At 40.0% G+C, this 71,717-nt stretch overlaps 3 protein-coding genes across 3 annotated transcripts; all 3 read left to right on the top strand.

The window, feature by feature from the left end:
* Nucleotides 1–13,680: 13,680 nt before the first annotated feature.
* Nucleotides 13,681–13,858, top strand: LOC309826916 (uncharacterized protein; the record flags this gene model as incomplete). Its single annotated transcript, XM_082661371.1, has 1 exon — nucleotides 13,681–13,858. The coding sequence occupies exon 1, from the start codon at nucleotides 13,703–13,705 to the stop codon at nucleotides 13,856–13,858; it is 156 nt and encodes a 51-aa protein (XP_082517497.1). The 5' UTR covers nucleotides 13,681–13,702.
* IFRD1 (interferon related developmental regulator 1) lies at nucleotides 13,853–39,366 on the top strand. The gene is made up of 12 exons (XM_082661370.1): nucleotides 13,853–13,992; nucleotides 18,564–18,668; nucleotides 18,812–18,896; nucleotides 19,661–19,785; nucleotides 21,774–21,931; nucleotides 25,033–25,083; nucleotides 25,166–25,344; nucleotides 25,434–25,542; nucleotides 35,142–35,276; nucleotides 35,775–35,903; nucleotides 36,346–36,441; nucleotides 38,520–39,366. The coding sequence occupies exons 1-12, from the start codon at nucleotides 13,902–13,904 to the stop codon at nucleotides 38,607–38,609; spliced, it is 1,353 nt and encodes a 450-aa protein (XP_082517496.1). The 5' UTR covers nucleotides 13,853–13,901; the 3' UTR covers nucleotides 38,610–39,366.
* A 7,853-nt stretch (nucleotides 39,367–47,219) lies between these two features.
* On the top strand, nucleotides 47,220–54,553 carry LSMEM1 (leucine rich single-pass membrane protein 1). Its single transcript, XM_082662194.1, has 3 exons — nucleotides 47,220–47,392; nucleotides 49,754–49,882; nucleotides 53,612–54,553. The coding sequence occupies exons 1-3, from the start codon at nucleotides 47,266–47,268 to the stop codon at nucleotides 53,740–53,742; spliced, it is 387 nt and encodes a 128-aa protein (XP_082518320.1). The 5' UTR covers nucleotides 47,220–47,265; the 3' UTR covers nucleotides 53,743–54,553.
* Nucleotides 54,554–71,717: the final 17,164 nt, after the last annotated feature.

Below are 71,717 nucleotides of genomic sequence, written 5' to 3'. Positions count from 1 at the left end.
TTTCATTGGAGAGTTTGCTGAGAAGAGACTGGCTTGGGATTTTTATCATGAGCCAGATGAAATCTGCTGCAGGTGGATGGGGTGGGGGACCACTAACTAGTTTACTAGTTGAAAATGCCCCGTGATCTGACTGCAGCCACATACGTGAGCTGCATCAGCGAGTATAAATTAAAGCTGACCTTAACAGCAATATACATATCTGGTCAATTTAGAGAATAGCTCTTAATAAAGTTTTAACTGACTCGTATTAATATGAACATTCATACTTGAATATGTCATTAATATTGAAATGTTTTATTTATTTTACTCTCTATCAATGTTTTTCTTTTTGAAGGTATCAAATAATGGTGACTCATTAAAGTAGACACTATTTCCTTAAATTTTTCCTTTGTAAAAAAAAGGGGGGAGGGGCTTCCCTGGTGGCGCAGTGGTTGAGAGTCCGCTTGCCAAGGCAGGGGACACGGGTTCGTGCCCCGGTCCGGGAAGATCCCACATGCCGCGGAGCGGCTGGGCCCGTGAGCCATGGCTGCTGAGCCTGCGTGTCTGGAGCCTGCGCTCCGCAACGGGAGAGGCCACAGCAGTCAGAGGCCCGTGTACCGCAAAAAAAAAAAAAAAAAAAAAGGGGGAGGAATATTTGTTCAAAGAAGACATGTTTTAATCATGAATGGCATTCATGAATGACATCATGAATGCAAGAAATGCAGTATGAGATCACCAGGACACTTGCCAAGCATTTTGCTTCACCACCTTGAGCAGCAGGGATGAAAGTGATTGCAGGGGGGGATTTGTGCTGGGGATATTCACTATCAATGATTCAGTGCGTGGCTGTTTTCCTTGCCTTACACATAGAGGATCCATAAATATTTATTGACATTTTATTCATTCAAAAATATCTGGTGAGTGCCTCATCTGTGTCAGTCATGGAGATGGGTGGTTGGGATACAAAGATGAATAAGGCAGAGCCTCTGTGTGCTGAGTCTTGAGTCACCCGTGCTTCGCAAAAGAGGCAAAGAGTGATGTGGGAGCATGAAGAAGGGAGGGATCAGCTTTAGCTACAGGGTGGCCATGAAGTCTGGAAATGAAGATACCTTATTTCATCCTGTATTGTAATATAATACCAACAAACAATTTATTATGTATTTGCCTGTGTTTTTAGACTTGCTGGTTATCTGTAAGAAGGTCAGGAAAGACTTTAAAGAGAAGATACTTGATTTGGGTCTTGAATACCAAAAGAAGTTCACCAGGTTTGGGGAAAGGGCCTGGAAAGACATTCAATGCGATCGAAGGAAATGTATGTTTGGGGAACTGCAAGTGATCTTGTTTAGCTGGAGTGTAGAAGATGAGGCATATTAGATGGGGAGGAGCCAGATTTCAGAGGTTTTGCAAACCATGCTAAAGAGTGTGGATGTTATACTACAGGCAATCAGGAGCCAATGAAGTGTTATGAGCCAGGCAGTAACATGGTCATTCAATCAAAAAGCAATTTTCAGACCAGTGCTAGGCGCTGAGCTACAAGGATGAATTAGATATAAGAAACTCAAAGCCTACTAAAGAAAACGATAAACAAGTTAGTGCAATGGAAGTCATAGATTTTCTGAAATAGTATCATTATTATTATATTTATTGAGTATTTACTGTGTGCCAGACATACGTGCACAGTCCTGAGCGCTAAAATGCATTGTCTTATTTAATTCTCCCAATAACCCTAAAAACCACTATTGATTAGTGCCATTTTATAGAAGAGGAAACTGAAGCACAGAAATTTGATACCTTGCCTCTGGTAAGTGGTGGAGCCAGGTTCAAATCCTAGTGGTCTGACTCCAGAAAATACACTTTTACCAATAAGGACTATGTTGTTTCCCCATGACAGAAATCTGTCTGATTTCTAAGAGCACTAGGGGCCACATTATCCATTCTGCAGAAACAGAGGTAGGGTTTGGAAAGTCTTCATGGAGATAGTCATGGGATTTGTCTTATGGAAGATCACTCTGTCAGCTTGGAGCTGGGCAAGGCCAGAAGTGGGAATGTGAGTTAGGAGGCTAGGTAACAGTTGGTAGTATCAGTGGGAATGAGGGGAGAGGATAGAATCCAGAGATATTTTAGATGTGAAATGGTTTATTGTGCTGGAGGAGGTTAGGTTTCTGACTTGGATATAAAGGTGGATAGTAGAGCCGTTAACCATGATTCATAATACCAAAGGAGAAACAGGTAGGTGTGGGGTAGGGGTAGAGTAGATATGTACATTTTTAATTTGTTGAATCTGTGGAGTCTGTAGGGCAATAAATATAAGTAAAAGCCAGTGACTGAATATACAGTTCTAGAGTTTAGGAGAAATATCAAAGCTAGATATTATATTGGGTGTCACTTTGAAGATTTAAAAACTAATATATTAGTTAATTAAAGGTATCTCTCTAAATGTCAAATCATAACTATTGATTCTATCCAAAAAATTGGGTCAAATACAACAAATGGATAATACCACTAGAAAGCAAATAGTGAAGCTGGCAAAATGGACCACCCCATTTTAAAAAAAACATGTAGGCAGGTACTCTAGCTTCCGGAGCTGTGAAAAAATGGTATTGTACTGTGCGTAACTTTGGGTGGGCGAACACCAGGGATGGGGAGAAGGTGGATTAAGATATAAGAGGTAGAACTTCAGAGAACAAGAGTAGGGAAAGAACATTACTGAATGTTGCCTTAATCATATGGAAAGCACAAAAGTATAAAAGTTGTTGGTTTACTTCCTATTTTGAGAGTTCATTGATCAACCTCAGGGGACAAAGGCAAATTTGCATGGATGCATGAATGGAAATAATTTGAGACTAGAAGATATCTCTTATACAAAAAAGACTAGGCTATGGAAATCAAGCCAACAAAAAAATACTCTTCAAAGAAATTACATTTATGACCTATATATTTAGAATTAAATTAACCCCATTATCATGTGGGTAGAATACATTTTGTTCCCTTGGTCTTTAGAATATAGAGAGGACATCATTGCTCACCCATCATGGCAGCCCTTGTTTAGAAGGAAAACTACCAGTCATGAATCATTAACCTAAGCATAATGAAAGTTAGCCACCTGGGATACCATTGACAGAAAAATTGATTCTTCTCATTGAAAGATGTTTCAGTTACAAAAATTCTGATGCCAATTAACAGCAACAAACGACCCTATTAAGAACCATTAAGGGAAATAAAAACTCTTAATTAGGAATGCCAAAGATGGAGAAAGAAAAGGATACTGGGAAAAAAGCCCACAAAACATTCGTGCATGATAATGGTGGAAGTGGAGGAAAGGAAATTCTCCAAAGAAAGAGTTTTAACGGGGTGTTCTTGGACAGAATTCTGTGGAGGCAGCATGAAGTGGCTAGTGGTGCTGTGTTGGTACATTCTAGGTACAAAACAGCAGATGACAGGAATGTGGATTTCAAAGACATTTCCTCTCTTAGAACATATGGGACTTTTAAGGGTTGCAGGGGAATAGTTGGGGGATTTTTTTTTTCAACTCACTTTTGAACACATAGAATGTTAGAAATTGTCAAATGCTACCACCTTTTTAAGGGGATTGTTAGATATAACAGTATCACTTGGGATACTTTCAGCCCCAAGTCACAGAAATCTCCAGTTAAAATTGACTTAACTATATAGGGCCTTCATTATCTCACAAAATGGGTGGTCTAGAGGTGGTAGGTGGTGCCGGTTGGTGAGTGATCGGGTGAGTGATACAAAAATCTCTTATGGGTTCTTTAATCCTTCCCTTTGGCCATTCCTGGTATTTTAGCTTTGTTTGCCCTCATGGTCACAAATGACAACATCCAGAGAAACAGAAAACCATCTTTTCATTTGTATTTCTCTTGGAAAGGAGAAATCCTTCTGTAAAACCCCTCAACTCTTATACTTCATTGGCTAGAATTATGTTGCATGTCTAAGACTACACAAACCATTTGTAAGAGGAATCAATCATGGGATCAGTTATGACCCGATTCCTGGAGCTGAGGCCAGGTCCAGCTTTCCCTGAAGCACATGGCCACTCATAGCAGGTTGGAAATCTGGACAAAACTGGGGTTTTGTGAATGAAGAAGGAGGGTTGGATAGTTTGCGGGTAGGCAACCAATGGTGTCTGTTACAAATGAACTACAAAAGCCTTTCTTTTTTTTTTTTTTTTTATTTGTGGTACCCGGGCCTCTCACTGTTGTAGCCTCTCCCGTTGCAGAGCATAGGCTCCGGATGTGCAGGCTCAGCGGCCACGGCTCACGGGCCCAGCCGCTCCGCGGCATGTGGGATCTTCCCGGACCGGGTCACGAACCCGTGTCCCCTGCATCGGCAGGCTGACTCTCAACCACTGCGCCACCAGGGAAGCCCAAAAGCCTTTCTTGAATGGAATGAAAAAACATTTTTCATTAAATGCTTCTTACTAATAAAGTTTTTAGTCTTTAACTAAGTGTTCAATGGCCAGTTTTCTCTTATTTTTAGTAAAATAATAAAAATGATAATTTTAGAACTATTTAATATAACTGTTTCAGTGTGATAAACCTGGTATGGTCACTTTAGTTTGGCTTAAGTTTTTTTTTTGTTTGTTTGTTTTCCGGCCACACCGTACGACATGCCGGATCTTAGTTCCCTGATCAGGGATCCAACCCAAGCCCCCTTCAGGGGAAGCGCAGAGTCTTAGCCACTAGACCACCAGAGAAGTCCTAGTTTGGCTTAAGTTTTCTAAAATACCTTCTCAGAATTCTTTTGGCTGGGTTGGTTCACATTAATATCACTGATGATGGATGAAATTTGGCAGTTCTCTCATTCTCCATAATTAGGAAAAATGCTAACATGCCTCCAAAGTGTTGCAGAATCTGTTCCTACTTCCTACTGCGTTTCATTGGAGACTAAAAGATAGGCTTTGCAAGTCCCATTTGCAACTACTTGGACAGTTTCCTGGGTTTTCCAAAGATACTAGACTCAATAAAACAGGGGGAGCACTAAGAAGAATTATCAGTTACTCTGGCTTGCAAGAAATAGAAATCAACTGGACCTAGCTTAAGCATAAAGAAAGAGTTCGTTTTAATAACAGTTCAGGGGTGTCTCCTGGAACCCGAAGGCAGGAATTCAGTTGAGTGTTTGGAAGTTCTGCTGCCTGGAAGTGGAGGACCACTGGAAGCCGGGCTGTTCCGTCTCTTGTCTCTGCTTCTCACTATAGTCCTATTTTGTTCTTTTCTTCCTGCAAATACTTTCTTGTTTTATCATGTCTGTGGTGGGCAGATGAGAGCCACTTTTTATTCCTTGACATCACTTCTCATGTCTCTCAGACCCTCAGTGTCTCTCAGTTCTAATTCTGAATTCCCAGGCAAGAGAATCTGATTTACAAATGAGGAAACTGTGGCTTAAATGAAGCATCACCCAACTCAAGGAAGGCTCAAGGTGACCCAACTAGAAAGGCTTTTTTTTGGCCAAGTTCCCCCACCAGAGAGCAAAACTGCGCCCCCTGCAGTGGAAGCGGAATCTTAACCACTGGACCACCAAGGAAGTCCTGATAAGGTTTTGACTCTAGGTCTGTTTGGATCTTAAATGTGGTGACCTTCCAACAACATATGTGAACACCAGTGAGATTTTCAGGAGCAGTGCTTGATACCTTGTTGACTCAGTCCAGTCTTGTATTTGTAGGTGAGCCTGATTTGGAAGCTTGGTACAGTTCCTCTTCTCACTGCCTCTATCAACGCCCAGCCAAAAGATCTTCCCTTCCCATCATTAGAAGAGTCATTTCTTTCTTAACACAAGGAGTATCTCATCGTTATAGAGTACCTGACAGGTTCCAAAGACTACATGATGATCTCCTTTTATTTTACAACAGTCCAGTGATGTGGTTGGCTGGAATTATTTACTCCCATTTACAGATAAGGAAATGGAGGTTCACAGGGGCAAGGTGATTTGCTCTAGTAGAGAGGACTAAATTCCCTGGGGAGGTGGACTGGCTGCTTAGGAGTAGATGAAGGATCTTCTTGGTCATGTCCCTGGGGGACCCAGGTGGGCTGACAGGGCAGGACAGCCACAAGCCACCTGGTGTTGAGCTTTCTTGCTAGACTGGGGACTTCTTGAGGCCAGATACCTTGTTCTCACTCATCTCTTTGTCCTCAGGTTCTAGCACAGTATTTGGTACATAGCAGACTCTTGCTGAATGTTTGTTGAAGGAATATGAGACTTTCCTAAAAATGATAACTTTTCAATATTGGAATGAACTGCCTTGAAAAGTTGGGTGATTCCTAGCACTGGCAGAGTTTAAGAAAAGATGGATAAATATCTGCTTGCTCATAATAAAGGCTAACATTTATTGAGCACTTGCTATGTGCTGGGCACTGGGTTAAGTGCTCTACATGTATTATTTCACGTATTCCTCACTCCATCCCCCAAAACAGTTTCTATTATTATCCTCATTGAAACCGAGGCACAGAGAGGCGAAGTGACTTGCTTAAGAATCCATTGCAAGTTGTGTGGCCATGATTTGAACCCTAGAAGACTGAGTTACAGATCTGGATCCTAGTCATGTTGTCGAAGTGTTTCTAGATGAGGCAGGAGATTGAGGTAGATTAGCTCTCAAGTATTTTCAACTTTGAGATTCCCTGATGGTTTGGCCAGGAGATTGGTGCCAACACATACAGAGAAAGCAGGGAAGGAGAACTGGTTGTATAAGGATAGAGGGATCGGTAGAGAACAAGTTGATTTTGATTATGTTTGGTATGAAGTGTCAGAGGATATCCAAATGAAAAAAGTCCAACGGTATCTTTAGCTTGAAAGAAAAGCTAATTCATACGTGTGCTGTTGCCATGAAAAGCTCTTTCAACACAGGAAGTCATAACTATTACTGCCTGGTTGTGCATATAATGGTAGTTACGGCTCACATTACTTTTCTAACACAGCCTTATACTGTATTAGGGATAATACCATAGCTTTGTGAGATAAGCAACATTCTCTTTTTAGAAAAAGATAATTGAACTTACCCTTATTGTCTTTTATTTGTCAGAAATTTCATTAGATAAAGTGTATGCAATTTCAAAACTGAACACCACAAAGAAATATCTCCTAAATAAGAAAAAAGGCAAACAAAATATATTTTAAGGCTTAAGAGTTCTAACTAAATTTGCCACTGTATCCTTTCTTAAAAGAAACAAACAGGGACCTCAAATTTAGCATGTTGCATTATCACCATTCCTGACAATAAAACAAAACTTGCAAATGTTAAGAAAGCAATGTAACCAAAAACATAACAAGTGATAATCCATTTTTAAAAAAGTATTTGATTAACATTGCTATTTGATAATACAATTCTGCTACAGCCTTAGAAATATCAGAAAATTCTAAATCTGCTAGTCATCAGGCAGTCAACAACACTAGGGGCTGAGAGACACTGAAAAAAAGGAACAAGGCAAGATTTTGCCCAGATAGGCCTGTCCTAGCAGGACTTCATACATAACCCGTGACTCCTGGGAACACGCAGTCAGGTTCCCGTGTAGCCAAGGCCAGCCAGGGACAACCCTGAAATCAGAAGGGCCTGGGTTTTAATCACAGGCTCACTGTTTACCAATGGTATGACCTTGGGAAAGTTGCAAAACTTCTCTGAGCCCATTTCTTCATCCACAAAATGGAATGACTAATCCTTCCTTCATGGGGTGTTGTAAGAAGTACATGAGATGTGTGAAAAGAACCTAGAATGAAATGTTCTTAACACACAAGTACACACGTGTGCGCGCACACACACAAGGGTGAGAGGAAACTTTTGGGGATGATGGATATGTTTACGGTATTGATTTGCTGATGGTTTCATGGGTATATACTTATATCCAAATTCATCAAATTGTATACATTAAACATGTACAGCTTTTTATATTTCAATCATACCTCAATAAAGTGGTTTTAAAAAAAATACCCTAGGGCTTCCCTGGTGGCGCAGTGGTTAAGAATCCACCTGCCAATGCAAGGGACACAGGTTCAAGCCCTGGTCTGGGAAGATCCCACATGCCGCTGAGCAACTAAGCCTGTGCACCACAACTACTGAGCCTGCGCTCTAGAGCCCGTGCTCCACAACAAGCGAAGCCACCACAATGAGAAGCCTGCGCACCGCATTAAAGAGTAGCCCCCACTCTCTACAACTAGAGAAAGCCCACGCGCAGCAATGAAGAGCCAACACAGCCAATAAGTAAATAAATAAAAAATTTAAAAAAAATACCCTAGAATAGTACCAGCGACAGAGCAGGCTTTTGATAATTGCTGTCTCATTCATTCCCCCACCTTAGGTTCTTTGCCTTTAAGAAACTAAGATATAGAGGAGATTCACTCCCTCATTGAATTAAACGGTTAGTGTCTACCAGGGCCACAATGTACAGGTGCACAGGTTGCTCCCTGCTGAAGTGAGGGGGGTGCATTCCAGCCCACTAGCACTCATCAAGCTGGGTGCCCTGGCTCTCTTTCTAATTTGCAGAAACGTGCTACGTGTGCTTGTAAAGCCCCGGCATCTGTTTCAGGGATAATAAATTTGAACTTTGCCCACTTTGTGACTGATGGGACACGGACAAGTAATCAAGGGTTATAATACATACAATTAATGCTATTCTAGGGAAGGTACTATAGGCACACAGAAGAGAGACACTTAAATGAGATGGGGTGAGGGATGGGATAATCAGAATCTGTGACTTAAAGCAGCGGTCCCCAGCCTTTTTGGCTTCAGGGACTGGTTTCGTGGAAGACAGTTTTTCCACAGACGGGTGGTGGTGGGGGAATAGGTCAGGCCGTCATGCGAGCGATGGGAAGCAGCAGATGAAGCTGTGCTCACTCGCCGCTGCTCGCCTCCTGCTGTGTGGCCTGGTTCCTAACAGGCGCAGACCAATATCGGTCCTCAGCCCGGCGGTTGGGGAACCCTGACTTAAAGGATGAGGGGGGAGATTGTGGACAATGTTTCAGGCAGAGCAGTGACATTCAATCATTTATCCATTTATTCATTCAGTAAACACAAATTGAATAGCTACCAACTTCCAATACTGAACTTGAAGAAAGAGCAGTAAATAAAACAAACAAAACCTCCTTTCTCATAATCTTAACATTCTGGTAGGGCAGAGAGACGATGATAATTGAACTAGAAAAATATTAGGTAGTGAGATGTGCTTTGGGATAATAACACAGGCAGGGTGGTGGTAGGTTGGGTGAGGGGGTATATGAGAGTGGAGGGTGGGACAGGCATTGCTAGGGAGCTGTCATTTAGGCTGAGATTTAAATGGCAACTGTAGAAAACTCAGCTGAAGATCTTATCAGGTGTGGGGAGGAGCTGTTACAAAAGTCTTAAGGGGGAATGAACTCTGTATTTTGAGTTGGCAAAGAAGATGCTTGAGGTGTGTTTGAATTGGCATGGGTGAGAAGAGGCTCCTGAGACGAGAAGGAGAGGTGGGCAGGTCCCAAACCTGTATGAGCATGGTGACCTCACAGACCTTCGAGGCATCCAGTATCGCAGGAAGGAAGGGCCTTGTTGTTAGGCGATAAGAGGTGAGTCTAGAGAGACAGGCAGGAACCGGATGATGACAAGTCTTACATGGAGAATCTGGGGCTTCCCTGGTGGCGCAGTGGCTAAGTGTCTGCCTGCCGATGCAGGGGACGCGGGTTTGTGCCCTGGTCCGGGAAGATCCCACATGCCGTGGAGCGGCTGGGCCCGTGAGCATGGGCCCCTGAGCCTGCGCGTCCGGAGCCTGTGCTCCGCAATGGGAGAGGCCGCAACAGTGAGAGGCCCGCGTACCAAAAAAAAAAAAAAAAAAAAAAAAAAATGGAGAATCTGGGAGGCATTTATTTCTGCTTAAAGCTATGCAAAGAATCCCAAGGAAGCCATGACTAAAGTCAGTCAAAGAAATCCTTTCATGATCATGTCTTCAAGGGAGGTTTGAATACCAAGTCTTGTGTTACTTGTTCTTGAACCAAAATCCTCAATATATATACCCCATGAGAGATTAGAACTCTTCTCAAGTCCACAAATTCAGATTAGTGTAATTTTTGCAACATCTGAATATACTTACCATGCTGTTGATATCTGTTAGGTGGAATATTAAACTGGATTAGGTTGTGTTTATAGGAGGAGGATACATCTTCCTATGAGTAAGAGGTATGAGGGAGCACATAACATCAAGTTGGTAACAAATATGTGATATTTATTAGAGCATTTCAAGGGAGACCTTTGCCTCGTAGTACCTGAGGGAGACACTGCTAGCTGCCTGTCTTATAGGCGTGATCTTCATTCTCTTCGACAGAACCTCAGATTTGATTATCAACGAACTTAATTAAAAATACTTTTCTTCTAGACTCCCTTGTGACTAGGAATCGTATTTGACAAAAGTGTAGCCAATGAGATATAAGCAGAAGTCCCTGCAGAGGCAAAGTCTGGCTAGGAGAAAATCCCTTTGTCCTGTTCCTCTTCCCTCCTGGTTAATTGTAGTTATTCTGTACTTATTTGATGTTGTTTGGAGTCTTCTAATTTCTTCAAATATATTGCAAAACCAATATGTTAAGTTAAGGACTACTGTTTTATGACATCTATGGCTAAATCTTTCTGGTACTTTTACTGATCTGGAACTAAACTATGGACATAAAGACAGTAAGATGATTTTATCAAAAATATCTCTCAGAGTTCATTATACTAAAAGTAACACTCCATGTATGTAATGTTGCTGCCTTTTCTTGACCCAGAAAAATCTAGTCAACAAATATTTCTTGAACATTCATTTAACATATACTGACCCCCTATAATTACAAAGATAACACTTCTTTACATGCCATGAGGGAAAGCGATGATGCAAACAGGTTCTTGTTTTGGGGGAGTTGACAGTTTCATGAGATGACAGATGTGTTTACAAACAAATGTAAAGCAAGTATGTATATGATGTGGTAGGTCATAGCTAGGCCTTCCCAATAAAAACCTCCAAGTGGATGTGAATGGATGTAGATAAAAGGAGCATGCCCCAAATGTAGGCAAAGCACAAGTTACAAGGCCTGAAACCTGGACATTAAGCCTGGGTGATGTGGCTCACAGGGTAGCAAAATTATTGCCTTACTTGTAGTATGAGTTGTTTCTGGATGACCAAGAGCCTGGGGTTATGAAAGGTATAATTCTATGATCCTCCAGTCTGGGGTCATCTCACTCAGTGTGGGCCAAGGCCACTGGGCTTCAGACGTACAGTCATCTGAAGGGATGATATAAGGGCATCAGTGGGAGCTGTGTCCACCAACCGGCATCCTTATCTGGTTTACTTGCAGCTTCAGGATTAAACAAAGTAAAAGCAACGCTGAAATAATGCCCTTTGAATAGCATCCTTGAATAGGCTGTGTGGCCTGTGCGGGTGTAATAAGTGCCATTAGAGCATTACAAAGAGTTTTAAGAGTTGTGAGGAAAAAGAAACAATTTTGGTTGGAGGCTTTAGGAAGGAAGGAGGTTGAATTTGAGCTAGATCTTGAAAGATGGATAAAATTTTCCAAGGTGAACCTGGGAGGAAGGACATTACAGAGCACTGGACAACATGAATGATAAAATGGAGGCAGGACAGCAGAGCTGTGTACTGGAAGCGAGGAGCAGTGCAATGTGGCTGAAGCACAGGGCATGTACCAGGAAGCAGTGAAAGAAGGGCTGAAGAGGGAGTCCAGGCCAGGGGAAGAAGGTTGGCATTGGATATATTGGTAATGGGAACCAAGGAATGTTTTTGAGCAACTACTAAACCATGTGAATTAGTAAAATAGGGGATATATGAATAAATCTGGCAATATTATCATGCATTAAATATGGTGAAATGACTGGCAAGATCCCTTAAAATGCTCAGGCACCAACTGAGGTCATGTGTGATCGGAGAAGAGGACATGAATTTAGGTGTTTTATGGTAAAACTGATTGTTTTTAGGGAAACCAGGTATGACTTTGAGTTCTTGAATTTGGACATATGGGAGGACAGTAGTACTGTGAACACACAAAGGGAAGACAGGAAGAGGGAAACAGTATTAGAGATGCTGGACTGAGGTGCATATGGAACATTCAGGTGAAAATGTGCTACTTGCCATTGAAAAGAAAATAAGAGGACTCAGGAGGGAGGTGGAGTGGGAGATGAGTCACCTACATTGAGGTGAGTCAGTGAATTTGTCTGTCATAAGCATAATACATGAACTTAAAAACAGGTCCTAAATACATGACAAATGTAACTAGGAAGACAGAGATCTTAGGCGCACCTTGGAAAATAAAAAACACTGAGAGTATTGGTATTCATAGCTCATGTTTGTTTTACCAGCTGTTAAATTCCCAAAACCCAATCCTTATCTCAGATTGACCTCCTAACTGGCAGGAAGAATTGACAAAGGACACATTCTTGTATAGAAATCTGAATCGCCAGATCTTTCTAGTCTAGAGCAGGAGAAATACAGGAACTACATGACTAAGTAGATTAAAGCACATCTTTTTCAAGGGGGGGCGGCACATAGCCTTGAACCACAATTAATTTGAGATTTTTCTTGTTTCTTGAGGTAGGATTGTATTGCTATAAACTTCCCTCTTAGAATTGCTTTTGCTGCATCACATAGGTTTTGGGTCGTTGTGTTTTCATTGTCATTTGTTTCTACGTATTTTTTGATTTCCTCTTTGATTTCTTCAGTCATCTCTTGGTTATTTAGTAGTGTATTGTTTAGCCTCCATGTGTTTGTATTTTTTACAGTTTTTTTTCCTGTAATTGATATCTAGTCTCATAGCATTGTGGTAGGAAAAGATACTTGATATGATTTCAAATTTCTTAAATCTACCAAGGCTTGATTTGTGACACAAGATATGACCTATCCTGGAGAATGTTCCATGAGCACTTGAGAAAAATGTGTATTCTGTTGTTTTTGGATGGAATGTCCTATAAATATCAATTAAGTCCATCTTGTTTAATGTGTCATTTAAAGCTTGTGTTCCCTTATTTATTTTCATTTTGGATGATCTGTCCATTGGTGAAAGTGGGGTGTTAAAGTCCTCTACTATTATTGTGTTACTGTCGATTTCCCCTTTTATGGCTGTTAGCATTTGCCTTATGTATTGAGGTGCTCCTATGTTTTGAACCACAATTCAATAATAAATATTGATGATCGCTAAACTAATTCAACAACTAAAACCATGGAAACATACCTAAGGAGGGGTATGGCTGAGCCTGGGCAGAGCCCACAGGCAAGTAGGGTAAAGGTTAAGGAGAAGAACACGAGCTTCTGGAGACAGACCAGCAATGCAGATTGCGTAGCTCCCAGCTGGAAGCAATCCCAGTTGGAAGCGGGCTGTCGTCATTCGGCATGCTCCTCACTGGCTACCACCTCCGTCAATTCCAAGGCGGGGCCACGGGGCGGCAGGGGAAGGGTCTCGAGAAACAAAGGAAGCGCGTAGAAAAGCCCGTTGGGAGGAGCTGGGAGCCGGCTCCCCAGGGCTGACTACATTTCCCAGAATTCAAGACGGCAACGAAGACCGGCTCCGGGCCGCCGCTGGAAGACTTGTGGCATGGGATCGGTAGTCAGCATCCTTCGGCCGCCCTAAGTCCGCCTCTGGTGGGGAGGTCTATAGGGATTGGCTAGTGAGAGTTCGAGTCCCGCCCACGTATGGTGACGACAGGCGGCGGTCTTGCTACTTAAGGCGTCGTGGCCTCGCCCGCCCCGCCTTAGCTCCAGCGCTAGAGAGAAACATGTATCGTTTCCGATTACAGCTCTTCACGGGGATTTCTGCTGCCGCCACCGCCCACTCTTACCCGCGCCGCTTCTCGCCTCTGTTAGTCGAAAACTCACCTCTCAGCCGCCCGCCGCACAGACGCACGAGTAAAAAGTGCAGCTCCATCGGCTGATCTTCGCTAAGCTCCGAGTTTAGGCGGCACCGGGCGTCCCACGATGCCGAAGAATAAGAAGCGGAACACTCCCCATCGCGGTGGCAGTAGTGGCGGCAGCTCAGGGGCAGCTGCAGCGACGGCGGCGACAGCAGGTACGAGAGTATCCCCGCCGCCAGCGTCCCAGTTGCCGGCCAGGCTGGCAAGTCTTTTAGCCTTGGGTACCGTGGGAGGTGTAGTTCTTTTCCTCTAGACGTTTGCGTCGGCGGGGCACCTGCTGTGGCCGGCGAACTACACTTCCCAGCGTGCCCCGGTGGCCGTACCTCGCGCGATTTGGATCTGGCATGCGAGTCGAACTCAGGCCCGGGTCGTGGAGTCTGGGAGGGGCGAATGGGTCCTTGGGTCTGGGAAGGGGTTGGCATCGGGGGTGACCGGGAGCTGGCAGGAGAGGAACTGTTCTCAGAGGCAGGTGCTGGCTCTCTAGAGCTCTCCTTGACGGAGAGTGGGGCCGGGCTCGGAGTTCCGTCCATGCTGTCACTGGTCACCTTTGACCACCCGGCTCCAACATGGAGTTCTCGGGAATGCCAAACGTCCGGCGGGTTTGGACTGGCTCTTGCGTCACGCGGCCTGGGCCTTACGTGGTGGGGCCGGGGTGACGCAGAGGTGCCCATGTGGTATCCCGTTCTGCAGCCTTCTTTCGCATCCCGCGTGTCCACCTGGCCTGGCGGAGGCGTCGGAGGCTGGGGGCCACTGTCCCAGAGTAGGCTCTACTCCTGTCCCTATCTGGCACCCGAACAAATCCCGAGCCCCCAGCTCTCCTGTGACCAGTCGAGGCGACCTCCTGCTCCTCGGGGCAGAAACCACGTTCTCTTTTGTGCCGTATTCTATAGGTTCTCTGATGGGAGCCCGGGATAGGCGGGAATGGTGAGGAGCTCAGACTGCAATTGGCCAAAAGTTTAGGGTTTTCTGTCTCCTCTTTGCAAAGTTAAAGCTTTTCCTGGATGGGTAGGTGCTTAACTGAATTAATGATTCTTTACTCCTAACCATACGGCTAAGAAAAAAGGACTTAAAGCAGAAAGCCCTACGAGACACAGCATACTGAAAGCTAGTGTTAAACCGGGTAAAATCAGCACGTTTAATAATTACTTTGTTGAAACTTTGAAATTAAATGTTGGAATATCCTCAGATGTTATCACATCGGAACTACTACCAGCCACATATACTTGTCAGCACAGTTGCCACTTTGACCCTCAGAATATGCCTTTGTTCTTTAGCAAGTAAATAGGCCAGTTTTCTTGTTAAAGATGATTGGAAGCTGGTATTTTAAAAGCTTTCCTATAGGATTTATAGCAGCACGAAAACTTTGTGATCATGTATTAAATGTTTAATAATTGACAAGAATGAATTATTATAAATGTAGTTTTTTCCCTTTTCTTTATATCGCTCTTTATTTTGATTGAATGCTCTCGGTGTTCATGAAATTCATTCTTGATCAAGATATAAAATACATAGTTTGTTGTGGCATCTAGTTGCTCTGTGTGAATTGAGGATACATACCTCTCTACCTTTCTGCTTCAGCTTTCCTCATCTGAAGTAAACATTTAAATTCTGTCTAGAAGGTCCGTATTAATTTTATTCTTCTTTAAGTTTACCTTTTGTTGATGGAACAAATTATGGAGATGCAGCAAGCTAAAGTCATTTTGAAAATGGTAATGATGTTACTAATGGCTTCCTTGAATCACAAACAAACCTTTATTCCCTTCTGGAGCTTCCTGTCCAGCCTCCTTCCTTCCTGGTACTTAGAGAATAATATCAGGAGGCAGTGGGGGATTGCCTTTCAGATTTTACCATGAGGTTCATTTGCGAACTTTCATCATCAGGTAAAGAATTATTTGATTAGTTTATAAAACTATACATGCTTTGACTATCTTTGGAAGTTTACACTAGAACTTATTAACTGTGCTTGCCTCTAATTGGGCCTGGGGGGTGAGCTTTACTTTTTGAAAAGTTTCGTTTGGTTCTTTATGAATATTACTTAAGTCAATAAATGAATAAATAATAGTTGAGTAGAAGAGGTGGAAAATTGTCACAAACTTGTACTTAAAAGTCTTATCTTACTGGTATTTTTAAGTGACATCTAGAAGAAATGGGATTCAAATGAGATCTTCCCATGTACAGCCGAAAGATAACCAACTTCTCTATCACTTTGGGTTTCCCATTTAAATTCTCTGCTTTTTAAGTTAGTGGACAGGTCTAGGAAACTAATAAAATTGACCTTTTGTTCAAGTGTGCTTATTTTTCGTGACACTTAATTTGAAGAGAGCATTTTTAGGAAAGAACAAAACTTTGTTAATACATAAGCCCTCTAAGAAATAAGGACTTTATGTGTCTAAGTGCCACCTCATTAATGGTACTTGGGATCACAAGGTGGGTGAGTATGACCTAGATATCAGACATTCATACAGGATTTTTTTCCTCGTTTTTTTTTTTTTTAATCTCTTTTTCCCTCGAGCCTTGGGAAATCATTGAAACTTAGAGAAGGGAGCTGTGTAAGACCTGGATAGGAAACTCTTCTTGATAGTTTAAAAATAGGCTGAATATGAAAGATAAAAAACGTAAATTGATTTGTGAATAAATGTTAGTAAAAGTTAAGTAGATGACTCAACTGTTGCCACGACTTCGAATCATGAAAACACATGAAGATAGATCCAGAAATAGAGTATGATGGCATAGGTCTTTCCTGTCCTAAGCACTATGATTAAGAAGTTTTGGGATCTTGGTTTCATTGCTTATTCTTTATGCTTCACTACTTTGATTGGCACACTTTATTCTCTTTGAGATAGCCGGCAGGTTTGAAGGCCACTTGCTTCCTGTGTTGATTTAAAAATCTGCTAAAGTCTCACCTCTGTTGTGATTTAAAAAAAAAGACAGCCCCCATTTAAAAAAAACAGCAACAGGCTTAATTAAATTTAGAGAATTTTTGAAAAGCTTATCTTATGATATAGTAAATGCTACAGATTTCTTGAATATAGAGACCTAAGTGATACAATCTTAGGTTTGTATTGTATCATTGTACCTAAGGATACAATTTTAGGTACAATCTTTGATTCGAGCTCAGAAGTAAATCAGATGACTCAAGTCACTTTTGGGGCAGAATTTGGGACTTATTTTAACTCAGTGCTCAATGTAATTGATGACTAGGTAATCTTTTTATTAATATGAAATTCCCACAAAACAAAAATGACTAGAAATGACAGTGACCAGGAATGTACATTTACTCCTTAAGTTAATGAAGGTGAGAGAAAGATTCTAGCTTAAAAAAAGGGATTTTAATTTTTTAGTAATAGGGCTGATATTTTAAAACTGTTGGATTTGTTAGAACCTTTCTTTTAAAGGTAATTTATCTGTCGGGCTTTTATCCATCTTTTTATGCTACATCAAATACCAAAACTTTTTTTTTTTTTTTTCCTTAAATCTTGGCTCTTTATTGCTGGAAAATACTCACACAGATTTTAAAAGGGTACTGTCAGTTTTCCCAAGGAAGCGACAGGAGTGTCAGCACTTGTGACTAGGTACAAATGTTCACGTGTGCACCCATCGTAGTAGGAAAGTCATCATCCAAATTAGTCACTAATCACCACAGTAAAGTGGGTTTTTAAAATACTGTAGTCACTTTTGAAATCGGCATGTGAAAAAAGTCAAATCTTAAACATTGCTCACCTAAATAATTCAAAATCTTCGAAGCAAAGTCCCAGTTTTAAACACACCATGTCTACAGTCTTGATCAGCTTGCAGCTTGCCCATAGTTCTTTACTTGCAAAAATGAGGCAATTCTGTAAAGACTCTCAAATTGATGCTTTCTATCTCCAGTGGATGTGGCCCTGTGAAGTCCGCCATAGAGTACTGGCCAAGAGAAAGGAGGACCTCTGTGCAGTGCTTGAGGACCATTTAAGGGGTCCTCACTTAAGAAGCCCTGCCTCTTAAGTGATTCACACGCTAGTTCACACGTCTTCTCAGCTCTTCTGACTTGCATGACTCAGGAACAAAAATCCTGTAGTTCACTGCACTGGGCATCACCCAAATAGCCCATCAGAGCTCTTTATAATTTCATACACATCTCATCAGCACTGTAGTTCTTTAGTGATCAATTACTTCATCCAATTCCTATCATTACTTTCTATGCCATTTTGGATCCACTTCTCAACATCCCCATCCAAAACTTCATTTTTAAGCCTTTGTTGACCCTCTCAATTCAAGTTGTCTTTAAAACTACCATCCCTTAACTTCTTAAATTCCCCTTCACATAAGACATGTGTAACCTAAAAACTAACCCATTCACCAGTTAATGTTTGCTAAGCCCAGTTATTCTCATTGGAACATATATTCGTCTTATTCTTATGATGGTCAGTTTTCATTGTCTTCATGATTTGAAGTAGTTTTTTCATCTGTAATACTTTTTGTATCACCAAAAATGGGTGCTGCATGTTAGATGATTGATATATTTCTGAAGTTGATGTATATTGTAAACAGTTGGTGCTCTGAAATACACATTAGGTGAATTGACTTATGTTAGGAATTTAAGTGTATTCTTTTGTAAAAAATCATCTCATAAATAAGTTTGGGTTTTTATTACTGGATTTTTTGTAAGTAAATTTTAAAATCCCAAGTTAAGTATTTGCATATATGACAACAAAATCATTTACCTTCACCCTCTTTTACCTATTAGGTGGCCAGCATCGAAATGTTCAACCTTTTAGTGATGAGGATGCATCGATTGAAACAATGAGCCATTGCAGTGGTTACAGTGATCCTTCCAGTTTTGCTGAAGATGGTATGAGTTTTCAGTTAAGATTTGCAACGTTAGATAAAAGGATGATTTAGGTGGAGGAATTCTTGTAGCTAAGTATACTATTACCGCTCCCTATCTGCTTTTTTCTATTTAAATTACAGTGGTTGGTTTTTATTATTCCTTAGGACCAGAAGTCCTCGATGAGGAAGGAACTCAAGAAGACTTAGAGTATAAGTTGAAGGGATTCATTGACCTGACCCTAGATAAGAGGTAGGAATTACTGGAAACTCTTTGCTTCTGGGTGATTTCTGTCAGCCACTTTTTATTTAAAATATGTGCAGTTCTTTCATTTAACATTATGTTTTTCTAAAGCTCGATTTGTTTACTTTGTATATTTTAGTGTTTCTTATTCCTTTGGACTTTTAATGTATCAGTAGATAGGAACATGCCACTAGAATTTAGATTAATAGCCTAAGATTAGTCGTTGTTCAGCATAGGGGACATAACTGTATTTGATAATTGAAGTGGATTTGTTGAATTAAAAGTTAATCTTCAACTAGAAAGTATAACTAAACTTCGAAAAGTATCAAAGCTAAATTGTTTTCTTACTTAACAGTAACTCTAGAACCAACTTAAAACAAATGGAATTAAAAAGCCCAGAAGATTCAAACAAGAACTCTAGACTTCTGTAGTGTTAAAAAAAAGTCTGAGTTTACTTGAATATGTAATGTAGGAGAACATGTCTTATACATTGAAAGTATAAAATTCTATGTGGTCATTTAACATTGTGGTTATTGAACTAATAAACAGAAAACATGATATAGAGTAGCTTAAAATCTTTTGTATAATAAGGTGAGTTGTAGATGAAAATTAAATTATTGTTGAAGAACTGTGAGAGCTTGATGAAAATTAGATTTTAAATAATCTATAAATAGAAAAAGTTGAGAGGGAAGTAAGCTAAGTTTTTAAAAGTCTCATTGACCAATGGTATACTCCAATTGGATATTCTTTCTCTTACATTTTGTTTTAAATAGTGCGAAGACAAGGCAGGCAGCTCTTGAAGGTATTAAAAATATACTGGCTTCAAAGATGCTTTATGAATTTATTCTGGAAAGAAGAATGACTTTAACTGATAGCATTGAACGCTGCCTGAAAAAAGGTAATGTCCATATTTTTGAGTCACAGTCACAGAACTGAAAAGGAATTTGCTACCTTCTGTGCAGTAATATTTGTTAATAGCACTTAGAAGTCTGGCTCACTCTTATAACTTTGTAATTGGCAGGGAATATGCCAGGCTTGTTAGAACTCAAAATCAAACTTGTTAGCTTTGTTTTGTTTATGTAATAAACAGTTTGAAACTAGGAAGGATTGGGGTGGATTATCAACTTTAGTTGTATCAGAAGAGGTGTTTGCCATTCTTTTTTTTTTTTTTTTTGCGGCACGCGGGCCTCTCACTGTTGTGGCCTCTCCCCTTGCGGAGCACAGGCTCCGGACGCGCAGGCTCAGCGGCCATGGCTCACGGGCCTAGCCGCTCTGCGGCATGTGGGATCTTCCCGGACCGGGGTACGAACCCGTGTTCCCTGCATCGGCAGGCGGACTCTCAACCACTGCGCCACCAAGGAAGTCCTGCCATTCTTTTGTATATAAAAAAGGCTTGAAACCATGTGTCAGATGTCAACAAAAAGTATTATTTATAAGCCATCCTACTTCATTTTTCTAAAATTAAAAAAGTATCAATTATCTACCTCATTTTCTTATTTAAAACATCAATCATACCTGTCAATGACATCATTTCAGGATATCCCTTGGAATATTTGAATTCTAGAACTTTGTAATGGAGATTCTGGAATTCATATTATGATTGTAGAACTTTTATGATCATAGAACTTTTAAGAATGAAGAGAGACCTTAAAGATTAAGTCTAGTATTATCAAACTTGCAATTTTAGGAGCTGCCAGATTTAAAAAGATTTGGGGCTGCCAGCTTAATTATTTTGCCAAGTAAGAACATTATGAAAATAATTAGCTTCAACTATCATTATCACTTTATCAACAAAATATTTCTAGTACCAAAAGTGTAGGAAGCACACATGTTCCTTTAAATTGAATGTGCTTAGCTTTATGTTCTTATTCTCATTTTGCTTCAGGTGGAAGCTTTGTCAAGAATGCGTGTTTGGAAACCTTTGATCTAATCCACCTCTCATTGTATAGGAAAAAGAAAGGCCTAGGAAACAGGAGACTGGTCTAAAGTTATATACCTTGTTACTGGTATAGTTGATAACAGAGCCAACTTTTTTGATATATTACAATGGCTTTGTTAAAAGTGTTAACATTGAAACTGTATCCACAAGGTAATTGGACTAGGTGACCTTTAAAAATTTCTTACAACCTGCATAAATATTTAATTTATCAGACAATAACTTAAGTTCAAAATTTGCCCAAATCCTTTGGTGTATACAGTTCTCAAGAGTTAACTTACATTTACCTTTATATTAACGTATTTTCTATAGTTTTAAAGAATCCCTTATTTTTTTAATATTTTTAGTTTTTGGCCGTACCATGCAGCTTGTGGGATTTTTTGTTCCCCGACCAGGGATGGAACCTGAGCCCTCGGCAATGAGAGCTCGGAGTCCTAACCAGTGGACCACTAGGAAATTCCCAAGAATCCCTTATTTTGAATCCCTTATTTATTAAAAAAAAAATTAAAAAAACACTGGTGGAGGAAGCCCTGACAGTTTAGTTTACCTCATGGGCTGTGTACATCTGAAATGCTTGTCAGATTAATTCAAGGGCTACTTGAGCACTATTCTATAAGTACCTGAAGGATTTGGAAGGTCAGATCAGCTTGAAATGCATTATCTGGCTGAACTGTTACAGTAATCCCTTAAAATTGGTGTTAATCTCCATTTCACAGATGAGGAAATGTTTTGAGAATAAGAGTAATTGGTTGAAGATCATTTGGCTAATACATGGTAGATCTAGGATTTGAGTGAGGTCTAGATTTATCGCTCATGTCAAAGCCTTGAGCATATTACAAGTTTCATAATTGGTAGATGCTATTTTGAAATTGAACAAATTTGGGAGATTGCTGCCTTAATAAGTCTGTTGAAAATGATTTGTCATAGTTGCATTGTGGCTTGTTTTATAGGTAAAGGTGATGAGCAGCGTGCAGCTGCAGCATTAGCATCTGTTCTCTGTATTCAGTTGGGCCCTGGAATTGAAAGTGAAGAGGTTTTAAAGACTCTTGGACCAATCCTGAAGAAAATAATTTGTGATGGAACAGCTAGTATCCAGGCTAGGCAAACTGTAAGTATAGGATTTTTAAATTTATAGATCTATCTAGGCATGACAGCCAGACCTTGTGATGAATGATCTAGGAAAATAGCATCTTTAAAAAATATAGCAGGTTTTTTATTAACATTTTATTCTCATTTGTCCCTTTGTTTTTTGAATTTTATTTATTTTATTTATTTATACAGCAGGTTCTCATAAGTTCTCTATTTTATCCATATTTGTATGTATATGTCAATCCCAATCTCCCAATTCATCCCACCACCACCCCCATTTGTCTTTAATTTTAGTGAGCAGGCTCAATACGACAATTGCCCTCTTAAATTTTCTGAGACTCAATAGAGCATCCCGTATAGAGAAGATTTCTACATCTTTGAAATTGAACATCATTTGCTGATATGAAATACAGTGCTATGTTGAGTTATTTAGGATGATCTAGTTTTTATTGGAGCTTAAAGAAATGGTCCTGACAATGTTTATTGTGTGGTTATTTTTTATTCTAAGAAATGTAATGGAGTGGTTTTCTTAAAAAAATTCTGGCTGTTGTGGCCTAAAAGTCCTTATGAGAGAGCTGAATGCTGTAGTTACACAGGTGGATTTGGTAGATGTAGGAAACTCTGAAACTCTGACTTGTGAAATATTCATCTGGTTTTGGGGTTTGGAAAAGCTTTCATTCTCTAATTGATATATACCACTTGCAACACTTAAGACTGTGGGTTTTGTTTTTGGCTGTTGGTTTTTGGTGTGCTAGTAAGTGATTTAAATGATCACATGAACATGTTTTGCTTTATTCACAGAAACATGAGGTGGTTGTAGTGGATTTAGAAAGTGGATTTGAACCTTAATGAATTTTAAGATTTGAATGTTATGGATCTTAAGAATCTTAAGAGTCTTAATAGATCTTAAAAATTTAATTTTAGTGGATTTGAATCTTAAGCTGTTTTCCTAACAAGAGAACCATTTTAAGTTTAAAGCTTTTTCATACTGATTATTCAAATTAGCTTCCTCTTTAGTATTACTTATGGTACATGACATTAATCTTTGTATCAGATAAACCCTGAAGTCTTAGTGGCTTAATAAAAGTTTACTTCTTGTTCATATCACTGCCCAGTCAAGTCAGCAGGGTCCCTAGGCATCCATCCTGCATCTCTGCCCTACCTCTAGGTCCTTTCAGATGGCAACTATGGTAGCTAGATGGGGAAAGCTAGAGGACAGAGACACATCGCTTCTGCCAAGAGTTCCTTGGTTTACCAACTGTATGGCTGCTGGGAATAGTCTAGCTCTTTCTCCCAGAGGCAAAGGAATAGGAGTTTGGTGACATTATAGGAATCTCTGCCCCCCAATAGTTAGCAACCCTAAAATATTTAATCACGCTTTTGCTCTTTGCCTTTCTGTTCTTCCTTTTTGTGTAGTTTCATGCAACTTTTAAATTGTGCAGGAGTATAGGGGTATTTGAAATGTTTGACAGAAAACACTATTGATTAGATATTTGAGGTGATCACTTAATTTTGGTTGCATGTGAGTTTGTTGTGGTCATCTAAAGGCCCTTTATTAATCCTTCTCACTCTTTCTGTGAATTAAAATAAAAAATAAACTAGCATTCTTCTGCATATTAGCAGAAGGAATCTTTATTAAACGTAGACAGTCCTAATTTTTAATCTGCCATTTCTCTTAGTAATCAGAAGGAGAGATGTGGCCTTGCTTCTGCTGCTTACTTAGGAGAAGGGATGATAGATTGAAATTTTTCTTTACTAAGAATAATGCATAGGCTACTTTTGAATTTTAACAATGTCCAATTTTTACCAGGATAAACTAATGAAAATAAAACAGTGACACCAAGCAGATTAATATTACAAGTGTCCTCATATTACTGGAACAGAACTAGCTGAAACCTGGGCATATGAATGATGACTTTAAAGACTTAAGCTTTAAGCTTTAATGGTACTTGGAACAACATGAGGGAATTTTAGTAATAACGTATGGGGAAAAGGGAAATGAAGAATAATAAAGCCTTATGAATTTCAAATTCTGTTTTTTTTTTTTTTTTTTTTGCAGTATGCGGGCCTCTCACTGTTGGGGCCCCTCCCGCTGCGGAGCACAGGCTCTGAACGCGCAGGCTCAGCGGCCATGGCTCATGGGCCCAGCCGCTCTGCGGCATGTGGGACCCTCCCGGACCGGGGCACGAACCCGTGTCCCCTGCATTGGCAGGCAGACTCTCAACCACTGCGCCACCAGGGAAGCCCTCAGATTCTGTTTTTATATGATTAATTTGTTAGAACAGTGTTCTGAGAATTCATGGCTCCTATTTATGTTGCAGGTAGATTGTATATAGATATTCTGATTCTGTTTTATTAAGTAAGATTACCTTGGGGAGCTTCCCTGGTGGCGCAGCTGTTGAGAGTCCGCTTGCCGATGCAGGGGACACAGGTTCGTGCCCCGGTCTGGGAAGATCCCACATGCCGCAGAGCCGCTGGGCCCATGAGCCATGGCCGCTGAGCCTGCACGTCCGGAGCCTATGCTCCGCAGCGAGAGAGGCCACAACAGTGAGAGGCCCTCGTAAAAAGAAAAAAAAAAAAGATTACCTTGGTAATCTTGGACTGTGTACTCACTCGTTTAGCATCCCCCCCCCCAAAATAAACAATTATAGGATTCCCAACCTCTTTTCAACATATTCCAAAATAAGTAAAATCTGAGTTAATGAGATCCTTCTTTAAGTCGGAAGTTTGAGGACAGCTATTTAAATTTTTTGAGATTTGTGTTTTAAAGGTTTTTAATAGAGTAGGTTTCTTTATCTCAAATGTCCACACTTCATCTCTGTCTTTGAGTTGAAGTTTGAAATGATCTGCTAGATTAATGAAGGAAAATCTGAGAGAAATGGAGTAACTTTCCTGAAGTCATACTCTGAGTTTAGTAGCAGACCTTAGTGGCTTTTAGCCAAAATCCACTTCCCTTAACTTTTGACCTTATATTCTTTCTTTCTTTTTAATACTGTACTTGGGACCTAATGTAGTCATGTGGTTGAGAAATTTTTCACATTGAATTATAAAAGCAGGAAGATGTAGAATTAATAAGAAAATGGCAAACATTAATGTCTGTTTTTGTTTTGCTTTTTTTAGTGTGCAACTTGCTTTGCTGTTTGCTGTTTTATTGCCACAGATGACATTACTGTAAGTAGACAACCTTTTGAATCCAGTTGTTTGCACATTTCTCATTTAAGGTGGTATCTTATTTCCTGTTCTTATGCATTAGGAGCTGTATTCAACTCTGCAGTGTTTGGAAAATATCTTCACCAAGTCCTATCTCAAAGAGAACGACACTAATGTTGTCTGCAGCACCCCTACTACAGCGCTTCATATCAGCTCACTTCTCGCGTGGACATTATTACTGACCATATGCCCAATCAATGAAGTGAAGAAAAAGCTTGAGGTGTATGTATTTTTAGTTTCTTACTTTATAAAATCAACATTTATTGACATAATCGGTTGTGTTCACATAATAATGACTGACTATTTTCTAGGCATTTCCATAAACTTCCAAGCCTCCTCTCTTCTGATGATGTAAACATGAGAATAGCTGCTGGTGAATCTCTGGCACTTCTGTTTGAATTGGCCAGAGGAATAGAGAGTGTAAGTATCTGATAGGTGAAACAAAAAGCTTGCATCACAAGGACCATTATTCCATCATAATCCTCACAATTAAGAAGTGGATTGTAACTTTAGAGCATGGCCCACTGAGAACCTAGTGATCGATCGTTCTGCTTCTTGGCAGTGGTGATGTAATACTTTTAAGAGCATAAATCAATAGGGGTTGGTAGAGCAATATTTAAGTGTAGTTCATTATATTTGATTGTTGCTGCCTACAGAACTGAAGTTTAGGTACACTCTTATTACTCATGGAGAGAGTTGTCCCGTATAATCTTTTGGATCTGCTAGGATTTCTCAGACATCAGACACATTAAGGTAATTCATGCATGGATGCTTTATAATAAATGTTGGACAAATGGATGAAATATTAGGTCAACATAGGTTTGGGATTAAGTCAGATGAGTTTAGTACTGTTAGGTTTAACTTTTAAGCCAAAGATGGAAATAAACATAGCCCATTACTCTGGGACATGTGCTTTGCAGTTCTCTACCACTGTCGACTCATAGTTGTTTTTTTTTTTAAACCACAGTTTGGCTTTTGAAGGTATTTGAGTTTGTGATAGGTGACCAATAGGTGATCCACCATCCTGATGGTATTCCAAGTTTAGCACTGAAAAGTCCTGTGTTCTAGGAAACCCTTTGTCTTAGGCTGTATGGGACATTTGGTCACCCTGGTTTGTGACCTCTGTTGTGAATCTTGGGTTACTTACTAGCTGCTTCTTAATTTAAGGAGAAAGACTATTTCTGGAATGAAACTTTGTCTGCAATTAAAGAAGTTATTTAACAGTGGATAATTCTAAATAAGATTAATACGTGTTCTGGGTTGCCTTGCTTATTCACATTCCATTCTAGGCCTGTGTTTCGTTGCCCCCCCCATCCCTCCTTACTTTGAAAGAGAGCAGGTACGAGGTAAAAGTAAGTTATTAATGCTGTCAGTAGCTAATGATTCTCCTTATGTGAGAAATTAGAAGACTGAAGTTTAGCAATCCATTTAATTTTATTGAGCTACTTAATGGCTCCTTAACCTCAAGGTACAGAAGCCAGATGTCCCCATTTTTAATCTTGTATTCCTCTACTGACTAGAAATGGTAAATTCTTTTCTTTTTCCTTTGAAATGCATCTTAAAAGTGAACTAATGATGCAGTTTAAAGTATATGTGTTGATTTGTTTAAATTTGCATAAATGTAAATATATTATTACCTGCATATCTTACATTATCTGACTTAATAAATAACATGTGATAGCCAGGAGAACTCATCAGATGTATTTAATTTGACTGAAGTCCTTGTCAAAGACAAAAATGAACTGGGTTATAAAACAACCTAGTGTTTTGTTTGCTTTTTTTTTTTTTTTTTGCACTAGGAATTTTATTTTGAATTTTTTGAGGAACATCCATACTATTTTCCAAAGTACCTGCACCAATTTACATTCCCAATAACAGTGCACAAGTGTTCCCTTTTCTCCACATCCTCACCAGTATTTGTTATCTCTTGTCTTTATGATGATAGCTATCCTAATAGGTTTGAGGTGATTCCTCATTGTGATTTTTTTTCTAACATCTTTATTAGAGTATAATTGCTTTACAATGTTGTATCAGTTTCTGCTTTATAACAAAGTGAATCAGTTATACATATACATATGTCCCCATATCTCTTCCCTCTTGTGTCTCCCTCCCTCCCACCCTCCCTATTCCACCCCTCTAGGTGGTCACAAACCACCGAGCTGATCTCCCTGTGCTATGCGGCTGCTTCCCACTAGCTATCTATTTTACGTTTGGTAGTGTATATGTGTCCATGCCACTCTGTCACTTTGTCCCAGCATACCCTTCCCCCTCCCTGTACCCTCAAGTCCATTCTCTAGTAGGTCTGCATCTTTACTCCTGTCTTGCCCCTAGGTTCTTTGGACCATTTTCTTTTTTTTTCTTCTTTTTTTTTAGATTCCATATATATGTGTTAGCATACGGTATTTGTTTTTATCTTTCTGACTTACTTCACTCTATGACAGTCTCTAGGTCCATCCACCTCACTACAAATAACTCCGTTTCGTTCCTTTTTATGGCTGAGTAATATTCCATTGTGTATATGTACCACATCTTCTTTATCCAGTCATCTGTTGATGGACACTTAGGTTGCTTCCATGTCCTGGCTATTGTAAATAGAGCTGCAATGAACATTTTGGTACCTGACTCTTTTTGAATTATGGTTTTCTCAGGGTATATGCCCAGTAGTGGGATTGCAGGGTCATATGGTAGTTCTATTTTTAGTTTTTTAAGGAACCTCCATACTGTTCTCCATAGCGACTGTATCAATTTACATTCCCACCAACAGTGCAAGAGGGTTCCCTTTTCTTCACAGCATCTCCAGCATTTATTGTTTGTAGATTTTTTGATGATGGGCATTCAGACCGGTGTGAGACGATATCTCATTGTAGCTTTGATTTGAATTTCTCTAATGATTAATGGTGTTGAGCATTCTTTCATGTGTTTGTTGGCAGTCTGTATATCTTCTTTGGAGAAATGTCTATTTAGGTCTGCCCATTTTTGGATTGGGTTGTTTGTTTTCTTGATATTGAGCTGCATGAATTGCTTGTATGTTTTGGAGATTAATCCTTTGTCAGTTGCTTCATTTGCAAATATTTTCTCCCATCCTGAAGATTGTCTTTTCATCTTGTTTATGGTTTCCTTTGCTGTGCAAAAGCTTTGAGGTTTCATTAGGTCCCATTTGTTTATTTTTGTTTCTATTTCCATTTCTCTAAGAGGTAGGTCAAAAAGGATCTTGCTGTGATTTATGTCATAGAGTGTTCTGCCTATGTTTTCCTCTAAGAGTTTGATGGTATCTGGACTTACATGTAGGTCTTTAATCCATTTTGAGTTTATTTCTGTGTATGGTGTTAGGGAGTGTTCTCATTTCATTCTTTTACATGTAGCTGTCCAATTTTCCCAGCACCACTTATTGGAGAGGCTGTCTTTTCTCCTTTGTATAGTCTTGGCTTCTTTATCAAAGATAAGGTGACCATATGTGCGTGGGTTTATCTCTGGGCTTTCTATCCTGTTCCATTGATCTATATTTCTGTTTTGTGCCAGTACCATACTGTCTTGTTTAACTGTAGCTTAGTAGTATAGTCTGAAGTCAGGGAGCCTGATTCCTCCAGCTCCGTTTTTCTTTCTCAAGGTCTTTTGTGTTTCCATACAAATTGTGAAATTTTTTGTTCTAGTTCTGTGAAAAATGCCAGTGGTAGTTTGATAGGGATTGCACTGAATCTGTAGATTTCTTTGGGAAGTATAGTCATTTTCACAATGTTGATTCTTCCAATCCAAGAACATGGTGTATCTCTCCATCTATTTGTATCACCTTTAATTTCTTTGAACAGTGTCTTATAATTTTCTGCATACAGGTCTTTTGTCTCCTTAGGTAGGTTTATTCCTAGATATTTTATTCTTTTTGTTGCAATGGTAAATGGGAGTGTTTTCTTAATTTTACTTTCAGATTTTTCATCATTAGTGTATAGGAATGCAAGAGATTTCTGTGCATTAATTTTATATCCTGCTACTTTACCAAATTCATTGATTAGCTCTAGTAGTTTTCTGGTAGCATCTTTAGGATTCTCTGTATATAGTGTCATGTCATCTGCAAACAGTGACAGCTTTATTTCTTCTTTTCTGATTTGGATTTTATTTCCTTTATTTCTTTTTCTTCTCTGATTGCTGTGGCTAAAACTTCCAAAACTATGTTGAATAATAGTGGTGAGAGTGGGCAACCTTGTTTTGTTCCTGATCTTAGTGGAAATGGTTTCGGTTTTTCACCATTGAGGATGATACTGGCTGTGGGTTTGTCATATATGGCCTTTATTATGTTGAGGAAAGTTCCCTCTGTGCCTATTTTATGGAGGATTTTTATCATAAATCGGTGTTGAATTTTGTCGAAACCTTTCTCTGCATCTATTGAGATGATCATATGGTTTTTCTCCTTCAAGTTGTTAATACGGTGTATCACATTGATTGATTTGCATATATTGAAGAATTCTTGCACTCCTGGGATAAACCCCACTTGATCATAGTGTATGATCCTTTTAATGTGCTGTTGGATTCTGTTTGCTAGTATTTTGTTGAGGATTTTTGCATCTATGTTCATCAGTGATATTGGCCTGTAGTTTTCTTTCTTTGTGACATCCTTGTCTGGTTTTGGTATCAGGGTGATGGTGGCCTCTTAGAATGAGTTTGGGAGTGTTCCTCCCTCTGCTTTATTTTGGAAGAGTTTGAGAAGCATAGGTGTTAGCTCTTCTCTAAATGTTTTATAGATTTCGCCTTTGAAGCCATCGGGTTCTGAGCTTTCGTTTGTTGGAAGATTTTTCATCACAGTCTCAACTTCAGTGCTTGTGATTGGTCTGTTTTATATTTTCTATTTCTTCCTGGTTCAGTCTTGGAAGGTTGTGATTTTCTAAGAATTTGTCCATTTCTTCCAGGTTGTCCATTTTATCGGCATGTAGTTGCTTGTAGTAATCTCTCGTGATCCTTTGTATTTCTGCAGTGTCAGTTGTTACCTCTCCTTTTTCATTTCTAATTCTATTGATTTGAGTCTCCTCCCTTTTTTTCTTGTTGAGTCTGGCTAATGGTTTATCAATTTTGTTTATCTTCTCAAAGAACCAGCTTTTAGTTTTATTGATCTTTGCTATCGTTTCCTTCATTTTTTTTCATTTGTTTCTGATCTGATCTTTATGATTTAAAATATGGAATGCTTCACGAATTTGAATGTCATCCTTGTGCAGGGGCCATGCTAATCTTCTCTGTATCGTTCCAATTTTAGTGTATGTGCTGCCGAAACGAGCACTCTTTGCTATTTTTGTTAAGTTTTTTGAAAGGAGGGGAGTGTCTGCTGGTGGGTTAGTGTGGTTACAAGGTGTTCAAAAAAATTAGTTAAACCATAGGTTGATTTAAATTAGGTTTTTGTAGCACAAGTGTGGCATCAAATTATTCAGAGCCTTTTGCTAACATTAATTATTTTGTGTTATTATTAACCTGGAAATCTAACTATGTGATGAAATCAGCCTGGGAGACTTAGTAAAAATCTCTCTGAAGAGCTGGCTTTTAGGTTGGGTTTTAAAGAATGAGTTGGTGAAATATTAATAATAGCTATTTGTTCAAAGTTGATATGAAGAATTAGTAATCCTTCGTTTGTGAGAGCTCCCTTAGTTTACTTTGTGTGTCTGCCATGTAACCAAGCAGGTAAAGAGTGTACTTAGGAGCTGCTGTGCCTGGGTTCAAATTTTGTCTTCCACCCTTATTACCTGATGATGTTGGGCAACTTCTGTATGCCTCAGTATCCATATCTTTACAATGGAGATAGTAATAGTCACTACCTAATATGGTTCTTGGGAACACATGCCAAGTACAGTGTAAGTGGTAGCAGTTCCTGCACTATTAACTGAATCATGTATTACCTCCCTCTTACTAGTACTCTAGTAGTGGCCTTTTAGGACCTCTCTAGGGTAACTTAAACTAAGACAAGGACTATTTAGTGAGTGGAATTATAGGTCTGAGATCCATGTGATATGCTGATTCAGGGAAATATATCAAAATGTAGTATAGTCAAACCTTCCCTAATTTTCCCTGCTCTATCCTCCACCTAAGCTGACAGGGGAAGTGCTTCAGGACAGAGAGACAGAGCAGAAACAAAGAAAAGAAAATTTGAAGACTCACAACACACTCCCCAGGCCCTAAATCACTTAGATTTTATATTTCCAGAAAGGACAACCCCACGTGCTTCTCATTTCTTGCCTTTGTTTATAGGATAACTGACTCATGTAAAAATGTCTCCATACCCTGATGGAGACATTCTGCCTCAATTAGCAGGGAATGAAAAGAATAAAAGTCTTTGTAGTTGCGTAGAGTCAGATAAAACCATTCTAGAAATAGTAGTCATCACTTTGCAGTGAAGTGGGGAGACATCAAATTCTGTGTTAATGTTAGGCTTCCCTGTTAGGATTATTTTTTAACACATAGGACAGCTGTGCAAGATCCAGCTTATTTCATTTTGTTTACAGTCAGTGCTCCAGTAACTTCTGTATAGAAATAGTAGTTTGGGGGTGATTTTTGTGACCTTAAGCATCTCATCCTGTGTATTTAAACTCTTCTAAAAGTTTTCTGTGGTTTCATTTCATTCTAATGCCACTCAGCCTTTGAAACCATTTAACTTATAGTCATTTTAGTATGAAATAATTATCTTTAGCTGACCTGTTTGAAGCATTTATATTGTTATACTGAAACAGGCTATATCATAAAAGAGCTGTAGCATAATGGATGTTTATGTACTGTGTTTTATATATTTTTAGAATATATAAATATATTTTACTTAGGCCTTAAATAAACCTGTGAGATGTGGGTTGTATTAACTATCCCCTTTTTATATCAGAGGACCTGAGACACAGATTGCTAATGTAATTATGCCCAAGGTTATATATGTCTAAGTAATGGATGTTTGTGATTCAAACATAGATGTTCTGACTGCAAAACCTGTTTTGTGTGACAATAAACTTCCTCATATAGCTGTAATTACTACACTGATTTTTTAAAAGTCCAATTCTATGTAAATTCCTCTAAATCTAGAATACTGATGTAATAGTTCATGCTTCATAATTTATTGGGCAAATTTATATTTCCTGTCTTATTTAATCCTTAAAACTATCATGTGGTGGGAGGGTGGTGGATATTTTCATTTTACAGGTGATGAAACATATTTGTAATTTTTAAAACTTGGTGTAGTGAGTAGTAGGCTTGAGGTTCTGATCTAGGACTTTTGACCCCGTTGTGTGGCAATGACTATGCAATTTTCTTTTCATTATTGATAAGAATTAGGTATTTGTCCCTCTAGGAGCCCATTTTTCATTTGTTCCTGAGTGTGAAGTTTTACTATGCAGTTATCCCAAGCTTCAGTAAATTGGCTTTTGGATGCTGTTTATGGACTATTTTTGTTATATTTTACGTTTTCTTTCTTTTTAAAGCACAGGCACTTTATGGAGACATTTCCCTACAGTACTTAATATTTATTTTCACAAGTACTATATTCAACTCAATGGTTCAGACTCTGTAAACTAGATTGAGTTTTATTGATTGCTAAGATTATTTACCATGGAGTTTCTCAACTTCAGCACTGTTGATACGTTGGGCTGGATAATTTTTGTTGTTGGAGGGGGCGCTGTCTTGTACATTTCAGGATGTTTAGCAGCTTCCCTAGCTTCTACTCGTTAGAGGCCAGTAGCACCTCCTGGCAGATAATGATAACCAAAAATGTCTTTAGACATGGCCAGATGTATGCTGGGAGGTAAGATTGTTGAGACCACTAGCAGTAGTTCCCAGTTCTTAGAACAAATTAAGGTAATGCATAAAGTCTTGTTAATTTTTGGTGTATTCTCCCATATATATTTTTTTAAATCTTCCATAAATTTTATTTTTGAGAATAATACAAAAGAACAAGTAGTCAATGAAATGAGTAGAGAACTTCCAGTCCTTGAAATGTATTTGTTTCTAGCAGTAAAATGATTCCCGTTTTTTTATGATGGAATCAAATTTATTGGAATTTAAATATACAGATCAAAGTATCATTGGACTGTTTTAATCACATCTTATCAGCTTTGTTACCTGCTTTTCTAGATGAAAATCTTCTTGACAGATGTTATTTCCAGCTAACTCAGACATAGGAAGTTGAATCAGAACATTTGAAGAAAACATTGGTTAGAACAGTTAAGAATATACAATCTCTAAAATACTGACAATGAGAAAATACTTTAAATTAAGAATATCTGGGGCTTCCCTGGTCATAGTGGTTAAGAATCTGCCTGCCAATGCAGGGGACATGGGTTCGAGCCATGGTCCGGGAAGATCCCACATGCCGTGGAGCAACTAAGCCCGTGAGCCACAACTACTGAGCCTGCGCACCTAGAGCCTGTGCTCCACAACAAGAGAAGCCACCGCAACGAGAAGCCCGGGCACTGCAACAAAGAGTAGCCCCTGCTCGCCGCAACTAGAGAAAGCCTGCGCACAGCAACGAAGACCTAACGCAGCCAAAAATAAATAAATAAATTAAAAAAAACAAAAGTGTGTTAATTTCAAGCTTATTTTCCATGAGTGTAATAATTTTTTTCATTTTAGACGTTAAAAGAAATTATATTTTTTGAGATTGAACAATTATGTATACAGTGTGAAGAATGCCTAGAATAAGAGCTGCTTATTTTATGTTTTTATCTTTGGCTGCGCTGGGTCTTTGTTGCTGCATGTGGGCTTTCTCTAGTTTCGGCGAGCGGGGGCTCCTCTTCGTTGTGGTGCGCGGGCTTCTCATTGCGGTGGCTTCTCTTGTTGAGGAGCATGAACTGTAGGTGCACGGGCTTTAGTAGGTGCAGCATACGGGCTCAGTAGTTGTGGCATACGGGCCCTAGAGCGCACGGGCTCTAGGGTGTGTGGGCTTCAGTAGTTGTGGTGTGCACGCTCAGTAGTTATGGCTCTCGGGCTCTAGAGCGCAGGCTCAGTAGTTGTGGCGCATGGGCTTAGTTGCTCCATGGCATGAGGGATCTTCCTGGACCAGGGATCGAACCCGTGTCCCCTGCATTGGCAGGCGGATTCTTACCCACTGCGCCACCAGGGAAGTCTGAGCTGCTTGTTTTAATAGAATAAGTTAAGTGTTACCACCAATGCAAAAAATCTTAAATAGGCATTAATAACTAGAACTGGAGATGGGTCACCTTCTGGCTTCCATGCGTGTCTGCTCTAGTTTTGGTCAGCTAAAGAACTTGGAATAATCTTTTAGTTTAATGTGGTTGTAAAATTTAATCAGGGAGTAAAAACACCCAAAATAAAGAGACTTTCAAAGTATAGCCACTTAAACTGTAAAAAGGAAGCCCATGGTCAACTTAAGGTCATAGCAAATAGTAATACATTTTGTGGCTTCCCTCCAAAAGGGATTAAAATATCTTCCTTTCTTAAATAATTTAATCACTTGAGTTGTGCACCTGATGTAAATACTCGGTTGCTTATTTGAAATATGGCCAATAAATTAGAAATTAGGTGCTTTAAAAAGCATTACTGATAGCTTGCCCTTTTGGAATAAGAATATTTGGAATTCTGGGAATATGTGCTTTGGGTACTAGGGAGCCAGGGGTAGAAGCTGTATTGGTTTATGTGTATCTGACCATCACTGAACTTGTGTATCTGAACTATCACTGACTATCACTGAACTATTGGTTTATGTGTATCTGACTATCACTGAACTTGGAAATCCCAGTAATGTCTTGAATACAGTAGGAACACAGTAAGCATTGGTTGAATGCATCTGGTTATACTTGGAAGAGGAATGTTCATTGTTTGGTGGTAGTGTATCATCTTGTAGGCAACATTTCTGGATTAAATTTTTGCATGACAATAAGTGTTTATGTGTGTATCTGTGCGAAGATCTCTAAATAGCTCCAAGATTTGCGTTGCTCTGTGTAACCCTGTTGGATATTTCCAAGGTGGACTGTTTTTTGTTAATTCTAGAAGAGGGTGGGGGGAAAGAAACAACAAACTACAAACAAAACCAAATTTTTTTTTCTGACCAGGACTTTTTTTACGAAGACATGGAGTCTTTGACTCAGATGCTTAGGGCTTTGGCTACAGATGGAACTAAGCACCGGGCCAAAGTGGACAAGAGAAAGCAGCGGTCGGTGTTCAGAGACATCCTTAGGGCGGTAGAGGTAGGCCACTTAATGCTGTAATAGATACTCCTTGATGGTTGGTCTGTAAACCCCATTTATCTTCCCTACCTTTCCTAGATTTCTGCTTCCCCCAATTTCACCACTGGCTTGTGAGGATATCTTGTCTTTCTGACTTGTCCTGTAACCTCCCCTCCCTCCGCCCCTGCCAATCCTAGACCAGTACAAATACCTGACTTTTCACCAGTTTGTTGAGTGCTTTTGAAATTTAAAAACATTCACAACAAGGTGGTTTTGCCGTTAATATTTATCCAAACTTAGTTGTGTCTTTAAGTCTACCACAACTAGGCAAATTCTACACCCTTATATGTGGGATAGTACTTCCACTTTCTAGTCTATTCATATTTCAGGGATGGAGGTATCGGTTTAAACCACATTATTCATTTCAGCATATACATGTCTATTTAGAAATTGTGTTTATGTAGGATCTCTTTAGATCATTTTGGTTCCTCTTACAATTGTTGTTCTTCTATTGGCCAGGAACGGGATTTTCCAACAGAAACTGTTAAATTTGGTCCTGAACGCATGTATATTGATTGCTGGGTCAAAAAACATACATATGACACCTTTAAGGAGGTTCTTGGATCAGGGATGCAGTACCACTTGCAGGTGAGTGGGTGACATCCTTTCTGTATGTTTGCTTTTAAATTAGGGAGGAGTTTTAAATCTACCTTACTTAACTGGCTTTTGAAGTTAGTTTGAATATACAGAATGTTTTCAGCATATGATATGCAAAATAGCAAGTTTATTTTTAAAAGTTAAATTTAATAAACATGAAACTCTTCTTTTTGTTTTTGTATTGTGTAAGCCTAGTGGAGCATCTATATAGCTGTTGGAACACTTGATATCTTTGTAGGGAAGCAGATAGTTTGACATAGCTTTCTTGAATTCAAGGCATTGGAAAACCATTTGGTCTTACGAGAAACAGAAAGAAAATAAGTGACTTACATTCATATACATAACTTCTGTTAACCAGATTTCACTTTATGTAGTTAAAAAAAAAGAGCTGATATTTAATACTGAGACTTATTGCATTTCTCTTTTATTTAAGTCAAATGAATTCCTTCGCAATGTTTTTGAACTTGGACCCCCAGTGATGCTTGATGCTGCAACACTTAAAACAATGAAGATTTCTCGTTTTGAAAGGGTAGGTTTGGTTTTTGTTTTCAATAGAACTAAATGCACAGAAGAAAAGTGGAGCCAAAGCTTTGATTCTGCTAGGTGATAGGTATTTAGCTATGTCTGTGAGATTTTAGTTCTTATGATGTTTCGGACACAGAGTAGCTGGACTAAAAGTATAGAAACTTCACTGCATTTAGAGTATGGAGGGTTATGATGAAAAATTTTTATCCATAATCCTATTAACATAGAAGCTATTTTTATCTTTTGTTTCCTTTTGCTTATGAAGTTTATATAGTTAAGGATAAATATTTACACAGTGCTTCTTTTGTATCAGATAACTGAGCCTAAACTTAGTAAGTACCAGATTCATTTTACAAATGAGGAAACAAATGTGCTCAGAGAGTTTGTAACATTAAATAGTGGTTAATATTTTTATTTAACATTTCAAAAACCCTTATATTTTAATTTTTTTTTACTAAGGTAAAATTCACATAACATAAAAAACTATTCTACACTGTACAATTTAGTGGCATTTTGTACACTTACAGTGTTGCACAACTGTCACCACTATCTAGTTTCCAAACATTTTCACCACCTCAGAAGGAACCTTATGTCCATTAAGTATTCATTCTCCATTCCCTTCCCCTCTTCTTCCCCCAGCTGCTGACAGTCACTAATGTGCATTCTATCTATGGATTTACCTATTCTGGATATTTCACATACATAGAATCATATAATGTGACCTTTTGTGACTGGTTTTTTCATTTAGCATAATGTTGCCAAGGTTCATCTATGTTGTAGCGTGTCATTACTTCAGTCCTTTTTGTGGCCAAATAATCCTTCATTGTGTGGATATGCCACATGTTTATCTGTTCGTCAGTTGGTGGACATTTGGCTTGTTTCCACTTTTTGCCCCTTTTAAATCGTGCTGCTATGAACATATATGTACAAGTTTTTGTTAGAGCACCTGTTTTTGATTCTTTTAGTTGTATGCCTAGGAGTGGAGTTGCTTGGTCACGTGGTAATTCTGTGTTTAACTTTTTAAGGAACCACCAAACTGTTTTCTACAGTGACTGTAGTGCATTTTGCATTCCCACTAGCAGTATAAGAGTTCAAATTTTGACATCCCTACCAACACTTTTTTGGTTTTATTTTTGTTTTAAATTATAGCCATCCTAGTGGGTCTGAATTGTTTAATTGTATATTGTAAAGAATCTTTACATTTGATCATTTTGATGGCCATATAATTATTGGGTATTTCAAAAATGTTTTGAATAAATACTAATATTTTTACATAATTTCTCTTTTGAATTATTTCTTGGAAGAAATCCTTGCATGGGACTACAGGGCTTGATTATGATTTTTTTTTTTTTTTTTTTTTTTGCGGTACGCGGGCCTCTCACTGCTGTGGCCTCTCCTGTTGCGGAGCACAGGCTCTGGACGCGCGGGCTCAGCGGCCATGGCTCACGGGCCCAGCCGCTCCGCGGCATGTGGGATCTTCCCGGACCGGGGCACGAACCCGTGTCCCCTGCATCGGCAGGCGGACTCTCAACCACGGCGCCACCAGGGAAGCCCGTTGATTATGATTTTTTGATATGCATTGCCAAATTACCTTCCAAAATAATTCTATCATTTTTAATTATTTTCAGTGGTGAATGAAAGCATGTAGCTATTACACACATATTTGACAGCATTGGGTTTTATAATTTTAAAAATTTGTTAGTTTGAATGAAACCTTATGATAGTTTCCCTTATTATTTTAATTAACAGCAAAGTTGAGTATTTTGTTCACATTAATTCATGATTTGTCTTTTCCTTGATCAGAATAAATGTTTATATACTTTAAAAAAATTTTTTGGCTGGAATTTTCTTGGTATTTTACATGTTTGGCTATTTTTTTTCATATAGAATAGCCATGAACTATAATGTGTTAATTTTCCCCCTCATTCTTTGTATCTGTCTTATAAACATTTAAAATATTTCTAGAGTCAAATTAGTTCATTTCTTTCCTTTGTGATTTTTTTATTTATCTTTTTTTTTTAACTTTATAAGAATATCTGAAGCCTTAGTGGCTCACCTGTATTTTCCTTTTCTTCATTTCAGCATTTATATAATTCTGCCGCCTTCAAAGCTCGAACAAAAGCCCGAAGCAAATGTCGAGATAAGAGAGCAGATGTTGGAGAATTCTTCTAGGCTTTTAGCATTTGAAGACCACTTTCTAGTTTCCCTTTTTTTAAAAAAAAAAAATAATAATTTCTAATGTATTTAAACTCTAGAGACAGTTTTTTATCTTGGGTCAACAGATAGCTTTTGTAGTAGGGGTTATATTATAATTTAATGTGTAGTATTGCAACTGGTGAGTTCTGGTTATTGAATATTCTCTGTATATATAATCAGTAAACATTAATAAAGTGTTTGTAGTGTGTGGTCATTTTCTATTTATGAAGAGAGCAAAAATATAGTATTTCACTTGATTTCATGATGAGAAAAACTATTAGCTGAGGTTAAATTTCTTACGTTGTGGTTGTCAGAAATATTGATTATAATGATATAGATATACAAGGTATTTAACTTAAGATCTTAGACAGATGAGTTCTGTATACAATTTTGGGAGCTAGATCTTCTGGAAAAGCTGCTATTATTTTCAATTTTAAATGGAACCTAATAATTTTGTTACTGGGATCAACAAAGGGAGTTATACCATGAGACCTTACAGCTGCACTTACAGGCCATTCAGTCCATCTGTTATTCATAATGAATTTGTATATGCCAGAAAATTTGCTAGCCTTGACCTCTGAGGGCAGTAACACTAATTTTATCTGCTGTGTAAGACCTTGTGCCCTTTATTTTGAAATAAAGATCTTTTCACACTAAAAGTGCTTCTTTTTTAATAGAGGAACATTTATGGGTTTGAAGTTCAGAGTTCAAAGTGATGAAATGGGGTAGGGAGAGAGTGAAACAGAACTTGCTTTGTATATTTGGAAACATGAAAATAAATGAAAAACTATAGCAATATATCATTGGCCTTCCAGCTATTAAGACTAGTGCTGCTTGGTTGCCCATGGGGTGATTTTTTTACTTTATGGGAAGTTGTGAGCATTTTGACAATGTATTAGGGTTTTGTTATTATTAAACTTTATATTAAAATTACATTGCACAAGTAATACCTGCAGTTTAGAATTCATAGATTTATTTCTTTATATTAATGCAGAAAATAGTGATGAGGGGTGGGGAAGCATATAGATAAGGACCAACATAGAGGTATTTTTTCTAAACTAGCATCTCTCTGCCACATCTTCAACCTCTTCTGGAAGGTCTGATGTGCCCTCTTCATTGAAAATCATTGGCCGGCCTGTGCAACCACTATTGCTTCTGGGAGTGTGAGTTCCATCCCTCAGAAACAGTGCAATGGAAAACAGACTTGGAATCTCGAACCTGGCATTGTGTGTTGTCACCTCTTTATATTCCAAGTAGGTTAGAACCATGGAGAAGAGATTGCAAATAATATTTTTTTTCTAAAATTTCAATTTCATATATGTATATTTTAAAATATTAATGAATTTTTATTAAAGTGATATGTATATATATATATATATATATATACATAATATAATAGTATTTCAAGGCTTATAAGGAAGTTAGCTCCCTGTGCCATCCTTTCCCATTTCTCAGGAGGCATTTCATTTCAGCCTTTATAGTTTTTTTTTCCTGGCACCTTGGTTTCAGATTTCTAAGTAGTATGCTTACACAGCTATTTCTTTATTCGATAGGTGAAGATTTCTGCCTTTTTACTTTTCCCTTCTCCCATTTTGTTTTGGTTTTTTGTTTGTTTTTTTTTTGGTTAAATTAGCATCGTTTGCATTATAGTGACCATATTTCTATTCATTTCCGAACTAGATGATTTACTATGCTTACATTTCCATTCTCATAGGACATCTTGTCTTGGTTTTACACACATATCGCTAACTTTTCCAAAATAGTCCCAAGTAAATTTGTAAAATTCTTCTTTAATCTACCTTCCACATGGTCAAAGCCGAACAGAGTACTTGTTTCAGTCTAGACTAACTTCTCTCTCATCTTAGTATACAGCTGTTTCCTGAGACTTCATCATCCTGGGATTTGTTTTCCTCTCGCGAGTTGGATTACACATCTCCTGGACCCCCTGTGTTCGTTATTAGGTTACTTTCCTGTTAAAGTGGAACACTTCCTTCAGTAACTTCTGGAAATGAGACTTTAAATGTCTGACAGATACTTTGGCTTGATATATAAAATTCTAGGTAGAAAACCAAATTCAGGATTTTGAAGGCATTGCTCTATTCTAATTAAAGTGTTGCTGTGATATCTGATGGGATTTTAATTTCTGATTTGTTTCTTTTTCTTTTGTTCTTTGAATCTGTACTGTTCTAAAAGCGGGTGGTACTGTGCTTTGGTGGACTCTGGCAGTCTGGAAAATACTAAGTTCTTGACCTCCCCTCCCCCTTCACACACACATACACTTTTCTTTGATCTGGAACTCCCATGAGATGCTAGAGCTGCTGGGTTGAGTGTCTGGCCTTATTTCTTTTTCTTGGGAGATTTCTGTAACATGGTTTTCCAGTCTTCTTATTGCATTATATTTTCAGCTAACGTGAAATTACCTGCCTGTGTTTAGCTCCATACTTCACTTTTGCCTCCAGTTCCTGAGCCTGCCTGAATTCTGCAGGGTCTGTCACCTCACTCAGCAGTGATGGTCCTCCGGAGGTCTGCTAAGGCAGGTACCAACCACTCTCTCCTTCCCATGTTTGATACATTTGTTGAAATCTTGCTCAATGTTGTTTCCTCCTATTTTTATACTTGTGGTTTTATAATTTTTATTCTGCCTTTTTACTGGGATTTTAGGAGGAAGAAGATATAAACAAGTGTTAATTTGTATATTAAATTTATATAGACGGGTGCCTTTTTTTGTCAAATTGATGGGTAGTTGCTAGACAGGATAACTGGGGATTCAATGTGAAAGAATGCTTGAGTTTTCTTCAGGGCAGTAAAATGGTACATGAGAGACCAATTCATTCCTTGATTCTTGGTTAATCTTTCTGGCTTAAAGGAATTTAAAATGGTCCCTGCCTAGTAAGTTCTTCGAGGTTCAGTCATTAATTTTGAACCAACTGGTATCTTTGACTCAAGTCTTTGGTAGCATGTTTTAATTTCCTGGGAATGAGATATAATATTTGAAAGAAAAAGCAAGAAATACTTGAAAATATCCCCAGGTTGAACAGTTCATGTGAGAATACCTATTTTCTTTTTGTGACTCAAAACTTCTGGTTGTGGCCTTTCAGATACAGAGTAGATAAAATGAGGTAGGTTGTCTTGTTTTGTTCTTCACTGGTCCTCCAGAAGTCTAACGGCTCATAAGCCATAAAAAATCTCATCCCCCTCACTGGTGTAAAATAGGGTTGAATTCAGACTTTGGCAGGAGGAGTTGCTTAGTCTCCATTTTCCTCACCTTTGAGGCGGAGTGGAGGTGACTGATACTTCAAGGGTTAGGTTTACAGGAGAGAGAAAAACAGTCAATGTTCAAAATGAGGCCATCCTATTATTTTTTCAAAGAATAGATGGTTTAAAACAGATGAGGTAGTTGGGAGATTAAAGCTGAATATGATAATTAAAATAATAGCTAACATTCTCATTTTCCAAGAAATTTGGTATAGATTTTAATATATGCTTCTAAGAAAAAGTTACTAGTTACATTGTCTTTCTTCATGAACTGGTCCTCAGGTATAGATGAAGCTTTGAAAGATGACACTCTTTTCCCCCAAAAGGAGTGTGAGGTCCATACTGAATACAGACGTAAAAGGAATTTTGTGGAGCAAACATTTTCTAATTGACATGCAGTATGTCTCAAGGATGAATTAATGTCTGTCTAGCAATGGCAATGGAGGGTAGGATTATAAAGGGTTATATATCCGTTTACCACTTAACCCTCAGTATCCTGCTCAGATAGTCAGGGGGGTAGGCTTGTGGTATAGTCTACTCCTCGCTGTGCTGCTTTTATGTACCCCAGAGGGCAGATGGTCCTTGGCGTGTGTGAGAGGGAACCACGTCAGAGGCTGACATTCCTGAGAAAGGAGGATGCATTAAAAACTCACAGAATAAAGCCTTTGAAAAGGAAAGAAAGTTGATGAGATAAAGCGCCTCCACTGCCGGCAATGGGGGCACTGGGTCTGTAGCCATGCAATCTCCCACACACAGTCCGCTTCTGTAGCTACTGCAAGCCCTAGGCATCCTCTGATCTGCCCTCATCCTGGTTAGACGGTCAGCCTTATTCTTTTCCTGTTGACTGGAGTCCTGTGCAAGTTAGTTGTCAGAGTGGCAGCTCCAGCCTGCTACCCGATATTTATATGTGAGAGCACCTCCTGGCAGAAGTGCAGGAACTGTGTCAGTTTACACATCTGCCAAATAAGGACGTAAATCTCAGTCCAATCAGAACCTCATCAGTTACCATTTAAATCAAGGCATGGTGGTTTTTTTCTTTTTAAAGCATAGTCCCAGTACTATATTTACTAAAAACCTTAGGCACTGTGAAAAAAAATCACTATTTGGAATCTTACACTGCTTGGCTAAGTTAACACTAAATATAGACCAGCAGTTTCATGCTGGGGTTTATGGGCCTTATAGGAGCACTGTGTGCTGAAGGGAGGCAAAGAAAGAGCTACAGAATTTCTAGAAAGTCATTATAGTTGCTTCTGAATAATTTGTTTTTCCTGGTAACCTAGCAGTCAAAGCTCACATTTTTGTAAGTAATTTGCATGCTATTACTCTACTGAGACTGAATTATGATTCTTGAGGCTGGGATGTTTTTTGTTGCATGTGCTCTGTGCTTTTTTTTTTTTTTTAATTTTTAAATTTATTTTATCTTTGGCTGCATTGGGTCTTCGTTGCTGTGCGCGGGCTTTTCTCTGGTTGGGGAGTGGGGGTGAGTGGGGGCTACTGTTCATTGCAGTGTACAGGCTCCTTATTGCGGTGGCTTCTCGTTGTGGAGCACGGGCTCTAGGCACACGGGCTTCAGTAGTTGCAGCACGCAGGCTCAGTAGTTGTGGCTTGCAGGCTCTAGAGCGCAAGCTCAGTAGTTGTGGCCCACAGGCTTAGTTGCTCCGTGGCATGTAGGATCTTCCAGGACCAGGGCTCGAACCCGTGTCCCCTGCATTGGCAGGCGGATTCTTAACCACTGCACCAGCAGGGAAGCCCTACTCTGTGCTTTTTTAACTTTTGATACAGATGATTTAGACTTGATTTTAAAAATTACTTCCTGGATGTGAAGAGGCACTGACTCTGAACTGGAATTATAGAACAAATTACCATGACTTGCTCAATAAAGCTTCCTATTAACTTTGAATTAAATCCTATTATAACAATTTTTATTTTGTGGCAAGCAGTGCTGGTTTGAGTTATTTCTCTGGTTTGATACCAAGCACCTATGGTAAAAAGTAAAGAGCAAAGCAAATTTTCATAGACGATGATATTGGTCAGAATATTTATTAGTAGGTAGTCAAAGAATTCTTAAATGACAAAAAGAATCAGCTGTTAGCATTGATCTAAACTGGAGGAAAAGAAAATTACTTACATGTTTCAGTTCAAGGTATTAGAAAGGGTTCCATGAAAAGGATGCTACTTTGGTTGGTCAATCTTAATGAGCAAATTTGCACACCGCAGTCAAGGAGGGTCAAGTTAGTGCAATGCAGAATTTAGTAACACTCTGGCTGCTTCAGCACTGCTGGTTGTTCCCAGATGCTCTCATGTGGAGATGCAAAGATAGCAACAACTGGGTGTCAAACAGCTATGGGTCCTGGCTTGAGGGCCATGTGATCCTGTATCCATTTACTCACAGGGTCATTTGCAGGCTCTTGGCATCCGTGAACCACACTCAACTCAGTTTTTTCTAGTGGCTCTTTATTTTTCATTTGCATGTTGCATTTAATTAAAAATGCATTGAAATAGTATCTATTTACATTGTGCCTTTACTCAAATGAAGAGATTTCCATTCAGAGCACTTCAGAGTTCACTCTAAGTTTTTATGTTAGTGCTTCTGGGTTTGATGTCGCATTGAACCACCTTTTGAGTTAGCAGCAAGGCCAGTAGTTTGGAGATTTTATTAGTCGTGCAGCTCTTAAGTCAAGTTTTTGTAGCTATGATTTTCTAGCTAGTCCTCTACTTTGTAAACACTGATTCAAGCCTCAGTATGAGATTTAAGCAATAGTAATTACATCCCTAGAGGGGAAGCTAAGGCTCAAGAATGTCAAGTCAGAGATCCAAAAATGAACCATGTGTCAGCCACCAAGCCTAAAATAGATGCTGTGTCTGGAACGATGATCCTATGATGGGACACAACCTTTATGCCTCATCAGATATTAGTGTTTGGGATAATATATAAAGAGAGGATGAAATATAAAACATTTTTAAAACAATAGGAATCTGTGACCATGCATCAGTCAACACTTTTGGTTTTATCTGTAAAAGGATGAGATTTGATTGATCTCTAAGGCCCTTCGGTTCTATATGCTGTTACTTTTTTTTTTGTCACTTAAAGTCATTCCCTTAGGAATGATCCATGAAGTACATTTGGAATTCAGTAATATCTATATCTAAAGTGCTTCGGTAGTATCTTACCTAAAATATTCAGGGAGTTAGGTGTTCTTGTTAATTAAAATTTCAGCATAACTGAAACACCCTTCTAGATTTTTACTTTGAAAAAAAATTTAACTAGTTCATGGCTTTTCGAGCTCACTGTTTTTCTTAGCTAGGGTTCTGGGGGAACTTTTTTTTTTTTTTACAAGTACTAGTAGGTTTTTAGTTATTACTGGGAAATTGTTCGGTCTTAATATTTTAGTGTGCAGTTTAATCTGTTTAGTAAATGGCTGATACTTTTTTTTTTTCAAATCTTCTATAGGTGTTCATCTTTTTTTCCCTGAATTTGGTTTTTCCTGACTCTAATCATATTTGCCTTCATTCTGTAGCTGGGCATTAAAGGAAAATTTTAAAATGTTAAGAGGAAGTCAATAGTGTGTTGCCACATATAGGCAGACGTGAAGTTTTCTGCATTGCTTTTACTAAAGTCCAGATCGATATGACACGAGGATTCTTAACCTCAGTTTTATGTTAGTGTACTTATTATTAACTGCCTCAAATTCTTTTGGAAATAGTGAGATTTAAATCCTAAATAAAATATTTTAGGTGTTCCAACTTAACATGAATCACTGGCTTCTAAACTTGGCACTGGGCATTTGAAGAATAGGATTGGAGATTACCCTATGGAGTGTTCAGTCAATTGGGGAAATCAAAGATGTAGGCAAATAAATGTGATAAAATAGAACAGATGTTCTGATAGAAGAATGTACAGTATCCAGCAAGGGCACAAGGAAAAGACGGGTTGATTCTTAATGGAGGTGAGGTTTGAGCTGAGTCTTGACAAAGGATTCGGGAAGGGTTTGGAGAAGAAAGGTAACACAAGGGAAGGGGCAGTGAACTCTGAAGCGTGAGGCCTGCTTCCAGCCCAGCAACTAGCTAATGTATGATCTTGAGCATTTACCTTCTGAGCATCAATTTTCTCATTTGTGGAAAGGATGGGGGCTAGATGAGAGCATGTCTAAAGTCCTTTCCCGATCAAAAAATCCCACATCCATTATTAGACTCATTTTATGAAAAGGGATAACTGTGAAGAAGAAAGCTTTGATAGCAATCAGAATTTGTCTTCCTAGAACCTTCTTTTCACATAATTAAAAGGTCACAGGTTCTCTGTGCTAGAGAGACATCTTAAAATAGAACTTTTTAATCCATTCAGATTTTTCAGTGTAGCTTGAACTTGTGCTATCATTAGAGGATATTATCTTCAATGTAAACCACAATTTTAGAATTACTTATTACGTAAGTGACCGCACTCTAAGGAAACACAGAAGGAAGAGACCTGAGAGGTCCTGAAGTTTAGCCTCCAACAGCTGCAGTATTCATCTCCGTACTCAGTTTGCTAAGATTTTTGTCTTGAGGTCTCAGAGCCAGTCTGTAATGACGAAAGGATACCTTTAAGGTGGGGACTCCTATACCATATTGAGGGAGAATATAAAAAGTATAGTTTTGTATTAAAGCCTCATCGATTAGAATGGTTCACAGTAACATTTTCTTCTTCTCAGAATTTTTATGGCCACAGGCTGCCTAGCTTAATTTTATCTTTTTATGTGTTTATACATCGTCTTCTTGCACAAGGGATTTGAGAAGTCTCGCCAGAATACGAACAGTGTAATAAAGAGAAACATTCAAAAATCAATTACAGGGCTTCCCTGGTGGTGCAGTGGTTGAGAGTCCACCTGCCGATGCAGGGGATGCGGGTTCGTGCCCGGGTCCGGGAAGATCCCACATGCCGTGGAGAGGCTGGGCCCGTGAGCCATGGCCGCTGGGCCTGCGCGTCTGGAGCCTGTGCTCCGCAACGGGAGAGGCCACAACAGTGAGAGACCCACATACTGCAAAAAAAAAAAAAAAAAAAAAAAAATCACAAAAAATTAAAAGAGGCCCAGGGTAAATATAGACAGAATTGAGAAATCTGAGCAGGAAGAAAGAGCAAGTGCAGATAAGCAGGGTATTAAAGCGTTAAAATTGGGACACACACTTGACTCTGAGCTTCCAGGCAAGCAAAGCAAAAAGAAGAGTTTCAATATTGTCCCCAAAAGGAACAGCTAAACTTTTCTAGCCCTTCATTTGGCAGTAGTATGTGTGGGTGGGTCTTCACATGCCAGCCCAACTTCCTGTGGGCTGTGATCCATCTGAAGGCCGGCTCCCCAGCCCCGCCTCTCGTGTTTAACAGCAGTGTTTTCTTCCAGGGACAATGAATCCTTCTTCCCAGGACACCGGCTCTGGCGGCATTCCTGAAGATAGAAAGCTTTATGTTGTGGATTCCATAAATGACTTAAACAAACTAAACCTCTGTCCTGCCGGATCGCAGCATCTGTTCCGTATGTGTGCCTTCCCAGGCTTGGCCACCCGTCCGGGCTTCTTGGCCACCTAAAAATAGCGAATGCTGAGCTGGACCTGTAGTCGTGGGCTGGGGGCAGGGTGGGCATTAGGAAGCCTCCGCGTTAGAGATGCTGTTTAGTATTAGGCAATTTTTGCTTTTGTTCTCTGAATACTTGCCAGGCTTGTGGGCTTTCTTGGCTGTTAAGCAAGATTTGAACTCTTGTCTTTAAAACTTCTAAGAAGTTTCCTGTGGAGTTTCTCTCCCTGGAAAGCGGTGGAGGCTGCTGAGATGAGGCTTACTCATCCCTCCTGGCCGCTTTTGTGCCTTCTAGTGACCACAGCCAGGTCACCGAGGGTGCCCACTTTCCTAGAGAGGTCTTACTTCGTAGCGGATTGTTCCACACGTTTATCTAGTTTTAAAAAAAATCATTAAGATTTTGTTGGGCAAAAAAGTCAGCTTCATTTTTTTAGATTACAGATTGCCTCAATTAAAGCATTAGGAAGAGGAGGGGGAACACAAAATAAAAAGCTGCTGAATACTAACTAAATACTACATGTGTATCTTGTCCCCTAAATATTATAAATGAGTTCTTTCAGGTTATTCTGAGCCCCATCTTTTCTAGCTTAAACACTGACATTCCAACACAGGTGATAAATGCCCACTTGCTGTTTGTTTCACATGCACTCGAAACTCTTACTGTCCCAATTTTATGTCCATTATTCCCCTTCTAAATCCTTTTTGTTTTAATTTTTTTTTATTTATTATTATTTTTTGGCTGCATTGGATCTTCGTTGCTGCACATGGGCTTTCTCTAGTTGCGGCGAGTGGAGGCTCTTCATTGCAGTGCATGGGCTTCTCCTTGCAGTGGCTTCTCTTGTTGGGGATCATGGGCTCTAGGTGCACGGGCTTCAGTAGTTGTGGCATGCAGGCTCAGTAGTTGTGGCTCATGGGCTCTAGAGCACAGGCTCAGTAGTTCTGGTGCATGGGCTTAGTTGCTCCATGGCATGTGGGATCTTCCCGGACCAGGGCTCGAACCCGTGTCCCCTGCATTGGCAGGCGGATTCTTAACCACTGCGCCACCAGGGAAGCCCCCTAAATCCTTTTCGAATTCTTGTTTTTCTCTTCATTTTAATTTGTTCAGGTTTTCACCTGTTTTTACTGCAGTCAGTCTCAATAAATGCAGGTGTTTGGGTGCCAGCTTATGCCGTGGCTATGATTAGGAAGGAAAAGCTCTGGAGGGTGTGACACAGGATGTCCCTATAAAGCACAGGACCTAAGCCCCCACCTCTCCATAACCAAGTAGCAGAGGGTGTGGGACTGATACAAAGTAGGAGGGATTACAGAAGGCAATTCAAGGATCTCCATTACCGCAAGTTTCTGTATTTTTTTCAATTTAATTTGGGTGTTATTAGGTGTTATTAGGCAAATAGGCCTTACAAAACAGTGACCAAATGCAGACAATTCATGGTTTGGGTGAACCAAGCTGTTTTATAAGCATGGTTGCATTTCAGTTCAACGGTAAAACATTTAAGAGAACCTTGCTTCCAGAGCGTGTCCATCCTGGAAACAGCTTTTAGAAACCAAATCACATCAGGGTCATTTTGATGTTGTTGTTTAAATGGATATAAGCATAACTGGTTATTTTAAAAATTTTTTTTAAATTTATTTATTTTTTTTTGTGGTATGCGGGCCTCTCACTGTTATGGCCTCTCTTGTTGCGGAGCACAGGCTCCGGACGCGCAGGCTCAGCGGCCATGGCTCACAGGCCCAGCCGCTCCGCGGCATGTGGGATCTTCCCGGACCGGGGCACGAATCCGTGTCCCCTGCATCGGCAGGCGGACCCTCAACCGCTGCGCCACCAGGGAAGCCCATAACTGGTTATTTTTATAGGAAATAAAGTTTTCTGGGAGATATCGCAGAGTGTTCAGCCTTTCACCCAGAGTAAGCGACCCACAGCCAGCTGTGTTTTATCCTTGGCTCACTTTGGGAAAAGGGCAATAGAGCCTCCAGCACTCGGAACACTTAACTTCTTTATTCCCTGCCCACCACCCACCACCACCCTCCCCCAAGCAAAAGAAAAATCCAAGTCTGGCTACATCAGTGTTAACACGGTCTTCAAAGAATTTTCCAAATAGGGGCTGAGGAGATAGCTTGACCTGACTTGTTCTTTGGATACTGATATAGAAGAAGGTGAAAAACTCTCAAAGAGCACCCGATCCAAAGACATTCCTCAAACATAAGTCTCTTTCCAGAGTGATCAGAGGGAAAATGGGCATATCCCTTACATCTCTCTCTCTCTCTCTCTTTTTTTTTTAATGCTGAGGAGTTTTTGTCTTTGTTGTTGTTTGTTTCACATTAGCTCTAGAGGAGAAAATCCCGGACGTCGGCACTAACTCAGGAAATGGAAACCACAGTCTGTTTTTGGTGGGGCTGATCATCGTGCTGATTGTCAGCCTGGCACTGGTTTCCTTTGTGATATTTCTGATAGGTGAGTACCATCGACACACTTTTCATCACTGCTGTGCACTTACTTTGTAGCTGGTTGTTTAGCTTTGCTCCGGGAACGAGGCAGTGCTTCCTGGCAGTCAGTGCTGCCGCTGAAGGCTGAGGGGGCGTGAATGCCTAGGGTACCTGCTGCTCTGGGCCGGGTCGCTGGGGCACACATAAGCCCTCAGTGCCAGGAGTTCGCAAACATGGACATTAAATGTTTCTATCATGCTTTAATTTCTCATCTGGAGGCCCTAGCTGCCAATGGTAGGCAGCTTATTCTAGCTAACTCGGGGTTTTCTTCATCCAACACATGGGTTCTCCATGAACTCAGGTCTATAATTTTCAGTCACAGTCAGGTTCACCCCCTCTTCCAGGTTCCCTGGCTTCCCTGAAATCCATTAGAAGCACTAACTGGGCTTGTGCCAGGGCCCAGAGGCAGTGCTGGGATGGGAGGAGACTGCTCCTGTCTGACACCGCCCAGGCTGGCGTCCTGCCTGCCCTTGGCCTGGGCCCTGCGTGTCCACCCTTGAGTGGTGACCCAGGCTTTCCCACACACCCCTTCAGCCAAGAGATCCCCTGAGGTCTCGGTGCCACTCTCCTCTCTGCCTCAGATCGGGGAGGGGTGCTGTCCATGCTGAGGCACGTTGCCCTTTCAGGAAAGCCCACCAGCATCCTCCCTGAGCTGTCCCCTGCAGACCACCATCTGGGGTTACTTCAGTTCCCTCCCACCCCTCTTAAGAGTGGACGGAGCCTGAGAGAAGGAGTTGCGCTTTATACCCTTTTGCCTGGATCCACCACACTGTCATTTCTTCTGCCCTGCAGGCCTTGTAGCCTTCAGAACTCCTAAATGAGCGGTGGATCCCATGGCTCTGAAATGCCTCTATTTCAGATTCGTTCAGGATCAGTGGAGGTAGCAGTGGTGGTGATGAGAAGTGGGCAGAGGGCATGACTCTTACTTACAGCTTCTAACCCCTTTTCCTCCCCAAAACTTCGTCTCCCTTCCAGCTTAAAGGTCTTTTCCTGGTATAGGTTTTAGAGCTGGCGCGAAGCGGTGATGTTTAATTGCTTCTTTGTCACCCTGCTGATGCCCTTTTGCACTTAGAAGCTACAGCGTGAACTCTCCTTACAATAGTGGTGCCCTTGCATGTGATTATTCTTTGGAGGAGGGTTGGCCCTGAACCTGCAGGAAAGAGCACACGGATTACTCTTCTGAAATGTTATACCACATAAGTTGTTGCTCCAAATATCATCCTGCCTCACCTGCCCAGGAAATGACTAAGTTAAACTATTGAGAAATTTTAGGTATGCCTACCAACTTGGAAGCACCCCAAAGGGACTGCTGTTTTTTGTGGGAAAATAGGTAGTAAGATTTAGGGCAATGATAATTAAAAATGTTATGTATTGGGTGCCCACTCTGTCCCAGGCACTGTGCTAAGCATTTATGTCTGTTTGCTCACCACCTCATAACAACTCTATGGTGTAGGACCTATTGTTATTTTGGTTTTATCAATGCTGAAACTGAAGCTTAGAGAGATTAATTAATATGCCCAAGGCCAACAGGCAATGGTGCCTAATCAGGGCTCAGAGACACCCCTGCCTGACATCAAAGACTATTCACTTTATCACCATATTACACCCCATTGTATGAATAAGATTTATTTTATGTTTGCTTCTAGTGTTTTATATTGAGGGCAAAGTCATATCAAGAAACAGAAAGAAGGGACTTCCCTGGCAGTCCAGTGGTTAAGACTTTGCCTTCCAATGCAGGGCATGTGGGTTTGATCCCGGGGAGCTAAGATCCCACATGTCTTGCCGCCAAAAAACCAAAACATAAACAGAAGCAATATTGTAACAAATTCAATAAAGACTTAAAAAAAAAAATGGTCCACATCAAAAAAATCTTAGAAAAAAAAAGAAAATGTGAATAAAGAAGAGTGTCTTTTTATTGGACAATTACTCTTTGCCAGACACGTTAAATTCATTATCTTAAGTCCTTACTCTATCCTTCAAGGTAGTGTCTAATATTTCTATTTTACTGATGAAAGACTAAGGCCCAGAGAGTTTAACTCTCCACATTTATCCAGCTAGTCAGAAGCAGAACTGGGATTCATACCCTGAGCTGTCTGTCTGCAGACCTCACTGGCCCTCCACTGCCTGTGTTGAAGTAATAATAAAGGCTTCCTGTGGTTTTCAGATAAACCTTAACCCAACCTAAGACCAGAGTTGGCACAGGCAGCTATAAATGAACTTGGCCTGTGCTCATCTTTAACAAGGAAACCTTTTTGCTGTCAGTGGGGTTCAGTGCAAATTTGTGTCATTTTAACTGAAGTGTAAGAACTTATATTCTTTATAACCCTGACATTTTTATGCAAGAGAAATAAGGCTATTTTATACTGATTACCTTGAATAAACTGTTGGACCTTGTGTTTTTGTCACAATCCCTGTCCTAAAGAGGAATAACGGACAGCAAGGATAGGTTACCGTGGGTGCCTACCTGCCTCTGTAGCAGTTTCCAGTGGCCAAGCAATGTAGATATGTGGGATGTGATTAAGTATTGCCTTAATTTTAAAAAGGGTTCTATGGTCAAATGAGTTTGAGAATTGCTGGGTTAGTAATACTTAAGGTATTTTATTTTACTTCTTGTGAATTTCCAAAAGGCAGGTCAGGCATGATTTTTCTCTAATGTTTTTGCATATAGAAACATTTTTCTCTTTTGGAATTTAACTTGGAACCACTGTATTGTGGAACAGCCTTAGTCCAATATGGCTGCTACTTCCTTCTGTGTTTGACTAACGTAGAAGGTTCCCAAGAGGGGAAGTATGTCCCATGCTCTGGATTTATTTGTTTCACACTTTTCTCCAGAAGCAAGTGGTATCTCTGCCTGGCTCTGCATCAAAGCTCAATTAAAACCTTTCTGTCATGTCTTGGACCATAATTCATCCAACATAATTTTTCAGATATGGGGGAAAGGCAGCTTCTGGGCAACAGTTTGTCCCAAGCCTGGAAGGTGAGGCTCTAACACTTTCCCACGTTAGTTTTTGGCTAAACCCAGTAGCAAGTTACCACCATCATTAGTTCCTGAAAGATATCTCGGAAAAAACTTGCCTGCAATGGAAATGATAAGGTGCTCACATGTTAGATACTGATTTTGTGCTGCTTTTCTTGGACATTTTAACTCATAAGCAGACCTCAGAGTATTCCATTCCCTGACCTACTCAATAACCAGGGGTTCTATTTATTTTGGAAATATGGACTCTCTGCTCTCAGGGTGGTCTGAGGGGAATTATTATACATTCATTATGGGCTGGTCATTTAGAGCCAGGAGAGCTGTGTATATCAAAGTAGTCTGGAACCCAAAATATCCCACCTCCCACATGTGGAGTGAAAAACCTTTTCTGAGAACGGGTCTCAAAATGAGACAACATAACAGTCACTTCTGTGGGGATAGTCAGACGCTGGTGGTTTCCTTTGTTTGCTCACAGCAAAGTCTTTCTTAGCGAAAATCTGTGTGGAGTCTGCAAAAGGTAGTTAAGTCTTTCACCAAGAAGTCGTAAAAATAATTCACTTGATAGGTAACTTCAGCCTTCATCAATTTCTCTTCTGGGCTTCTGGGCTGCGTGGGATACTGGAGCAGGGGATTTGCCACGAGGGCCTCTCAGCTCTCCAGCCGAGTCCCGATGGAACACACTGGAAACCAGTGTAACACTGTCTGTTTTTCATTTTAAAGTTCAAACTGGCAACAAGATGGAAGATGTGTCAAGACGACTAGCAGCTGAGGGAAGGGACATAGATGATCTTAAGAAAATCAACAGCATCATTGTAAAGCGACTCAACCAACTGGACTCTGAACAGAACTAAAGGAATGATCTTCCAAGAGCAACTGCTAACACCTGAGCTTCCCGCTGTCCTGGGAGGTACAGGGTTAAGAACCGACCAAGGGCATATCTGTAGGCAACAAAAGGCCAACTTTCCACTACAGGAATGGGAGCAGCTCCAAGGCAAGGGGGGCTGGGGACAGCCGCCAGAAGGGGGCTGATTTTGTGGTAGGGTCCTTCAGCTTTCATGGGGTTGAAGGTGGCTAGCGTGGAAGAGAACCAACAGGAAACAAGAATGGGAATTTGGCTCTGTATGTACAGCTTCTTTTACGAAAGGAGCTTTGGCACCAGAATAAGTTCACTGTGGCCAGTAAATTTCATGGCACCTCGTGTAACTTTATGAACTCCCTCGAAAGCCTAAGGAATTCACTGAATTATTTGTGTTCAAGGGAATCAGGTGATGACTCTTTGCAATAAAATAGATTCTGCTCAGGTGATTACACTTTGACTCATTTCTCCAGGGACAGGGGTGTGGGCGGCCTCCAAGCTAGTTGCCTACTGGTACTTGCTATTAGTAGTTATGTGCCTATGGTAGGGTGGGGTCAAAAGAGAGAGCCCTATTTAGTCAACTAATGTTTATTGAGCTGCTGCTTTGTACAAGCCACCATACTCCAGAGAAGCTTACATTCAAGTGAGGAACAAAGGAGATGTATAGTTATGTGTAGATATATAAGCTTTTTGACTTTGTTTCTAATGGGAAAAAAATCCTTCAGTACGCTGCTGATTAATTGTGAGGAAATCTGATAGGTTTGTAGCCTTTATTAAACTACAGTGGGAAACCATATATTTGGAATATTTGGAACCTGCCTTGTTTTAGCACAAAAGGTAAGGCACAGAATTTATGAAATTGGATATGTTGTGATATAAATCAGCTTTAAAAGCATGAGTCTTAGAAAATCTTGTATTTAATATAAATATATTGTGTAAGTCTGTTGTGTGAAGTCTATTGCAATTCTATCGTTTTGGGTTCATCAGAAACATCTGGGTTTATTCTAAAGTTAGACACATACATAAACACACATTTTATAACACTAAATAGTTAATGAAATAAACACAAGACATTTCACCTATCCATTTTTGCACTCAAAAACATTTGTACTGCATACTTAATTTTTAAAAATTGATATCATGCAGAATATTTAAAAAATCTGATTTGTATTTGTTGGAAAATTCTTATTGACCTGTTGATGGGGTGTGGCAAAATAATTTATCAGGATTTGCTATAACATTGTTTTACAAACTACAGATGAGCTGATGCAACAACTCTTTTTAAAAATACCCATTTCTTTCTTTGAACCCGTTTGGTCTTGTTATGCCTTTTTTTTCTCTCCCCTACACAGTGGATATTTTGTGCTCAGTAATAAATGATCTTTATTCCAAGGAATTTATGATTTTTATAACATGAAGTAGTGTAGTGTCTGATAAATCATTTCATCCATCTTTTTGCATCCATCTTGTTGGATCTGCACTGTCCTGCCTGTATGGCATCGATGGAGCCATGGTCACATACACAGCCTGGGGAACTCCAGGCATTACAGCTCCTGGTATTTGAATTCACAGATTCGCAACTTCTATTGATCCTGTTTTAAAATATTGGCTGGCTACATGTAGTCTTTTTTTTTTAACACAGGGATTTAAATTTGTTATTAAAGCTATTATTGGAACAACTGGAATAATCTGAATAGGGTCTGTAGACTAGATAATAGTATTATATCAATGTTAATTGCCTGATTTTACTAATAGTATCATGGTTATCATGAGACAGTTCTTGGTTTTAGGAAACACACATGGAAGCATTTAAGGATAACGGGACATCATGTGTTCAATTCCAAAATGGTTCAGAAAAATAAAAGTGTGTGTGTGTGAATAGATAACTAATAAGAACCTGCTGTATAAAAAATAAAATTCAAAAATTCAAAAAAAATTTGTGTATAAAGCCACTATGGTAAATGTTAACATTTGGAGAATTTTTGTTTAATAAAATCATCCATTTTTTTCTTTCCTTTTTCTTAAAAAACAGCTTTGAGATATAATTGACATATAAAAACTGTATATATTTAAGGTGTATAACAATGTTTTGATCTATGCATACATTGTTAAATGATCACCATAATTAAGCTAATTAACATATTGATCACCTCTACATAGTTACTATTTGTATGAATGTGTGTGTGTTGTGTGTATGGAAAGATCTAAGATCTATACTCAGTAAATTTCAAGTGTACAATACAGTATAGTTAAACTATCGTCACCATTCTGGACATTAGGTCTTGAGAACTTGTTCATCTTGCATAGCTGAACCTTTATACCCTTTGGTTACATGTAGTCTCACTGCAGTCAAATATGGTGGTTGAGATATGGGCTGGGGAACCCAACTGTCTGGTTCGAATCCTGGTGCCACCATTTACTGTGGCTTTGGGCAAATTAACCTCTCTCCTCCTTTATCAGTGAAATTAGATCATTATAAAATGTTTTTTAGTATTGTTGTAAGGCTTAAAAGAGTTGATAAATGACTTACACTGTGTCAGAAACAAAGTACTCAATAAATGCTAGTTATTGTAATTATTAATGTTAAAAGTAGTAGGTGTTGTATAAGGGAAATAACCCACTAAATTTAACATCTACTGATGGGGACTTAGGGCCAAATGTTTTTCTGCTGCACTTAAGACCATAGCATCCTGATCTGATCCGACCAGGGATGGTGGGGTAAGAGCTTTTGGCAAAACAACGTGTTAAGCTAATTTACAAGAGCTGATCAATATAAGTAGGAGGGTTTGTGGTTTTCCAAACGATCTAGTCTGAAGAACATATCAATCCACATTTGCTTCTCTGAGGTCTGTCCTGGACCAAAGCACAACGTGCAGTGGCAGGAGGGAGCCGGGACAGTAATGTGAGGCAAAGGAGTAGAAAAAGAAAGAAGGGACTGCTGAACTGAGACATGTCCTGATAGGGAAAGAAAAGAAAGTTTTGCGTCTTTCTTTGGACTTTGTACATGTTCACAAGAGGCTCAGAGAGAGGTGATTTTTTTCTGGCAATGGGCTCTGTCTGCATGCCCTTCCTGGTGTTGCCGTGATAGAAGGATTATCCACGTCTTCTGAGCCCAGGAACAATGCCATGCACTTTTCAGTCCACCATGATGACCCTGGGAGAGCCTTCCTACAGCTCCTCAAATTGTTCTGATTGGCAACCACCTGCAGGTGAGCCGGCCCCAGGCCCGCCCACCACACTCTGCTGTGACACCTGGAGGCCATTGGGGTGTGGAACAACCCGGAAGAAGGAGGCTTCAGCTTCCCAGTGTGGCTGCCCGGCCACAGATTAGGGAATACGGGGTACTTCTCTCTCCTGCAAAGACCAGGGTCATCTGGCCAGGACTCTGCCAGTGGACACCAATCTCCAAAGTAAGGCTCTTAGGTAAGAACAAGAAAACCAGGAGGGTTAAAAATAACACAATTGAGGGGCTTCCCTGGCTGGCCGGTGGTTAAGACTCTGCACTTCCAATGCAGTGGGGGCGGATTTGATCCCTGGTCAGGGAACTAGGATCCCACATGCCGGGGGGCCGGAAAAAAAAGAAAAACACAATTGCTTTTTTTTTTTTTTTCTAACAGCAGTCTGTGGTGGAAAAGAGAAAAATTTTGGTGTGCGTGACATTTGGACTGAGGTGTCTTGGGAAATATTGCACAAACCATTGTGTTATAATCCATTTTTATTGCTTAGAAAGAGAATTTTAATGGAAACAAGGTCTCTCTGAGTCATGGTGTATAAAATAATTTTATTCCCGCTTAAAATAATGACCCCATTTAAATTCAGTGGAGGATGGCCAAAAGAAACATCATAAGAAAAGACTGGTAATCTATCCCCTGTGTGAATGAGTTTGCTCAGAAGAAGCTGTGAAAAAGCATTAGGACTATGAGCTATCTTTCCACAGAATCAGGAAGTGTATTTTTTTTTAAAAAAGAGGAAATTAAACATATTCTTATTGGAACCCATGTGTGTACTTATTCTCATTTGGTAAAGATAAAAACTTCTCAGTAAATTTTTTTATAGGCAAAACCTTACTGAAATATAATTCTGCTTTTCATGATGATGAAAAGGATTAAAAAAAAAACAATGACAAGCAATTTAGAACAAACTTAATTCCCTGTAACAAGCAGGTGTTGAGCGTATATGTGGTGCCCGCCTGTGTGGGCTGATGGTACAGAGGATTCAAGAGGAGGCTAGTTGGTCGTGCAAATAAGACAGGTAAGAAGCCAGTAATGACCTGTAATAGTGAACAGGAGAAAGCAGCTGTCCAAGGGTCAGCTGGGAGGCTTAGAAAGACCCAGGTTCTTGGATCCTATTCTCAGATATTCTGACTTAGCAGGCAGGGCGGGTGGGATTGAGAATTCATGATCTTAAAAAGCTGCTGTGATGAGTCTGACGCTCAGTTTGGTTGAGTGGCTGGACAAATGATGTATTCGGAGTAAACTTGTGTTTGGATTCTGGTTCTGCGCACAAGTTACAGTGAGGCCCTCACCTCTCTTGCCTCTGTCTTTTTTTAAAAATTTCTTTGTTTTGGGCTGCAATGGGTCTTCGTTGCTGCATGCCGGCTTTCTCTTGTTGCGGTGAACCGGGACTACTCTGTTGTGGTGCACAGGCTTCTCATTGTGGTGGCTTCTCTTGTTGCGGAGCACGGGCTCTAGGTTCACGGGCTTCAGTAGTTGTGGTGTGCGGGCTCAGTAGTTGTGGCTCACGGGCTTCTCCTTGCGGTGACTTCTCTGTGTTGCAGAGCAGGGGCTCTAGGCGTGCGGGCTTGGTAGTTGTGGCTCGCGGGCTCTAGAGCGTAGGCTCAGTAGTTGTGGCACACAGGCTTAGTTGCTCCGCGGCATGTGGGATCTTCCTGGACCAGGGCTCGAACCCGTGTCCCCTGCATTGGTGGGCGGATTCTCAACCACTGCGCCACCAGGGGAGTCCCTTGACTCTGTTTCTTAACCTCCCTGACTTTTGGGAGTTTCGTCTGTATAGTGGGAGGGTGTTGCTGCTGGTGAGAACAGCGAAGTTGACAGAAAGTCTTTCAGGCTCTGTGCTGTTTATATGCGGCTCATAAATGGTATGTTAAAGAGGGGGCCCGATTGTGCATGTTATTTTTAATCCTCAGGGAACACTATTAATCTCTTGTCAAAGGAACCATAAAAGTCTTCAGAAGAACCCTCCACTTCCTCCCTCACCTGTCTGTTTTCTTTCCTCCCCCTTCTCATCTGTGCTTGGTTGAGGATCCAGTTTAGGGGGCTGTTCAATTTGACTGAAGAGCTGGTTGAGGGCCGTTCTGAGAGCAGAAGGTGTCAGTGAGAAGCTGGGAATGCTGAAGGGCGAGGAACCTAGGGAGAAGCCAGACAGAGGGGTCTGCTCCACTTCCTGCCCCAGGAGAGCAGAGAAGAATTATTGCCATAGGAGCTTTGTGGCGCCGTGACCTAGGGGCTTCCTGGGAATGTGAGACACGCAGGCCTGGCTAGGCTGGTAGCCTGCCCAGCAGTTTGTCTTTTCACATGTTGGAAAAATTGTGATCAATCTTGATCTCAAGACACAAATGATTCAGATTTCTGTTTTGTTTTGTTTTTAAGAAAACTAATGCTGTTCAGGGCCCTAGAGTCCTGTGAGTGGCCTGGTAGCACCTTAGAGTGGCCTGGTAGCACCTTAGAGTCCCCCCTGCCCTGGCCCCAGTTGTCAGGATCTGCCTCCTGGTCATTTGGAATGGGAACCTCCTGTCTTGGATATTTTCATCTGAAGACGTTTTATAGGTCCTTTGACAGAATTTTGACATTCCCTGGACATTGAGAATCATGTCTGGGAATGGTCGCCCTCCTCTTTGATATAACAGTTATAAATGACTCAGAGTTGGTGGGATAAAAAAAAAAATCAATACCCAAATATTCAATAATCACCTGAAACCAATGACAGTTTTGGGCCATGAAGTGAGGCAAATAATTAGTTCAATCCTCAGCACCTGAGGAGCAAAATCAACAGTTGAAACAGGGACTAGGCCAGGTGCAACTCTTAACACAGCAAGGATTAGAAACTTGTCTTCAATTTAGGTGCATTTTCTGTCTTTGCAAGAGTTCATTTGGACACAACTTGTGTTACCCCTGAATTTCTCACCACCTAAGAGAAATCAGACTGCCCCTAGAGGAAGGCACGTTATTGGTCAAAAAGAAATCAAAGAAACTGTTAATTTTGTTTCATTTCTTCTTTCTCTCTTTTTTTGCCTTCAAGGCTGGTCTTGCCAATAAAATACGTAGGGATTTTTCTGTAGACATTTGCTTTTAGACCAGGAATGTGAGAAGTAGGATGTGAGGGTAAATAAGGGCAGAGAAAGCATCCCTGGAGTGAAGTATAGATCCCACCTGTCAAGCTGTGGCGTTTTAAGTCTTCCCGGATAAAGGCAGATGAGCTCTGTCCCGCGTCATGTACGTGAAGAATGAATGGGCTGTAGAAAGGAAGTCATGATCCTAATTTCTCGTTGTTTCTTGGCCTCCTCTGACTCTCACATCCCCTTTCAAATTATGAAACATGATTCATTCTTCATGCATGGATCCTCAAAGAAATGGATTGTAACAGCTTATTCCATGAGGAATATCCTTCCTGAATGTGGAATACTGCTGCCACAGAGCATTTATTGCCTGATGAACAAATGGGGCAGGTCAAACAATTGAAAAACCAATTAATAATCTAATTATGGCCTCTCAAATGCTAAAAATGTCTAATGTTCCATGTCCCAAAGTGGTTTTAAATATTGCCACAAATAGACTAAATTAGAATTCTACCCACGTCCTTCTCCCTCCCCCCAATTTAGCAAATTTCTTTAATATTGATGAGTTGGGGTCAGCTTCTGAATTACTATAAATCCATTCAGGGGCTCAAACAGTTTCTTACAGGCTCAGAAAACACAATGATGGAAAAGACATTAGGTAGCCTTTGAGGTACATTCCCTGACCTATGTTTAACCTTCATTTAGTACAGATGAGAGAAAACCCAGGTTCTTTCCATATTACTTGTAGAAGTCACAAAGGAATCATTCATAATTTTTTCCCCAATGGACACAATGCAATCCTTTGAGCCTAGAACTTCATGTGAGCCTCTCAGATTTTGCCTTGTCATTGTGTACCTGTGTTGTACCCTTTGCATGATGTTCTCATCTGGGCATCCTCGGGCTATAGTGATAGCTCAGTAATGGGAATTTGTGTAATTAATCTAGGACGGGTTTCCATGCTGCCTGCATTGCCTCTGACTTGTAATAGAGCCAAGTGCTGCTCACTAATAAGAGGGGAGACACCTGGTGGCAGTTGGTTATTTCAGAGGAAGGAGGTCAATTTGAAAGGAAGAAAGAAGGCAGGAGTTAAAATATAGTGTGTGATGCTGGAGGGAGAGTGAATGGTTGCATCAGACATAGGACGGCTGGGGGCTACATGTGGGAGAAATGGCCACCAGGCTAGGAGGCCACCTTGATGGTGGTGAAGACCATGGGCTTTGGAGTCGAAGGACCTGCCTTTGAATCTGGCTCTGTTGCTCACAAGCTGTGTGACCCTGGCTAAGTTACTTACCTTTTCTGAGCCTTGGTCACCTCATCTGTAAAATGGGAATAATACCTGCCTCACAGTGTTGCTGCAAAACACCTGGTGTTTGGTAAACTCTTGATTAATGAGAGCGGCTATTACTTCCCTTGTTCACATAAAGAAGGTGAGAGCAGGGTTTGAGGTGAGGGAGAGGTTTTCTGCTGGCTCTAGTGAAGGGCTGATAGTTCTTTATAATTTGGAAAAATTCCCTGGAAGGGGCCTCTCTGATCCTACTTTTAGGAAGGTCCACAGAAGGTAACTTATTGTCAGGCCTCTGTTGGGAAGTATCTTCCCATGAAGCAATAGGAATTTATTAATTTCCAATGTCTTTTCACTATGCAGACATGCTGCCCTCATGGAGCTTACCCCTAAGTGGGGAGACAAGATTACCAGACAGAGGCAAAACAAGAAATAAGGAGGCATGGTTAAGTTCCCAATTTTGTGATCCAGAGAATAAGATCTGGAACAGTTCAGGGGAGGAAAGGCATCTTCCTGAGCTGACAATAGGCTGGCCATCTATCCTGGGAAAGTCTTCATTCCCTGGCAAGCTGGGATGGTTGATTATTCTACCTTCAGAGAGAATATTGATGCCGCCAGAAGGGTTCCTCTGGATGGCTACCTTCTGTCTCTGCAGACTTAGCTACAACTTCACCCCAGCCATGGCTTTTCCTCAAGAATCAGATCAAGGTGAACTGCCTCCTATCCTTGATCCCAATCTCTTTTCCTTATCAGGGACCATGTTCTATTTAGTCAGTCTGTCCCTTTCCACTAGCTCCTTTTCCTATAGATACCCATTTAAGTCTCTCCTATCCTTGTAAATCCTTCTCCAATTACCCCCAATGGCCACTATCTTTTTTTCTTACTTTCCTTGTCTAGACTTCTCAAAAATGGTAGGCTGCACTCATTGTCTCTTACTGTTTAACTTCCCATCCATTCCTCAGAGATGTGACATTCACCCCCACCTGTCTACTGAAACTGTCCTTGCTAAGGTTATAACTGATGACCTCATTGCCAGATCCAATGACTATTTTTCAAACTTGTTGTTAATGGATCTTTATGTTGCATTTGACATTGTTGATCATTGCCTTCATGAAACTCCTTAGACCCTTGACCTCTGGGTCAGCACTCTCCTGGTTTTCCTTGGATGCTTCTAGGGTTTCTATTCTATTTCCTCCTAGGGCCCCTCTTGCTCTACCTGCCTCTTCAATGTTGCTGTTCCTGCTCTTCTCTCTCTACACACTATTTCTGGGTTAGTTCATTTTATGGTTTCAAATGCCATTTTTATTTATAGATGACTTCTACATCTATTTCTTCAATCCAGATCTTTCCACTGTGCTTCAGATATAGAAGAAATTGCCTGCTCAGTATCTGGACCTAGATAAACTCAACATGTCCAACACAAAACAGATTGCCTTTCCTCATGAAAATTTCTCCTCTTCTTGTATCTCTTTGCTTAGTTGGGGGCATCACCAACTGCCCAATTACCCAAGCCAGAAACCTGGGGGATCACCTTTGACTTCTCTCTTTTCCTTACTTACCATTTGTGGTTAGTCATCAAGGATTTTTTATTTGACCTTCTAAATCATTTCTCAAATCCATCCTTTCCTCCCTATCCCTCCGACCTGTGCCCAACTTAAGGTCATCATTGCCCTTTGTCCGAATGATCACAGTATCCTCCTAACTGGCCTCTCAGACTCAATGTTTATTTCTTTCAAGTCTTCACTCTGCAAAGTCATTAGAATAATCTTTCTAAAAATATAAATCCATATTCTCCCCGGTGAAAAATCTTTAATAGTTCCCAAATCCTGCTTTGTGGGTCCTTACAGCATGTCGTTTCCACTGCAATGCCTTTGTTCATAGAGTCCCTTCTGTCTGGGGGACCTTTTCTAATCCCTCCATCTCAACACCTCTTCTTCAGATATCGAGGCTTCTCAGACATAGTCTCTAAAACATTTTTGGATTTATCACCTCAAGGAGACCTACCCTAATATTTTCAGGCACCAGAAAGACTTAGAGTCGGGTATACTGGATTAGTATCTTAGGTCTACTTCCTGATAGTTGCATGGCCTTGGGAAGGAAACTTAACCTCTCTCCACCTTAGTTCTCTCCTCTATACAGGTGAGAATGATAATCATCAACCCCATGGTGTGTTTGAAGGGAGATGACATGTTCTTGAAGTACTTAGCACAGGTCTTGGCTCATAGTTTTACCCTGGACTCTAGCCACCATGGCAGTAGAAACCATGTCTTTTTTTTCTTTAACCAGTTAAGGCAAAAAAGGGACATTATTGGCTCACAGAACCTGGGTCTCAGGGACAATTGAGACTAGGAACTCAAAAGCCATCAGAACCATCCCACTCCCCTCTCAGTCCTCTTCTTCCGTGTGTCGGTTTTATTCTTTTTAATTTTTTTTATTCTCCTGCAGATTGATCCTTCCAGGTATTGGAACTATGACACCAGCAACTCCTGCCTTAATGTGAAACCGTGTCTATCTTATTCACCCTTGAATCCTCAGTGCCTGACGGTGTCTGGCAACAGAAGGAGACTTTTTAAATAAAAGAATAAAGAAATTGTAGCTATTAGGAATGTTTTTATGTACATGTATCTGTCCTACAATTTTCTGCTTATTCATAATGTTTTGGGATAAGAAATCTATAATTCTCCTAAGCCTTGAAGGGCCACTCTCCTATTTAATAGTGTAGCTCTTTACTCATCACATTCATTCTGCAAGAAGAAAGGTGATTTAATATGGAAAGATTAGAGATGTCAGTTGACCAAAGAAGGACTTTGTTAACATGTAGTGACCTCTCTGGAGGAACTCATTGCTTAGTGGACTCTGACCAGGCAGCTTTTGCTGTTAAGGCACATCCTCTTTAAACATGTGTCTGCTGTCCTGGGGCAGGATGACTGGGGGAAGCTCAGTCAACAGGGAACACAGGAAGGGGATCTTGCAGAGAATGGAGGTGAATGGATTGTCCTTGTTCTTGCTTTAGTCTCTCTCCAGATTTGTCTGTTATTTCAGAGGTGGGGAAAAAAAGACCTTTTGCTAATAGTGGTGAAGTTATTTACAATCTGAGTGTATTGAAGGATCAACTATATAATTTGTGGGGTCTGGTGCAATTGGAAATGCAGGCCCCTTGTTTGTAGATTACTAAGAATTTCAAGATGGCAACAGTAGAGCATTAAACCAAGCCCAGGGTCCTGTGCAAATGTATGAGGTGACCACCCATGAAACTGCCCAGGTTTAGAGGCTGTAACAGTGTTGGCAGATAAGAAAGTTGGTGTGTTCCTGGCATTTTCTACTGTGTTCAGCTCAATTCCTGACCCATGAAGTTTAGAAAAAGAAATACCCAGCCAGCAAGTCCTCTCTCCTTCATAAAGCTAGGCTGTGTTCCCTATGATTCACACTCTTTGTTTGTTTGTTTTCTTGCCCCAAACCCTCAAACTCCTTGTATTATGGGTTTTGCAGGTTTAATTCTTTTGTCCTCATGCCCTTGTTCTGCTCTCATCCTTTCTATTAAGAATTTGTGTACTGTTTTTATTATTAGATTTCATCTGTGCATCTTTCCTTCTTTGTCTTTGCTGTCTTTAAACCAGATTTTCCATCTTTAATTCATTTAGATTGTTTTAGAATATCTACCCTTCTCTGGTCCCTTTTAGTTTTCTTTGGATTCCTTCCTATTTTCACTTGGTCTTCAGCAAATAAAGTGGATGTGTAGGCAGTGCTAGGCTGCCTTATCTCAGGAGACCCAGCTTATCAGTTGATGGCTCACCAATTCCTAACCATTGTTATGACCCAAATTATATCCACACTCTTTTCTCATAATTGGCTCCTCTCTCACAATATACTTGGCATCTCCTCTTTTCAGCTTTTCCTATATCTATTCAGTATCAGTTTCCTACATAAAGTTTCACTTCCAATTGTTTTTGTTAGCACTCACCTTTAGTTAAATTTTGATTGATTTTTGTGTCTATTTCTCTACGGTCTTTGGCTCTGTATCAACTTATTTTTTGGTCTTTATTGTTGTCCTAATTTAAGAAAGGCCACCCTTTCTAAGAAAGGGTTAGATCAGAGATTTATTTAGCTTAGAATTCTGCCTCTGACTCTCAAGGATACTTTATGGGTGAATACAGTGGTTCTCCATAGCTCATCTGAGTGATTAGAAATTAAAAACACATCATGGATCTGTAGTCTGTGATATTACTTGTATTCTTCTTTGTAGTTACTTGTTTATATATTCTATTTTATTTTGACTTTTGACTTCCTGACATCCCCTGCCAAACTATGACTTATACCAGGGATATAAAATGTCCCCTGCAATCAGCTCTCTTTTGCCCCTTTTTAGGAACTTAGGTATACATGGAAGGATGCTAATGTTGAGTATTCCCATGCAGACTGTCTGGTCTGCATCTTTCCCCCCAACATCAGGAGAAGAATAGTTACCTTCCCATGAAGAGATTTAAAGGTACAGGAGAAAAAAGGATAGTTTTGCATATTTTTATTTTAAAAATTCATTTAAAAAGCACATGAATTCTACTTGTTCAATGTATCAGATATTTTGCTTAGGCAAAAAATGGAATTTCTTTGAAGGACATTGGTTAATATGAAGAAATCCAAGAAAAAATTGACAACAAGACTTAGGAAATGGGAGCTGGTACTTCTGCTTCTGATCAAGACTGAGTAACTAGGACTGGATTCCCCCCTCCCCCGCCACCTGAAAATATATGCAGCTATGATTTCAAGACAATTGGCATCAGGCATTGAGCAACTGCTATTTCTAGAGACTGGAAACAAACAAGGTGAGCCTACAATTGTCCCAGTGTACTGCCTTGAACTGTATTGCATATGTTTAAAAAGCTAGAGACAATAAAAATATTAAAAAGACCTAAATTAAAGCATATAGAGATAAAAACTATGTGTGTGAGATGAAAACACAGTGTGTGGTATTAACAACACATTAGACACTGCCGAAGAAATTATCAGTGAATTTGAAGACATAGCAATAGAAACTATTTAAAATGAAACATGCAGAGAAAAGAGAATTAACAAAAGGAAATAGACCATCAGTGAGCTGCAGGACAACTACAGTTTTGTCCTGCTGCAGGACAAAACAATATTTGTGTAGCTGGAGTCTTCAAAGGAGAGGAGAGAAAAAAATGTATGAAGGAATAAAGGCCAGACATTTGATGGAAAGTAAAACTCCGCGGATCCAAGAAGCTTGACAAAACCCAAGCACAAGCTAGATGAAGAAAGCATATTATAATAAATTTTCTCAGCCAGTAATAAAGAGAAAATCTTGAAAGCAATCAGAGAAAAAAAGACAAGTTAAATGCAGAGGAACAAAGATAAAGATGACAGTAGATTTCTCATTGGGAAAAATAGAAGCGAAGGGAGGGATAAATTGGAAGATTGGGATTGACACATCCACACTACTATATATAAAATAGATAACTACTAAGGACCTACTGTATAGCATAGGGGACTCCACTCAATACTCTGTAATGACCTATATGGGAAAAGAAGCTAAAAAGGAATGGAGCCGCATAGCACAGGGAGATCAACTCGGTACTTTGTGTCCACCTAGAGAGGTGGGATAAGGAGGGTGGGAGGGAGAGGCAAGGGGGAGGAGATATGGGGATATATGTATATGCATAGCTGATTCACTTTGTTATAAAGCAGAAACTAACACCATTGTAAAGCAATTATACTCCAATAAAGATGTTAAAAAAATAAAAGTAAAAAAGAGTGGATATATGTATAACAGATTCACTTTGCTGTACACCTGAAGCTAATATATTGCAAATCAACTATACCCCAATAAAAAATTTTTAAAAAAAGACAGAGTGAAACAACATCTTTAAAGTACCAAAATTTAAAACAAAACACAAAACCTCCAAACCCAGAAAAAATGTCTTTTAAAAACAAAGAAGTAGGGTTTCCCTGGTGGCGCAGTGGTTGAGAGTCCGCCTGCCGATGCAGGGGACACGGGTTCGTGCCCCGGTCCGGGAAGATCCCACATGCCGCAGATCAGCTAGGCCCGTGAGCCATGGCCGCTGAGCCTGCACGTCCGGAGCCTGTGCTCCGCAACGTGAGAGGCCACAACAGTGAGAGACCCACGTACCACAAAAAAAAAAAACAAAAAAAACCAAAGAAGTAGCATCGTTCAGACATACAAAAGCTGAAAGTATTCAGCACCAATAGATCCACACTACAAGACATTAAAGAAAATCCTTACCAGAAAGAATTGAGAGGTTCTAGAGACAAGGAAGACTGATGGAACACAAGCTTCTCATCAGTCTGTTTCCTGTGGGAATATGTGGTTCTTCTGTCTCTGCTTCATTCTTCTGTCTCTGCAGACCAGTCTTGGCTTTACTGTGGAATAACTTCTCAACAGCTTCTGAGTTTATATGTCCTTAGCTTCAGAACAATCTGGCTCTCTTTGACCCCATTCCAAATTTCTAGGAGAATCTGTGGCTTAGCTTTTACCAAGTGACCGACTATTTCTGGTCCATTCACCTGTGGCTGAATTGAGGTGTGGGGTCATACTATACAAGCATGGCTTTGGGGGGGTAGTTCTCAGAGAAAGAGTTTTATTATGAGCTGGACATACACCTAAAGGTGACTGATTGAGCCTTTAATTGCCTTATATCCTATCCTTTCATTGAAAGTGTCCTAGAAATATCTCGATCTGAATCAATCCTAAAAATCTATTGAGAAATAGGAATGCCAAGGAGAGAACATCAAGGATACTTGGTGACCATATTTTATGGCAGAGGGTGAGAAGGGAGAGAGAACATTGGTTTGGGCTCAGATTTGCCAGAAGCAAGCACATAAACCCTGAATGTGGGTAGACATTGGTGTTGGTGACTCCAGGTGTGCTGTGACATGGACTTCAGAAGATGGGAGTGGAAGAGGATACTTGTGATCTCATCTCCTCATTAAGACAATATAATCCAGAAGAGATTAAAGCTCCATTTTTTTTTTTTTTTTTTTTTTTGCGGTACGCGGGCCTCACTGCTGTGGCCTCTCCCATTGCGGAGCACAGGCCCCGGACGTGCAGGCTCAGCGGCCATGGCCCACGGGCCCAGCCGCTCCGCGGCTTGCGGGATCCTCCCGGACCGGGGCACGAACCCGCGTCCCCTGCATCGGCAGGCGGACTCTCAACCACTGCGCCACCAGGGAAGCCCTAAAGCTCCATTTTAAAAGGCAGGGAGGGAATCTGTTGACAGGAGGCAGCCAGCATTTTCCTCAACAGAGGAGGCAGGAAGAAAGGGAAGACACATTTAAGATAACAGGGCATTCATACATGGTGTAAGGAATGGAGGTAGATGACTTTTAGAGTGTAAAATGTGAAAGTAAAGGATGAACGGGGAAACAGACACTATTTCATGGTGTAGGAATCCCAAGGTGAATGAATCAAATGCCAGGTGATGTGTAAGCACCTGGATATTCCAGCAGATAAGCCGACAAGGCATAACACATACCAGGCAGGATGTTGGAATACCAGAAGTATTATTCCTATGTCCCTATTGACAGGTGTTTTTTCTTCTACCTTGTCTGGAGTCATCTTGGGCTGGGGCCAGTGATGGCATGAACTAAACCTAAAATTCCATCTGGAAGATGGAAGGAAATGTGGAGAAGTGCAAAGACCTTGTGTTTCTTTTTTTTTTTTTTTTTGGCGGTAACGCGGGCCTCTCACTGGTGTGGCCTCTCCCGTTGCGGAGCACAGGCTCCGGACGCGCAGGCTCAGCGGCCATGGCTCACGGGCCCAGCCGCTCCGCGGCATGTGGGATCTTCCTGGGCCGGGGCACGAACCCGTGTCCCCTGCATCGGCAGGCGGACTCTCAACCACTGCGCCACCAGGGAAGCCTGACCTTGTGTTTCTTTCAATGTCAACTCATGCTGATTTAGTGTTGAAATAGACTGAGGTCTCCCAGGAAAATTAATCAGTTTCCTCCTCTTCTCCCCTCTTTCTCTTCTCTGTTACCTTAATCAGATCATTGGTCCTTAATTTCTGTGGCAAGTTTTGTGCCTTCAACACTATTGCGTGTGATGGAGTAGCCAAGCTAAACAAAGCATCGGAAAATTCATGTCTATGAATAAACAGAATTGTTTACTCATTGTAAGCGTGTAACCTCAAAATCTATTGAAAAAATGGGACCCTGCTTCACAGACTTGAAGAAGATTTTGTCTTTTCTCTCAGTTTGATTGACTCCCAGAGACAGATGTGGATGTGAATTTATGCTTAACATGTGCAAGAGGTTAAAACCATGCCTGATGTCACCCACTTGTGTTGTCAACACAAAACACAAAAATGGAAAAAAGTCCTAACAATGGAAGTAGATCTCTGCAGTTCCCAGTAACTACTGCCCACCTAAGAGGTGGTAACATTGCTGAAGTCTATGAGGCCAAAATTTACACAATCCTTCTTTGATTAAAGGTGTTTTTAGCATTCCTTTAAAACTTGCATGTGTAGCTAATGGCTAACAGCTAATGCATTCTAAATTCTAAAAAGGATTTAGAGTAAAGAATGGAGAGTTTTTCTACTAGGTGGTAGGCCATGGTCCTAAGTCTCAAAATGCTGGGAGGAGGGAAAGTAACTTAAAATTAGAAAGAGTTGAATCAAGAAGGAAAGTGACTGTAATAATGACACTACACATTGATCGAATAGATTTTTTTTTTCTTGGTACAAACACAGGAAATTACTCCTAATGCTCTTCTTGAAGTAGGCCCAAAATAACGCAATTCAAAGATTCTAAAATTTCAGAATAAAACTGTGACTTTAAAGAATACTCTTGGAGGGAGACTTAGTTTGTAGTTTATGCTCTTTAATACTGATTGAATTTTTTTTTAAATATAGTTCATTTACAATGTTGTGTCAGTTTCTGGTCTACAGCAAAGTGGTTCAGTTATATGTAATCTTTTTCATATTCTTTTTCATTATGATTTATTACACCTGTTGAATTTTATATCATGTGTGTTTTACACATTCAAAAAAATTTGATTCTTTTAACTTTTTAAAGAACCATCTTGAATCTTTGCAAGACTTCAGTCCTCTCTGATTGTCTTTTAGCAAGTATGTCACCCTAGCATTTGCCAGAATTGATTATTTTATTAACAACATCTTTTTAACATTAGTACTTCTGAGAATGAAAACTCAGACAACTGGAGAGAGAAAAATCTCAAAAGATAAAATTCTTTACTATCAAAATAGTTTTTATTGAACATCTAGTTTCTTGTTAAGGAAATCATTCTAAATCAACCTCCTTTGTCTGATTTACTTAAATGTTATTGTGTTGATAGCAGTAATTACTGTACATCCCACAAAACATGCTTTTAATCCATTATTCCTAGTTCTAATGAAGAAATAAGATAATATTCCCTGTTTTTAAAGTTTTTTACTTGGCCAAGGAATTAAAGTGTTTATATTTCCATCTAGTTTCTCTGAATAGAATCTTGTCTCCTTAGCTAAATTCCTTTAATTTTCCTTATCCTTTCATCGTTCCCCTGGTGACACCCTGGCCCTTTTCCCTGGATCTTTTGAGCACCATAGAAGACTCTGTTGAAAACAGGTTTCAGCTCTCACCTCAATATATTTGGGGCAGGCTCTATGACTAATAATTTCAGGCCTTAGATAAAGGCTGGCTAGACATTGGTCTAAACTCACAGTATAATTTGCCATCCAGAGCCATAGGCCCGAACTTTTGGCTTTTCTGCTATCTGGGTTTTTCTTCCAGGGCAGAGCTTGCTTTCCTTTCATGAAAAATTCACAAATTGAAAGCTATTTTTGTAGTGGAATTGGGCTTAGGCTCTTGTTAACCCTCACACTGACTTGAGGTGCTTCCCTTCATACAGTAAAATGATACATCTGACTCACCGGGTGCATGTTCTGGACATTTTTTCCTGTTGTGTGATGTTTTGGGGAGGTCGTCTGGTGCTCTTGGGGCATTCTGTTGTGGGATATTTGTTGGAAAATTATTATTGATTGCCTTTTTTTCGCCAGACATTGCAGAATGCTGAGGAGACATAGATGTGTAATGTGGTCTCTGACTTCACAGATAATATCTAGCATGCGATAAAGATGAGTGAGTTGACAGTGATAATTCAGTATGAAAAGTTAGGATGGGAAAGGCACAAGTTGCCATGGGAGTCCAGAGAATGGGAGTCTAATTCATACCTGGGTGGCCAGGAAAGTGTATGAGTTCCTAGTGCTGGGTAACAAATTGGACCAAAACTTAGTGGCATAATACAACCATTTTATTACACTCAGAATTTGTTGGGCAGAAATTTGGGAAGGGCTCAGTGGGATCAGTTCTTCTCTGTTCCACAATGTGTGGGACATCAGCCAAGAAGACTCGAATGGCCGGGGGCA

This window comes from Grampus griseus (assembly GCF_964374135.1).
Source record: "Grampus griseus genome assembly, chromosome: 9".
NCBI classification, from domain to species: domain Eukaryota; kingdom Metazoa; phylum Chordata; class Mammalia; order Artiodactyla; family Delphinidae; genus Grampus; species Grampus griseus.
This window is presented reverse-complemented; position numbering and strand designations above follow the sequence as displayed.

What these genes read in the sequence shown, in the direction of transcription:
- IFRD1 (XM_082661370.1), top strand. Translation starts at nt 13,902, where the DNA reads ATGCCGAAGAATAAGAAGCGGAACACTCCCCATCGCGGTGGCAGTAGT. An exon ending in TGAACGCTGCCTGAAAAAAG is followed by an intron (nt 19,786 to 21,773) that starts GTAATGTCCATA and finishes CTTGTTTTATAG; the next exon opens with GTAAAGGTGATGAGCAGCGT. An exon ending in GTATCCAGGCTAGGCAAACT is followed by an intron (nt 21,932 to 25,032) that starts GTAAGTATAGGA and finishes TGCTTTTTTTAG; the next exon opens with TGTGCAACTTGCTTTGCTGT.
- LSMEM1 (XM_082662194.1), top strand. Translation starts at nt 47,266, where the DNA reads ATGAATCCTTCTTCCCAGGACACCGGCTCTGGCGGCATTCCTGAAGAT. An exon ending in CGGATCGCAGCATCTGTTCC is followed by an intron (nt 47,393 to 49,753) that starts GTATGTGTGCCT and finishes GTTTCACATTAG; the next exon opens with CTCTAGAGGAGAAAATCCCG. An exon ending in CTTTGTGATATTTCTGATAG is followed by an intron (nt 49,883 to 53,611) that starts GTGAGTACCATC and finishes TTCATTTTAAAG; the next exon opens with TTCAAACTGGCAACAAGATG.